The sequence below is a fragment of the Syngnathoides biaculeatus genome, chromosome 20 (genome assembly GCF_019802595.1).
Source record: "Syngnathoides biaculeatus isolate LvHL_M chromosome 20, ASM1980259v1, whole genome shotgun sequence".
NCBI classification, from domain to species: domain Eukaryota; kingdom Metazoa; phylum Chordata; class Actinopteri; order Syngnathiformes; family Syngnathidae; genus Syngnathoides; species Syngnathoides biaculeatus.
The window spans coordinates 7,787,874-7,838,563 of NC_084659.1; the positions used below are offsets into that span (position 1 = coordinate 7,787,874).

Consider the following 50,690-nt stretch of genomic DNA (forward strand, 5'->3'; position numbering starts at 1 on the left):
GGAGTCAAGATGCCGCACTTCAGATTAACTGGAAGTGTTTTGGACAAGATTGACTGAGGCAGGTCCCGAGGGAATTACAGTAGTCTAAAAGCGGTGGGATAAATGTTTGGATTCGTTTATTCACCGCCAGACGCTTTTAAAGGCGTTTCCCAGATTGCCAGCAGTTTTCAAACATTTTTACTCACCACACATTATTGTGACAACACAATCAAGGAAAACGAGCGAAACCGAGTGTAGAGTCTTCAGAAATACCAGAGGTCTGTTTCTAGCTTTTTTTTCCCCTTTTCTTTTGTATACAGCAGCAGAAGATGGGCTGGTTTCAAAAAAAAAAAAAAAAAAAAAAAAAAACAGCCATCTCTGATCTGAAAAGCAGAGAAGGCGAGCTTTCGCTGAAAAACAAGCTGGACGAGTTTAATGACATGATGTCAAATGTCATACAATGGTTGAAGATAATGCCAAGATTCTTTACAGTAGATTTCATCTGGCAGGGGTGCGCCAATAAACTCAGTAGCAGCAGCGGCGACGTTTTTCAGGACCAATGCGAAGAACGTTTGTTTTGTGAGAGCGAAGATGCACATTGCTTAACGCTTTTATAAAACTTCCACCAAGACAATGCAGTCTTTGCCAATCCCGAGGAAGTGACGACAGGAACGGCAAATGCGCCGTTGACCCTAGCGGTTAATTCCGTGTTAGCTTGTCGCGAGTTTTCGTTTTGCATTTGTGTCTTGACTGTTTTTTCTAAACATTTAAAAAAAATTCATACGCTGGGTCCCCGTGCCGCAGCACAACAATTATTTTAAGGAATTCAGTCAACTGTCTACTAAATCTTTCGCCAAACTGCCGTTGAATTTTGTTTGTATATGATGTAATTTCACGATTGGTCTCCAAGAAGTCATTCACCAGCTGCTACCGACAATAAAAAAAAAAACTAAAAACTGAAGGAAAATGGCTACTATTTCATTATAAGACGTGGTAATTGGCCACGTTTAAAATGTCCCTGGTGATTGTATTATTTATTATTATTTTTTTTTAGCTTGCAGCTTGTCGCTCCGTTTTTAACGTGTGCCATAAAAGCGTAAACTGACACTTTTTATTTTTTGGGGGAGCCGCAGCTGCAGTCGCGTGCAAAGCGGATGTCGCTAACGATTAAAGTCCATCGACGAGACTCCGGTGCAAATTTATGGAGACGTTTGCAAGCAAAATCCAATATGGCGTCGTCGCCGACGTTGGCCGAGCGTCAAGTGTACGGGGGAAGTGGGGGGGGGGGGGAACATCCACAAAGGCAGCAGACTGTTATCGTAAAATTTTATTCTGAATATTTGCACATGGATGAACACACATTTTGATCAGAACTTTGGTTATTGTATGATTTGTTGCCGTTTTTGTGTTTACGTGTAACTTTTTAAAGCACAATCAAGGGGGACTAAGACAATGTCCACACAATTAACGGTATTTAAAAAAATATATATATATGTATTTGTTTTATTTATTTGTTTGCGCCAGTTTTCCGTCACGGAAAACAATGAAATCTGGGAGTGATGACGCCGACGCAAAAATACCGGGAGGAATTACCGATGGATGCCGCGAAATTTAATCGATCAGACAAGGATATGGCCTGATGGAATATAGCTCCTCCCCTTACATCAACACAGTTCCTTGGCAACAAAATGCCTCCCCCAAAAAATCCACAGATTCAAATTTGCGAGTTTGCGGGGTTCACCGTATCACAAAATCTTGCAATGTGGGGTGCCAGTGGTATGAAATCATTTTCCAAACATTTTTAAAATACCCGTGTACATGTGGACGTAGCCTTATTAAAAAAAAAAAAAAAAAAAAAAAAAAAAAAAAAAAAGCAGGCCTTGGCGGGCCCGATGGTAACGCACACACACACACACACACACGGCTATCCATAAGATTCCTGCAACTCGTAAGGAATCGGAAACACTTTGAATTATTCCCACGGGTGCAGCATCGGAATTTTGCACTTTGAATCCAAAACCTTTCTGTACCGCAACGCTGCAGTCGATGTCAAGTGTTAGCGTGCATTGTAACGCAAAAACTGGAGATGCTGTCTCCGCAAAGGAAAACAAAGGCAGTATTTTAACGGCTGATCATCGCGCAACACTTGACGGCGTCACCTTGCATAAATTAGGAATTTGGAAAACGAGAGAATTCGGTTATGGCACTTGTTTTTTTTTTTAATTCCTCTCTCTCCACGGTTAGTAAATGCCAACCACGTCGTTAGTTCCGCCACGAGCACGATGTTAGAGTTGAATTATTTAAGCGCAACACTCACGCGTCGGTGGAGATCCGCTACATCCGAGCTCTGTTCGGTTTCAAAACACACTGCGTGCACCTTGCAAAAACATCTTTAGGGTGCACAGGCTAATAAAACCAGCACGTGCACCGCGTTAACGCAGGCAAACACTTCACAAAATCTGACCACAAGCACAAACCCGGCACGGTGAACGGAACGCTCCATTTGCATCCGATTTGTCGTTCCGCGAAGATGTGAGCACACAAAAGGGACTTCGGTAGCGCTACGCACACAAAGATAGCGGTCTCAAACGTCCGATAAATAAGCTAGCATCGGAATCACATACATGGCACAAGAGAGGTTTGTCCTGATTGGTTGACGAGCACGCACGGCAGGGTCCGGTCCAAGAATTCCAGACAGAGGGAGGCTGAGGATTCGGATTTGACGAAGAGCACAAAGTAAACAGCTTCCAGAGACACCGGTAGGAGGTGGGGGGGAGGATCCAGACAAAAAAAAAAAAAATAACACAATTATCTGCACCCCGGCGGGGGACGGACCGAGGGCAAAAGTTTGTTGTGAAGCAGTTTCCTTTGCCTTAAACTAATAAGCAGAGCACTGAATATAAAAAAAAAACTGAACGGTTTGCTAGCTTCTGGCAGTGTTGAACTAAACAGCTCGAGCTCCTCAACCAAGTCCGATAAGGCAGCCTCAATTCTGAACAACGGCACCACCAGTCCTCATCCGGTGGGGACCGTCCAAGGGTTCTTCAACCAAAACTTTCAAAGCTTGTTCTCTTTCGTCATTCCGGAGGCATGCTGGTATAGAGACGACGGTGGCGGTGGGGGAGGGCAGGTCACGACGGGACGGCGTGAAGTCCGGAGCCGCTGAGGACCCAGAAAAGTGCCGACTGAAGGGCCAAGGTGAGCCACAGTGAGGGACTCAGGCCGGATGCCCCGCCACAGTCAGGGTCCTCCTCCTGGAGTTCCGACAGGAAGGAAACCATCATCAAGGGTTCGTGACCGGTTGACTTTTGTTTTTTAGAAAGATCGCTGGGCATCGCGTCGTTAAATCTCACCAAGACAGCTCAGATTTTTGACGACGTGACAGCTGTCAATTCTCGACTTGACTTTTAGATCAGTCAGTTGCAATCGTAGCCACGGCCAAAGCTAACAAGAGCTAAAATTGTCGACAATGCGAAAGCTAGAAGAGTTCAGAATTTTTTGGGTAAAGAAAAACAGATAAACACGCGAGCAATAAAATGCTAACCTAAGTTCCATTCAAACGCAAGTGTGGCGAGCACAACGCGACCAAGTCAACGGTGAAGCTAACGACATTAGCGACCGACGTTTTGAGGAAACAAAATCGTTGAAAATAATTTTTGTAGGGAATTCTAAACACTTTGTTTTTCCTTTGGCTATTACAAAAATACTGTTATACAATTATGCATATGTGTTGCAGGCTAATTCCGGTGTTTTGCGGAAAATAGTTAAGTTTGTTGAAAAATGCTAAACTAACTAAGCTAACGCCAGTGTGGCAAACAGTCTGACAAATTCAATGAGACAACATTTCAAATAGCAAAAAGTAATTGTGGAGTCAAGTTTGTAGTATGGAGCTCGTGCACCTACGTCATCAAATCACGTCACTGGCCGGAAGTGCGGCCACACATTAAACTTCGGCAAACGTGACAGATGGTTTTTTTTTTTTTTTTTTTTTTTTTACATATGCATTGTTCTCAAATGAGTCCAATGCATATTTAAATAAAGAAAATAAACCGCTGGAATAAGCTTCAACCCCCGTACACGGAAGCGCGTTGCTTCCACGCGGTGAACTTCGGTTAACCTCTGTGTGACCGACAGTTTATTTTCTTTTTTTTAAAATACGCATTGGACTCCTTTGAGAGTGTCGGGGAGAGGTTTACCGAAGATTAACGTGTGGCCGCAACGCGCTTCCGTGTACGTTGGAGACGACTCCCTGTCTTTTTTTTTGTTGTTGTTGTTTTTGTTCTCAAATGAGCCAACTTGGCATTATTAATACTTTTTGGGAATTTGAGATGGAGAAGAATAATTCCTACTTGAAATGAAGCGATCGCCACACAGTCGTGTGTATTTGGTTGGGCACCGTCCATGACGATTAATTGGCGAAATTCAGCTTTTTTTCGATAGAATGACTTTTTTGAATATCTGTCCCGTCTGTTGTGACAACCAACAGCACAACAAGTCTCGGGTATTGTAAATATTCTCCCCCGGTTCAACGTCTCCCACACTGTCGAGCAGCTCTCTTTGACCAGCAATATGGCGCCGTGAAAATGGTGACGTGACGCGCACGAGCTCGATAGCTTTTCATACAATTCACATTGAAGAAATTCTGTCAGAGGTAAACGCAACATTTTTGTTTTCACAGCTCGTTCATCATATGGCGGGCACAACGGCATTAGCGGCCGGCATCCGAGGGTTACGATACACGGGGAAAAACGTGCTGGTAGTTCAAAGCTGGGCAAGAAGATGGGGAAAACATCAGCACGGGAAGTGGAAACAGATGCCGGTAGAACAAGCGAGAAGGGGACAGGTGCAGAGCAACACCAGACGTAAAACAGAAAAATAGTGGGGAAAAAAAAAGCGGAAAAGATATACGGTGTGAGGTCGAACATGACAGGGAGGAAAGACGGACTGACCCCGGCAAAGAACGCCGACAGTGGCGGCAGTAACACGAGCAGCGAGGACGCCGACGGGGAGCCGGCGCTGCGTCGCCACGGGCCCTCGTCCTAAGCGGACGGCCGATTGCGGGGCGGAAAAAACGCAAAACGCGTCACGCGGCAACGCCCTTCGGCGAAAATGAGATTTAGCGGGTTAATCGTAATAAAGTACGACATTCCATCGCATGTGTTGAGGTTAGCCGGCAACAGAAACACAGGCAAAAAAAAAAGATTGCCTCGCTATTATTAATGGAAACTTAACAATAGTTCAGAGTCAAAGCACGTGAAAATGATATTGACAGATGTTCACAACACTGCAAAAAATGCTTACTTCACTACTGTTAATACACAATTGATGTACAATACGGGGGAGAATAATTACTGGGCATTTTATTTGAGGTGAACTTTGACCACATTAGCTAACAAACTAGTAAAACGGGAAGGTGTTCCTGACGCGGCAAAGCCCGAAACGCCACACAAGGCAAGCAAGCGGTTTAATATCCCAAGCGGCGGATTTGCGCTCACACTTACGTGTTCGTTATTATCGAAGCACACTGCAGGTCCTTTCCGGTAGCGAGGATTCTGCGCTAGCTTGCAGGGATCGGGCCCCCGAGCTGAAACGGCCAATTCAGGAACGTCAAGCAAACGTCCGGGACGCTCGAGAGGCGAGAACAGTCGGCGGAAGGATACACTGCTGTTCGTCCTGTACGAGCGGCTTGTTGTCGCAGGACGAGCAGGTGAGCTTGGCGTCGGCGATGATGAAAACCAGGTTGGTGTCGGGGAGCTTCTCGGCGTGGTACAGTCTGAAAATCGACACCGCGCGAGGAAAATGCTGCGGTGAAGGCGAAGGGGAAGAAAAGTCATTTCATGCAAGCAACAATATTTTGCGGAATGTTAGGAAAAAAAGGGTGTAGTATCACAAATGGAATTTTAAGTGCAATTTTTTTAAAAGAATAAATTGTAAATTTCCTTAATTTTAATGCATTTCCTTGAGATTTATTTTTCCATTTTAATGCAAAAAAAATTTTAATTTAATGGACTTTTTTTTAGGTTACAATTTGATCACATTTGTAATCAATCGAGCAAATTAATTTAAGAAAATTCCATTTCTAAATCTTTTTTTTTTTCAACAAGGATTAAGACTTAATTTTACATGTAAAAAAATTATCTCCTCACAAACAAAATTTTAAGGGCAATTAAAAAAAAACATCCCAAGAAATAATTTGTTTCATTTTAATGCATGTCATTTAGAATTTTTTTCCATTTTAATGCAAATAAATGTAATTTAATGGAATTTTTTTTCTAATCTTACAAGAGGTATGTTACAATTTGATCACATTTGTAATCAATCAAGCAAATTAATTTTATAAGAAAATTCCAATTGCTAAATCTTTTTTTCCAACAAGGATTAAGATTTCAATTTACATGTAAAAAAATGATCTCCTCACAAACGGAATTTTAAGTGCAATTAAAAAAAATTAAATTGTCAGAAATAATTTGTTTCATTTTAATGTATGTCATTTAAGATTTTTTTTCCATTTTAATGCAAATAAATGTAATTTAATGAACATTTTTTTTCAAATCTTACAACAGGTAGGTTACAATTTGATAACATTTGTAATCAATCGCAAATTAATTTTATAAGAAAATTGCATTTCTAATTCTTTTTTTTTTTTCAACAAGGATTAAGATTTCATTTTACATGTAAAAAAAAAAAATGTAATCTGTGTGCAACACTTATGGACAAAACATGCAGGAAGTGACATTATTTTTAAACAGGAAGTGAAGTCCCATTGCTGTATTTGAAACGTACAGTGGTGATAAAAAAGTGGATTTAAAAAAATAAATGGTTTCCCTCTCAAAGGAACCCAAGCCACCCCCCCAATCACCCCCGCCCCCAAATAATCCCCATGTCAAGAGTGCACAAATGATTTTCTCTGCTTTTTTTTTTTTATGGCGCTCGTTAAGAGGAAACGTGTGCGGCGAACGTGCAGGAACGCCGCCGCGCCGCATGCGGGGCAGGTACTCCATTAGGCGGCACGGGGGGGCCTTAAAACGACGCACGCAAAGTGTATGTGTGCGGGGGGACGTGCCAGGACGGTGGTCCGCACACAAGTGACTTGACTTCACCTTCATGGCATGTGATTTATTAATTTTTTTACAAGCGTAGCGTTGACGGGGACTTGGTTTAAGGTGGACCGGCCCTTACCTGGAGCAGTTTTCGCAGTCCACTGTTCCTCTGAAGGAGACGTCGTCCGTCTCGAAGTAGTACTGCGTTTGCTCCGTGATGCACACCTCCTTGTTCACCATGTCGCCCATGTCATCCTCCATGTCGGCTGCGGGCAAATTATTATTATTTTTTTTTTTATTAGCTTTGATTGACGCCGTCGGGGAGGCGTGACGTGAATTTAAGGCGGACTTGGGAGGGATTCACCTGCATCCAGGAAATTTGGGAACGTGATGCTCACCAGCAACTGCTGCACGATCGACCTGAGAGCAAAGCGAGGTCATACTAATTCTGAGCAAAGTTGCAGAAATTAAACAATTGATTCAAAAGTTATGACATTAAAGGGGAAATCCAGTGGTTTGCATGAACAATGTATCCAATAGCTCATGTAATATGTACTATATTTTGACAATGTGATGTTAAATCCTCTCTCATTTAATAGTGTTTTGATGAGATTTTTTGATCAACAGTTACGTCACATTAGCACACGTAGGTCACGTGACTTGCGAAAATGGCAGGGCCCATGAAAATTCATAATTGTCAATAAAAATCTTCTCAAAACACGATTAAATGAGAGAGGAGTTAACATCACATTTTAAAGATAGAGTAGATATTACATGACTTATTGGATACATTGTTCATGCAAACCAGTGGATTTCCCCTTTAAAAAAAACATTTTCATGAGGAAAAAAATATTACTGTGAGGAAATGTTTGCAATTTCATGCAATAATGTGGTCATTTTCTTGGAATAAAGTTTGAAATTTGGTAACAAGGGAGGAGGAGGGGGAGGGGGGGCACTTTGAATTGCAAACGTTGTGGAAAATGTAAACTTGGGTGCGTTTGGTGTCAAACAAGCTGCTTGAGCTCCAGGAGGCCTCGGCCTGCTTCTGACAAGGTTGCATTATTTGTGTCACGGTTCGTTTATGAATTATTACAGATAAAGGCACGAGCGACTCACCAGGCTGCCGCGGTGGCCCACCAGCCCACGTTCAAAATATCGGCCACGGAGGGCTGGGGGGCAGAGCAAAGGCAGTCAAAGTTACTACAAACAGATAACACAAAGCGCCGACAGGAGGTTCGCATAAAAAGCTTCATCGGCCATGTTGTTGTGATTACAGCTTAGCATGCGAGGACCTCGTTGTGGCCAATCAGTCACGTAGCGTTCAGACATGTTGAGTCACGCGCCGAGTAAACGCCTTGACTTTGATCGCGGGGAAGATACGTGAGCGCTCTTGCTCATTTGCGAGCCGTTATCGGGACGTTCCCAGGTACTTGCTCATTCCGTGAACAGCGCTCGCCGTTCTAGTCCGACTTTTAATGTCAGGGGAATTTTCCCGGGCAGCTGAAAAAAATCATATTTAAGGGTGGCACGGTGGGGTCAGCTGGTAAAGCATTGGTTGGCCTCACAGTTCTGAGGACCCAGGTTCGATCCCGGACCCGCCTGTGTGGAGTTTGCATGTTCTCCCCATGCCTGCGTGGGTTTCCTCAACAATTGGACACTTTAAATTGCCCCAAGGTGTGATTGTGAGTGCGGGCGTTTGTCTCTGGCGACTAGTTCAGGGTGAGCCCCGCCTCCTGCCAGTCGACAGCTGGGATTGGCTCCAGCACTCCCCGGGACCCGCGTGAGGATAAGCGGCAAACGAAAATGGATGGATGGGTATTTAAGGGGAACAAGTTCAAATCAGGACCATGAAGTCACCAGGTTACGGAAATAAAGTGATGGTTTAATGTTAAAAAAAAAACCCGGAATAAGTAAAAATGTTAAAAAAATAAATAAAAATTATAGTTTAACGGAAACAAAAAAAAGTTGTAATCAGATAAAGGTTGTCATGTTACGAAAAAACGGGGCAGTGTATTTACATAAAAAAAGTCAATGTTTCAAGAAAAACTTTGACATGAAATTTAAATCCAGACATTTCACTGAAAAAGTCAAAACAAAAAAGTAATATTTTAAGGTAAGAATATTTTTATATTAAAAAGTTGTAACTGCACACGAGAAATCCAGATGTTACGGAAAAAAAGTAACATTTGCAATTCCTCATCATGTTAGAAAAAGTTTTATATTTGTCAGTTAAAAAGTTGCAATTTAAGAAAAAAAATAATGGAAAAAAATGACATCCTGTTATTATAGGATGTAGCTATTTCTAGAACCAAATATTTGCAACGATCCTAAAAAAAGTATTTTTTTTTTCCTGGGAAAGTATTACAAGAAAAAAAAAACTATTTCCAACAAGAAAAAAACATCCTAGCAGTAACATGGTTAAAATAATAATTTTTTTGTAATGATCCTCAAAGCATTTCCTACTCCTTCCACAGCCACAAGCAGGCCCATTTGCGTGATATTATTTTTTTCAAGATTGATGCTTTTGTCGTGATGTCACCAGCCGCCCGACGCTGCCCAAATCCCTTTTTTATTCTGCGCACGCAAATTTCCGAGAGAGAAATTGGGAGAAGTCCCAAAAGTTCAGCGCTTGGAAAACCAAAACGCCGGCTGACGAAAAGCAGCGTTCGCCGCTCGCCGCGTCGGCCCAGCGCTCGGGACCACCCTAATCCTGTCAGCGTTACGACAACTCCCACTCGGACCCTTTCGCCCGGACTTCTGTTTCCCTTCTCAAGTGCAGCGTGTCGATTTATGGCACCCCGGCGTTTTTGGTTTTCGTGTATGTGTGTGTGGACAGGCTCCGGCTTATGTGACTGACAACGTAGACGGATCGCAGGCCCGCCGCCGCCTTGGTCTCCTCGGCGGGATAGCACAGCGACTGGTAGTCGAAGGACTTCTTTGAAGTGAAGAGCGACGAGTCGACCAGCTTGAGCATCAGGATGCCGTCGATCATGCCGAAGAAGCGACCGATCTGAAACAGACCGGGACAGTTTGGTTTCCCAACGAAAATCGGTACTCGAACGCCCCGACCGGCCGACCCACGACGATTTCTTATTGTGCTTTCGAACGCACACCTGAAAAAAAAAAAAAACGCCGGAAACGACGCGACGTGCGCAAGGATTTGATAGCCGAATACGAATCTGGCGTGCGCGTTTCTGAGCTGTCGAAGACGTATGGCACGGCGAAATCGCGTCGAAAAGTTGCTTCTTATTTTCGTGAACGTGCAGCCGTTAGCTGATGAGGCTGAAGGCGGGAAGGATGTCCCAAGTGCCGATATTAAAGCTATCTGCGCTAAATGCAACCACGTCCATAATTTTGTCAAAGTCCATCACCCCAACAAAGCAGAATGTCGCAGAGCACTGCAAAATTTCAATGACGTCGTGATGAGCCACTTCAGGAAGGTGCTCAAAAGACGGCAGAAACAGTTTTTGTGAAAAAGGGGCGAGTCACCCCCACCAAAGACATTTAAAATAGTTGTTTTGCATTGCTTTTTTCTCTTGTTTCATTAACCCTACCTCCAGTTGCAAGTTAATTTTTTTGTATGTCACGTGCAAGTTATTCTGCACTTTTGTAAATAAAAAAAGTTTACAAGGCTAGGGCTACAGATAGGGCAGTGCACTCCCAGCCTAGCATACTGTTCTACTAAAGCATACATTTTAAGTAAAAAAATAAATATATTTCTTAAATTATTTTATAATATAAAGCATTTAAACCATACATGTATTTCTACTATGCAGTTTATTATCAGGAAAAGCTAAAAAACGCTTAAATGTTTTTTTCCTAGGCTCGGAACGCATTATTTCATTTTGCATTCATTGTAATGGGAAAACCCGCTTCGGTTTTCGAACGTATCGGTTTTCAACCGGCCTTCTGGAACGGATTGCGTTCGAGAACCGAGGCACCACTGTATATGTTCGTTCGTTCCATAGCGAACATGAACACTCGGCAACAAGTTGTCGAAAGGCACATGTTGAAGCATGGATGGGGATGTTTCAGACTGGCCGGAGGTTTACAAAATATACGCACATGCGTATTAATATATGCGCATTCATCACAAGGAGACATTTCAGCACCGGGTACGCTCAGACCATCACACCAGAACGGTGAATTTACGGGTGTGGAAAAAAAAGCTTTTATTTTTCACCGAACAAAGCCATGTTGCAAGATTTAACAATTTTACAAGAAATTCTGCAAAGAAAGTTGCAGCGTGCACCTTGTTGGGATGAGACTTTTTAAACTACGTCATGAAACCGAAAATCAAACGCACGACGGACTTTGGCGTACTCCCGTTAAACGCAAAGCCCCAAAACGTCTTTGCCTAAATCGGTCTTGGCGCACGACACGTCCAATGAATGAACAGTCGCCGCCCTGTTGGCCCGCAGACTCCCCGAGGACACGCCAAGGGGGGAAAAAAAAAAAAAAAAAAAAAAGAAACGGCAGCGGGTCGCGTATAAAGAGGCGGCGGAGAAAAGCCCGCCGAGACGTCCCCGCCGGATAAACGACGGAAGGGCACACGCGAGGCCTCGACTTTTAGTGCCGCTGCCAAACTTCAGAGAGCGGCTGATTTATCCAGCGCACGCCCGGCGCTGATTAGCCAGCACATGAAAAAACATTTAGGCAAACCGCAACGGTGGGGGACTGGGGGGGTGGAGGGTGGGGGGGGGGACGATTTAGCGTGCCTTTTTGCTTTTTGAGAAAGGGTCCAGTGGAGCTGAGGCTGCTTTTGCATGTCAACAAATTAGGCAGATTGCGCTCGGGCGCTGCGGTTTGTTTATTTGCAGATTTGTATTTATTATTTCGTCCTGATGGCGCAGACGACAGGTGAACTTTGCCTTCCTTCCTCTCCTTTTTCCTCACCGATCGCACGTGCACAACAGAAGTATTGGGAAGACTTTCGAAGCAACTTTGGGCGGGGTTGAGGTCGGGTGTCTCGAGAGCTTAAACACAAAGTCATTCGAGCATGCTGGAACTAAAATGGCCGTCCGTAAAACAGTTATAGCAATAGCAATTGCTAACAAGTGTGTCCCAATACTTTCTTCTATTGCAAAAATGAAATTTCTGTTTTTTTTCCCTAGATGGCGAACATATCGTTAATATAGTCATGTGTCTTTTGATCTTTTTCTGATAAGTACAACAGGAAAAAAAGGCTGATTTTCTTCAGTGTAAATACTAATGTTTCGATCTTATAAGTTAAATACAACAGAACCGTAGTTAGGCGGTGATTCTTTTGCGTACCACTAGAGGGAGCCCGTGTACATTGTTATGTGTGCGTGTATTTTTATTCTCTGTTGTCTTTATTTTCCCATTATGCTTTTAGGTTTTTATAATGCGGATCTGTGTGTCACCGTTTCCTTTCATATTTTTAAGTCCTTATGATGTGACGCGGTTTCTTCTAATGCTCTTGGGTCCGTGTGACGCGAACACTTTGTGTCCTTCGTGACGCGGAAGTCTGAAATGTTTCAAGGACTCCCTGTAGAAGGACGAGAACGACGGACAACGAGGCTCTCTTCGTACGACTTTCCCGCTGCTCTGGGAAACGACGCCGCTTGGAACGTGAACTACACGGACGCCTGCTGCCTTTCGTTTTTGGACCCGCTGGAACTTTCGCTCACTGTGGCTCAACTACTCTGTTCATGAACGCTAGCTAGATAAGTAAGTTCCTTTGGGCTTGTTCCGTTAGGGGTCGCCACAGCGAAACGCTCATATTTGTTTGGCACAGTTTTTACGCCGGATGCACTTCCTCTCGGGGATTGGAGGCCCGAGTGGGATGCGAACTCACAGCGCCTGGTTTACCGAACCAACACTCTAACCACTGAGCTAGATACGTGTTTAAATGTTCTATGACAACGTACTACATGGAATAGTTTTTTGTTTTTACACATAAAAACAGACTTCTAAACATGAGGATCAATGGCAGACCTGATCGATGTATTCGTCTCGGTTGGACATGACTAGGAAGCCGCCGTCGTCCAGAATGACGCAGTCCACGTACTGAAATCACAGACAAGACGCTTGACCGCAAAACTTGTAGTCATGACCATTTAAAAAAAAAAAAAAAAAAATTAAATCTCACCATATCGTTGCGTTGGCAGCCGCAGATCTCATCCGTGCACTGTGACCCCCAAAGAAAAACACTTTAGACTCTTATTTTTGCGTCTTCGGGGCTCAGACCTGACTCACGTTGGTCCTCTGCGTGGTGTTGACGAAGCTCGCCATCCAGGCGCTGACGTCCAACTTGACGCCGACCACTGAGGATCAAACACACACAGACGCCCTCAATCATGTCGGACCCCGGTGTCAACTTTACTCCCTGAACTGAGGGGAGATGTAATGGGGGGAAAAACTTGGCCGGGGATCACAGAGCCAGCGGACAGGTTGATGTGTGGTTTGTATGCGCGTACAAAGTGTGCGATGAGCGTCTGTGTCCCACGTCGGCTAAAAAAAAATAAATCTAAACCTCTAAAGTGTGAACGTGTTGACATCCGACACGAGGAATGGCGTCTTTAGTTTCGTTTTTAACGTGGTCTCACCTGCCGGCTTGAGGAGCCTGTTGTCGATGTGGAGGTTGACGGCTCTGCTCACGAGGACGGAGTTGTCGCTCGCTATCAGGGGGAAGAATTGAAAAATAATTTTTAAAAGAAAAGCATGACGTGCACGAGCAAACGGACAGGAGATTTAAGTACGACACGAGTCGTGCGACGTGGACTCACTGTTGTCTGCGAGGTACGGCGTGGGCGTGAAGATGTACAGGTCATTGTCCAAACTCCGCTTGTAGAAGCTCGACTCGTACGTCTCCGCCTCCTCCCTCCAGTTCAGGCCGGCGCTGGTGGATGGTTTGCGTGAAACGACGGACAGTGGTAGAAAGAAGCCGGTGTACCAGTTAAAAGTTTAATCAATCCCAGAATATACTTTTTTTGACACATTTCTATGTGAGGGTACACCTCAGGGATCTGTTTCGGAGCCATTGCGGGTTTCGTTGAGCGCCTTCCCCTCGTGCAATTACGGGGCAAAAATAAAGCATTTATGCAGACCGGATTCTCTCAATTTGTTTTGGATTCAAAGGGTCGCCCTTGGGGATGCGCATTGGAAGAAACAAGTCAAGGTCAGAAAAACCGCATGCGAGTGGAAAATGGACGACAACAGCAGGGATCTACATCCTATCTGAAAAGTCAGGAGATAAGCGATGTAAGAGCCGTCGTACTGGGGATTCAATGACTCCAAGACTCGGGGAATTGATGGACTATTGCTGGAAAATGTTATTATTTACCACCTCCAATAGATCTAGTGATGTCAGATATGTGATGTAGTGTGACGACGTGTTCTCTGGCCAATGTCGTCCAGAGTGTTCGACTGGAAATGAAGCTCCTCCAACCTTTTTGGGTAGACTCTGGTGATCCCCCCATCGGTGGCAACAAATCTGGCGGTCACTCCGGGCCTACAAATCACAAAGTCACACAAATTCTGCAGTGATGAAATGACAGTATTTTTTATTTATTTTCTGTACTCACTGCAACTTATTCTCCTTCCAGATCTTGATGAGATCTGATGTGATGCCGGCATCCAGGAGCAATCGGTTCACCAGCTCCACGTTACCTAAAGAGCAAAAACAGCAATCGGCCACATCTGCCAGAGCCATTTGCGCCTGTCCGCTGACAGATCAAAAAATTTGTCAAACGTAATGTATTTGATTGTACGTCGTTGCGGGGACGGCGGAGGGACGTGTTGTAGTTTTTGGTTTGGGGAAGCTAATGGCCCGGAACGTAACAGCTATCTGCAGGAATGTGTTAAATAAATGCACGCGGAGTATCGATGGCCAACGTGGAATGACATACGATGTGCGGGAGGTGGGACGATGGAAAAGCAATAAAATAAAACCAGAAAGAAAAATAAACGGGAGTATAAACGAAACGAGAAGGGACGGGGGGGGGGAGCTGGGAATCAGCTTTGCATTTACACTGACTTTTGTTGAAAGCAACTCTGATTAGCGAGTGACTTAATCGACGAAGCAAGCCAGAAACCGTGATAAGGTTTACACTCGCTCGATAGAAGAAGCTCAAGGTTTTTCCCAGCAGTTCGCGGGCGGCCGCCGGGCGTGACAAACGATCCGCCGAGACCGCATGACGAACATAAACCTGCGCTAAAGGCTCCGTTTTGTTGTTGTTGTTGTTGTTTTCTGAGCCGCTTTGAAGCCTCCGCTCCGGCCCATTAACATGGAGGCCCGCCGGCCCCCCCCCACCCGAGCCTGCGCCCCCGCCTTATAACGCGGCGTGCACATCAGAGAACAGCTGCTCGAACACTTTATTCCGAGGCCCTCCGCCACCCCTTCGCCCGCCGTGGTTTTCATTACGGGGGCCTTTATTGAAGGCAGCCCAGGAATTCCTAATGCGCTCTGACTTTTTTTTTTTTTTTTTTTTCGCCACTTCGGTGGCCCCCCCACGCATCCCCCCCCCTGTTAAACTCGCAGCTAATAACGGCGAAAGTAATCACTTAATGGAGTGAGAGGTTTTATTGGAGGCGTGTTCGGGGGGGGGGGGCAAGGCGAGCCGCGACGACGCTAACAAACAAGGCGATGCGGACGCGGGCGGAACATTAATGCGTCGGTCAGATGTCCCGCCGGCCCCCCGATTTGTGTTTTACGGGGCCGGCTCGTGCTGTCGGCCTGACGCGTCCTGCTCTTTGTCACAAAACACACGATAATTGGAGCGGGTCGAGCGGCCATACAGGCGGCTTCGGCGTTGTGCTTGTCCGCCCGCGTCGCACATCTAAGCCGACGTGCTTCACACATGTGCGCTCAGGCGTGCGATGGTCAGATTTTTAGAGTTAGCTTCAAATGGGCGACGTGAGGAAGGTTGCGGGGGAGGGGGGGGGGGGACGCTTTACAAACGCTTTACCTGGTCATGCACGGCCAAGTGCGCCGCCAGACCGCTGGAATATGAGCGGGTTGGGGATGAGGGCTCAAGGGATGGGTCGTACTCGACACGCTTGAGCCAGATGGCTCACCTGGACCTATTTATAAGGAGAACCGCACGACACGTTTGGCGGTATTTGGGATTTGTCAGCAGAGTACAGTGGACGAGAATCGTGATGCTATAAAGTGGATGCAAATCGGAGGAAATGAAATCGAAGGAGCTCTTATTACGGGCGGCACGGCGGATCAGCTGGTAAAGCGTTGGCCTCAGCTTCGATCCTGGCCCTCCCTGTGTGGAGTTTGCACGTTCTCCCCGTGCCTGCGTGGGTTTTCTCCGGGTGGGCACTCCGGTTTCCTCCCACATCCCAAAAACACGCAACATTAATTGGACACTCAATGGTGTGATTGTGAGTGCGGCTGTTTGTCTCGATGTGCCCTGCGATTGGCCGGCGACCAGCCTCCTGCCCGCTGACAGCCGGGATAGGCTCCGGCTCTCCCCGCGACTCTCGTGAGGATAAGTGGCAGAGAAAACGGATGGATGATAGCTCTTATTACATTGTCATGTAGTTTGAGTAAATTGTAGAGTGATTAAAATCAAAAGTTCCATTACATCGTAACTGGAGTAAAACGTGTCATAATTTGAGTAAATGGGATCCATAATTGGAGAAAATCATGATGTATTGTGTGTCGTAGTCGGAGTAAACGGTATTGTAATAGCAGTGAATCATAGCGTAAATAGAAGAACTGGTATCGTAATTGGAGTCCATTATATTGCATCATACCATTAACCCTTTCCGGGCAGGGGTTGAAAATTTGCAACAGGTTTAATATAATCGAAATTTTTTAGTTTAAGTGTATCGTTTTCTGAAAGTGTCGGATTTTTCTCTCTGCAAAATTTTATTTGGTCCAGAGAGGGTTAAAGCAAATGGCTTCATAATTTGATCAAGTCAATCCTTTTGCATTGCATTACAGTTAGGTTTGATGGATGTTATTTGGAACAAATCGTATGTTCTATCGTGAGTATTGTATCATAACTGGAGGGAATCGCACAAGATTTCACCCCGCTGCAACAAGAGTAAATTGTATCGGATTATATTGTAATTGGAGTAAACTGTATATTTATGTATCATCATCGTATCGCATCGGAGTAGCTATCACGCCTATCGTACTCTTTTGGACAAAATGGCTGAAAATTCCGACTCACGCAAAGTCCAAATCTTTGACTGGAAAAAAAAAAAAAATGTATTCTCACAAGCGGGTGAAAAGGGACCAGCGCTGTGCGTCTCCCCCCCCCTCCCCCACGGTGTACTTTTGCAACGGCCTTCGGTGGGGAAAAAGGAGCCGACTCGGCACATTTCGGGCTTATTTTTCCTCCGTCCACCGGGGACGCCACGTTATTGATGGCGCCCGTCACCGCTCGGCCAAGCGTCCGCACTCACACATCGGGTTGTTCGGCGTCTTGGTGTCGATGTAGTTGTTGAACTCCATCAGGAACTCCGTGTTGCTTTTGTCCTTGTCGGGGGGCTTCAGGTCCTTGCAGTACACCCTGCCGAAAAACCGGCCGGCGTAATTAACGAGACGGAAACCCGAGACGCTGGAGAAATAAATGTCACGTCAATTAAAAAAAAAATATATATATATATGAAACGCGCTCCATCTTACCTCGGCGCAATGAGCGTGTAGCCGTATTCGTCAAACTTGTCCGCCAGCAGGCTCTCAGAAACTGGTGAAAGGTGTGAAATATTACAAAATACTTTGGAACGCGTCGCGGGTCGTCTTTTTCGCCGACTCGGCGGGAAATACGTTGAAACGCTGTCACGTCAATTTAAACGTGGCAAAATGTTCTGCAAAAATAGAAAATGCAATTTTACGGTAGAAATTGCTCGTGAATGCTGAAGAGCGGATGCCAATTAATTTAGTGATTGGGTTGTGGAGCGTGACAACTGAACATTGTTTGAATCGCTCACGAAATGTGGAAATATGGGAAAAAAATATCTTGTGATGTGGGAGTTTGGGAACGTCATAAACAGTTCCCAAGATTTCCTGGATTGTTTTCCTGGAGTGTGGAACTTTGCGAATGTGGAAAATAGTTGCTCGGATGTTGCGGGTAAGAGGGACAGATGAAAGGAATTGAGTTATTTTTTTTTTTTTTTTGGGGGGGGGGGTCGGAATGCAGAATTGCGGGAAGATGTTCACATTTCGGAACGCGGGAAGTAATAACCGGGATGTCCTCAATCATGTGAATTGAGAAACGCGGACGGGCAAAGCGTGGCTCTTCGAGCATTCACAGGACAACGAACCAAAATTTACGGCTTCAAAGCAAAACTCTTCAAGAAAATGAGGAGGAAAAAAAAAATGTACTTGCCATCTTTCCCTGCGGTGGAGGGAGAGGAGAATCGAGATGGGGAGAGAAAAGGAAAATGGGTGAAACCACGACAGGATCAAAGGGAACAATATTTTATTCACAGGGCCGGTCCTGAATAGAAATATTGCAAAGATGAAGAGGACAAAAAAAAAATAATAATAATAAATGCGGGTCTGGAGTTCTTTAAGGATTTTGGCGGCAAGTGACGAATTCACGTCACAATGCAAAACGCGGCGTCGACCGCACGTCGGGTTCCCATGACGACGACAGCCAATCGTTTGTCGTCGCTGGGCATCGGCGGCTAATTGCAGCCATGTGGTTCCCCCCCCAGATTCATTCGAGCGTCGCCGTGACGGCCTGACGACGAGCGACGACTGAATGCGTTCATCTGAAGGGCTCTTCGCGCCCGCCGCAGTCATCAGTTCAATTAGGTTGCGGGCTTGGCCACTTATTTGCCCTTGAGCATTTCTTTCTTTTTTTTTTTTTTTTTTTTTAAGCATTCTTTCACTACACACGAGACAAAAAAAATCAGAACAAAGAAGTATCGGGGCATGGCTTTTAATCAAGTCGCGGTTGAGCTGGGCCCCTATGTTGCCCTTGAGCCTGAATTTTTTGCAGCTTTTGGACCCTCTTTGTTGCCTGCCTACGTTGCAGCCTTAATTCCGTGCGTCGAGGTTTACGGCTGGTGAGGCGCCGACAACGGCGGATTTACAAATTTACGGGCCGAGCAGAGTCGCGCGTTTGCCACGAAATAAGCAGGTCGACGTCTGAAACAATCAAATCATTCATATTAATATTTGACGTAGCGCTTTAATGACTTGAATCAATCCTGTACATGCGCTGTCAGAAGACGGAGTCGTCCGTCGCTTGAGAAACGAGGGAGGAGCGCTCAAAGTGATGACGAGAACTGAAGCTTTTTTTTTTTGTTTGAAGTGCGTGAATTAAGACGAGGAGAATAATTGTTCAAAATCAAAGAAAATTTTATTTTATGTGCTCGTCTGATGGGAAGTCCGCCTCGGTGAGGCAGGAAACGATCTTTTATCTTGGGTTGTATGCGATCAGCAAAATTTAATAGCTAACTATTACACATATTCGCCCAACGATGGCAAATCAGAGTCCATACTAAATGTTTTGGAAAACAAAAGACAACGGAGAATGATTTACTGGCGGAATTTTGCCATTTTGTTGCTGGTGCCTTGCGCTACCGCTGATTTTTGCGGGGGATTGCACAATCTGAGGCGAGGCAAGTTGCTCGCTGCAGCGCTTGCAATCGCGCCTTTGCATTTGAACAAGAAAAACTCAATTAAGGCAATAATGACTAAGAATAAGCAATTCACACTTGTATTCGCCCCCTAATTTGTTTCTTGTTTGATTTTTAGCATTTTGGACACTTTATCTGTCAACTGAGCTACACGAACTACCGTAATTTCCGGCCTACAAGCCGCGGCTTTTTTCCACACGCTTTCAACCCTGCGGTTTATGCGGTGATGCGTCTAATTTCTGCACTGTTTCTAATGACCGCAAGGGGGCACTTGAACAGAAAAGGTAAGAATGAGACCGGGTGGAATATATGAGCCGAGGGAGTAACTTTTACCGGCCCTGCTAGCGCTGAGTGAGCGCCATGCTAGCGTGTTGCTGCTGTGTTACTGGCGTGTCTAAGTTTCAATTTAACCGGCCCTGTTAGCGTTAGCACGGCGCTAGCGTTAGTGCTAGCTTTAGTGTGGCGCGAGTGTTAGCACTCGCGTTAAACTCTTTCTGTGCACCGTCTTTCTTTGTAAATATCTCTCGTTTCAATGCGGGCACTTGCGGATTTTACACAGCTGCGACATATGTATGTACCAAACGGTATTTCCTTTACAAATGTACTCAGTGAGGCTTGTAATCAGGTGCGCGAATTGCGTTTCTCGTCTCCCTTACGCCAAAAATCGCGGAATATTTGTATGAATGTATTTTTATGTCCCTGAAAGGCATTTAACATTTAATTACAGGTGAAAATCCCTCCAGAGTTTCACCTTGGGGTAACGCAAACATCCTGCACTCTAGTCCCGCTCCCAGCGCCAAAACCACATCTGAGGGCTCGCGGAGCAGGTGGGGGAAGAGGGAGGCGGGAGCGTTTAAACACACGCACACACTCAGCGCTCTGTGTGGGCAGCGCTCGCATGCGAAGCCCGGCGGCCGCCGGCTCCGCTGCAAACTGTCATTATTAATCACCGGAAAAAAGTCGTTAAATTAAAAAAAAAGAAAGAAACAGGACGGAGGTCAGGGGGGGAGAATACTTGCCCAAAAATGCTGCAGCCATCCCGGCACGCCACGGGGTCAAGAGATGAGGAGGAGGTCAGGAAGAGGGGAAGAGAGGAGAGTGGGGCGACAACAGGGTTAAACAATATTTTATTCCAGGCGAATAAGAATATTGGAGACACGAGTGGCGAAAAAACAATATGAAAAAGCAAGCAAATAACATCCAGATGCAAAAAAAAAAAAATAAAAAAAATCACTGCACAGTAGGAGACTATTTTTACGCTAATGTACTCCAGAGGACTAATTATCGAACAGTCGGTTCCTTTTTAGGTGCAAGTACTGCAACAAAGCTACAAAATGAATCATCACGAATCACGATATCGAGAAGTTCTTAGTTAGCCGTAACGAGCTGGGGAAAGCCAAAGCGGGACTGACCGGCCCAAACCGTACCGCGGCGCGTTGCACGGACCCGCAGCGCTTGACGCAAATGTGGCTTTAGCGCCGCGGAGAATTCCCGGCACCCTTTCCCCCACCCTCTCTCTCTCTCTCTCAAATAAATCCCCTACGCCGATCCCAAACGGTGCCAATAAGAAGATTGGAGCAAATAGGTGACGAAAGGGGAGGAGATGGAACGCCGCTGCGCTGAGAGGGATTATCGGCGTGCAGCGCCGATTTAAGTTGGTTTTGGCAGCAATCGGACGGGAATTCTAGGAAAATCCGATGTGATGAAAAGCAATAGTCTGCTGCAAACGTTCAAAAAAAACCAAGTCAGGTTCTTCTGTTTTGGCTACGTCCTGCGCTAAGTAGGTGCAAACAAACACTACAAGTGTCTTTTTGTGTAACACTCGACGACGCGTGAGTGATTACGTGCGTAAAACTTTGAAGCCGCGCCGCGGCCCAACAAGAGGCGACGTGTAAACAGAGCGCCTGGGAAGTGATGGATGGCCACCGTAAGACGAGGCCCTTACATGGCGAACGCCGAGCTCAGCGCTTTTTCCGTCGCGGGCCCGAAACGTGGAAACGAGTGGAGGGGGGAAGAAAAAAAAAAAAAAAAAAAGAAAGAGCGGGAAACGGGAGACTCACATTTTGCTTGGGTGATGGTGTCGCCGATGGTGGCTCGGATGTAGTACGAACTGTAGTCGGGCAGGACCAGCGCCAGACTGACGCATACAACAAAAACAAAACGATTGCTGGAACTTACTTTTGAGTCATTTTCACAAAATTGTTTCTTGCATTTTCTGTATCGAATAAAAAGTGAGTGGACTTGTGATTTGGTGCGTTGTTACCTGTAGTCCGTGCCCTTGACCGGCGCGAAGGTGTAAGTCCGCCGGCCCACGTCAATGTAGCGCTGGGAGGGAAAACGCGTCACGTCGGAAGGTTTTTCCATACCGTCATGATGCAATTTACTCCCGGCGCCGTTACCTCATCTTTGGATTTGACCAGAGCAGATATGGGGTAAGTCCCCGTGAGGCCGTCAATCATCTTCTGTCTTATCTAGAAATGTAAATACCAAGCGGGGGAAAATGTGCATTAAAAGCCTCCGAGTATGACTGATGCGCGCGTGATGCGATACCTCCACTTTAATGTCGTTCTCCAGCTCGGCGTCCAAGAAGTCCAACGTCACCGGCTCGTGGAACTCGGCCGTCTGCGCGGGGAAAGTCCCAAAGTTTCAGAAAGTGTCGCCTTGAACTAATCGGGGTCCGATCGGTCAATTTGGAGGAAAAGCGTCGCTATGAAACCGCGGGACGGGACGGGAAGTACCGGCGGCTGGAGGTTGGGGTGGAGCAGCACATATCCGTTGGGGTCGATGGCAAAGTAGTAGCCGTTTGGTCCGAACTGGAGCAGAGAGAAAATGCGCTTTATTTACAATTACAGATCAGTTTATTAGACACACCCCAGTTCCAAGAGGACGGGGGGCAAGAAGTCCATCACGGATTCAAAATTGTCTCAATGCAACTTCAACTCACTTCAACATAGTTGCTCGGTATTATATGCAATAAGACGGCAGCAAAGCACTACTTTTACCTCAAAGAAGCTCCTCAACTAATTGTAACATCATTCCTTGGATACCACAAGATGGCGGCAAAGCATTTATTTTGTCTAAATGACCCCCCCCCCCCTTTTCACTGAAAAATTCATTGGGACCAAGATGCCACAAGGTGGCGCTGATGTAACAATTTTTCTCTGTGGTTTAAAGAAAAATAAAATCTGAACGTATGGGGGGGTTCACGATAGTAAGTGTTCATCAAATCAAGGCACAGTTACGGTGATCTGAGGCGATCCAGCTTTCGGGATGCTGGTCAGCGAACGTCAAGGTGCGACATTGAATATTTAAACTACTCAAGAATATTTGATCTCTATCATTATTTAGTTGTTATTCCCATAATCATTCCATCCATGCATCCATTTTCTTCACAACTTATCCTCACGAGTGTCACGGGGGAGTGCTGGAGCCTATCCCAGCCGTCAACGGGCAGGAGGCACGGTACACCCTGAACCGGTCGCCAGCCAATCGCAGGGCACATCGAGACAAACTCGCAATCACACCTCGGGGCAATTTGGAGTGTCCAATAATTGTTGCATGGTTTTGGAATGCGGGAGGAAACCGGAGTGCCCACCCGGAGAAAACCCCCGCAAGGCACGGGGAGAACATGCAAACTCCACACAGGCGGGTCCGGGATCGAAACCTCAGAACTGTGAGGCCAACGCTGTACCAGCTGATCCACCGTGCCGCCTCCCATGATTATTTTACGACTTATTGTGTTCTGCGTTCAATATTTATGTGCAGGGTTTGGTGAGTTTTGGGCTCCCTTACAGTAAAACGCGGCGTGAGCCTCTTGATGTCCTCCAGGGAGACGTCGATGGCCATGACGCCCAAGATGAGCTGGTTGGGAGATTTCTGAAAAAAAGATGCATGCATCAACAAGTCAGTCCCACAATGCATTGCAAGAGGGGTTAATTAAGAAGCTCCTCCGAGTCCTCCTTTCGAGGAAATGAGCTGCAATCGAAATCTGGAAAGTTTCATTCCCAAAAGCCTAACATGCCGCCATGAGTCAGCGCCGAGGTATTTGCAGCCAAGCGGCGGCGGCGGCGGAAAAGGAGCCCGGCGCGTAAACTCCTCTTGACCCACTTTAGTCGCGCCGTCATTTGTCTCTCGCCGAGCCACGGGTTTGAGCCCCTTCTCGTCCCGCGCCGCTGGCCTTGATGGCGGGGGAAGAAAGCGCGGGGGGGACGTGAGGAAAACGTCAAGGACGAGTTTAAAAAGTACCCCTCGGGAAAGGTGGTGGGGGGTGGGGGTGGAGTATCGCATGTAATGAAAATTACACTCATCCACTACAAGATGCTTGACAGATGCTCAACGCTTGATTCCCAGCATTGAGACAAAAATAGATTTTTTTTTTGGGGGGGGGGGGGGGGTTTGGACACACACCAAGGCATCAAGATGAACTCATGTCAGGTTTCAGTATTCATTTAAAAAAAAAAAAAAATTCTGTTCTGAACAGCACGAGTGTGCCGGCTCGTTTCCCAGGATTTACAGAATACACCCCCCCCCACCCCCCCTACCATTTCTAATGAAATAAAAATTCGTGAAGGTTTGTCTTGCAGTATAAAAGCAAAAAAAAATAAAAATCCACATAGCATTAGCACCAGTCTACGAGTATAAATTAAAAATAAAGGAGTTGACAGCATGAGCCTGAACGCATTTTCATAATTTAAAAAAAAAAAAAAAAGCTCTTACCTTGGATCCCGTGCTGGTCTTGTTGAAGACGGGGAGGGTTCCGGTGATGACGAGTCCCAGCTCCTGTTGAACGCGTCCAAGTTACACAACGCAAACACTCAAAAGCCGTTCTCAGCACGTCGAGCGTTACGAAAAGGAGTTAACGAAGGCCAGAGACGTTTTTTTTTTTTTTTTTTTTGTGTCAGGGTCTTATCAGTCCAAAACGAATGAGGCCTCCGTCTTGCCTCTCGCCGCGTTCTTATCAGGGGACGTCGCTTTGAAAACGAGCAACGCGCCGCCGCCGGCCCCGATGCGGCCGGACAAAAACTTCATCCATCAGTTTGGTCGGCGCAGGGTTGAGAGCGAGTTGAGCCAGATAACAAACAGCAAATATTTAGACTTTTAAAAAATGGATTTTTTTGTTTTTCCCTCTCCAAAACGGGACTGCTTTGTGTCACCCAACACATTCGTCTTTTGTCTGTTATGAGAATTCTTGACGTCGGCTTTCGTGGGTTTAAGACCAATTTGGAACGGAAATGTCAAAGTGCGAGCAAGTTGCGAAAATCTCATGTTTTTTTTTTTTTCCTATTATTCAATTTTTTTTTATTTTTATTTTTTACAAATGTGACCGAGCTCTGTACAAATAAAATATATCATAGCAACAATCGAAATTATTCAATACATAAGAAAATACTGCAATACAAATATGTGAATATAATCAAAAACAGCTTGATAAAAGCAGTAAAAATGAATCAAAGGAAATACATTTTTAAAAAAAAAATTGGTGAAAGTAAATCAAAAAATACAACGAGGGATACTCTAGTATGAGCAAATGAAATGAAATAAAAATAAACATTGAATGCAACAAAACGGGGCGGCACGGTGGAGCCAGCTGATAAAGCGTTGGCCAAACAGTTCTGAGGACACGGGTTCGATCCCGGCGCCGGTGTGATTGGGTGTGCGGCTGTTTGTCTCTATGTGCCCTGCGATTGGCTGGCGACCGGTTCAGGGTGTACGCCGCCTCTTGCCCGTTGACGGCTGGGATGGGCTCCAGCACGCCTCGCTACCCTCGTGAGGATAAGCGGCAAAGAAAATGGATGGATGGATGCAACAGAATGAAATTGAAAGGTCTAGGCACAGGGAGAACATACAAATTCCACACAGGCGGGTCCGGGATCGAACCCAGGTCCTCAGAACTGTGAGGCCAACGCTTTACCAGCCGAGCCACCGTGCCGGCAAAGGAAGATCACACCGAATTAAAAAACATAAATTGTAGGAATAATAATTAACAGGTGAATAAGTATATGTAAACAAAGTGAAGTATGACAGAAATCTGAAAAAGATAAAAATTACAACCTAATGAAATCAAATTTGAAAAATGTGTCAGATATTACAAGTTACAAGTATTACAGGAAAATGTTAACCCATAAATTGATTAAGATCAAATACACTATTCAATTCCACATCGAATAACTATTATTTATCGCACACGTAGTACAGCATGAACGTGAACGCATTTCTCTCAGGCAGTACTACTAGTACTACTTGTAGTACCACTACTATCTGGTATCATCACTTTCCGACAGTAGATGTTACGCACCAGCGCATCCTGGTACACGTTGGTCCACTGGACCTGTTTGGCCTTGCGGTCCGCTTTGACCATGGGCCTGCCCAAAACGTCCAGGTACTCCTGCGAATCAACAACAACAAAAAAAATACACAAAAACGACATTTGGTGGCGCCATCGCCCACGTTAGGAGAGTCTTTACCTGAGTGTTTAGCCTGATCGCACCAATGGACGGGATCTCATAGTAGTAACCTGAGAACACATTTGGGTATTTTACGAAGATTCGGCATCAAAATGAGCAAAGTGCAGCCGTACCTTTATTCGTGCACGCCATCCACTGTATGGGCCCTTTGTCGTAGTTGTGCTGACCCACCGAGAACGTGAAGATGCGCACCTGCGCGCCGACCCAAGCGTCAAAAATTGCATTTCAACGTCGACGACGTCAACTTCACAAAGTTGCATTTTGGTCGCTCGCTCACGGCTTGCTTGGGGTTGTACTTCTTGAAAATCTCCTCGGCGCGCTCCTCGCCTCCGTCGGTGAAGAGCATGATGATCTTGTTGCAGTTGGCCCGAGACACGTTCATCTGCGCCAAGAAGGAAAGCACACCGTCAGGAGAGGGAGGACGGCGTTGAGGTGGCGACAGTCCACCGCAAGAGGGAGACACAGACGATAAATTCATTGGCTTATTTGGGGAGGAGGAGAAGCGGCTCAGAAAACGGACGAATGCATGAAGTCTATCAGAATTTGGTGACACTTCAAACAATATACAGGATATAAAATGTCATTACATTTTAAAAGGATTTATTTGTCTAAATTCATTTTTTTTATGATCAAAATATGTTTTTTTTTTTAAAAAGGAATTGGAAGAAACGCACAAAATACCTTCGTTAAAATGGTGAAATTGCCACATTTAAATAAGTTTAGAAATGAAAATGTAATTCATTGTTCTAAGATAAGTTATCAAAGCAAAATAAAAAGATACAATAGATACGTGTATGAAATGTTGCATGAAAAAAAAAAAAATAAAATGTACCCAAAGCTGTAAGATCAAATATCATTTCAACCAGAGCTATAGAAGCGTTGTACTTATTTCAGATTTGAAACAAAATGTGTGCAAAAACTCTCATCAAATCGTGTCGCTGGCACGACCTTCACCGTACCCGCCCGAGCTGGTCGAAGGCCATCTCGAAGCCGCGGCCGTAGTTGGTGGTGCCCTTGGCGCTGATGCCCTGCACGGCGTCCTTGAGGATGCGCTTGTTGCGCACGTTGGCCTGCACCAGATTCTTGAAGCAGGCGGCGTACGTGGCCTTGTCGTTGAACTGCAGTTTGGACGGGAGAGAGAGGGAGACGGCACGCGGGATGACGGGACGCGGCGGAGGAGAGGCACGGGGCACATATTTGCCGCGGAAATATGTGGCGGGGCTTCGTCATGCACGAGAAAGACCGCTTTCGGGTGATTAGCTGGGGTCACGTCGCCACTGAGGGCGCAGTTGTCACTTATCAGCGGCGTGTTTGTCATAAAATGAGGCGGTGAGGTCAAGGGTTACAGACCGAAGGAGGCTGGAGGAGCACAAGGAGGGACAGCGAGGAGAACGGGAAGGAAAATAAAAGAGCAAAAACAACACAAATATTGATTAGGGACAGCTCCCGAGAGTCAGAAGCGGTCAGTTGTACATGACCAGCCTGTCAAGTCAACCGCATCCAATTTATGGATTGAATTAGCATCAGACTGAGAGGACTTCCTAATATTTTGGTCACCTTATCTAGTTTGGGTCCAAAAAAAATGACAATTATGTATAATTAATCAAGAAATACTAAATGTGGGAAAATAACTCCTTGACAAAGTCAATCAAAACTGTGGTGGCCACCAAACTACTGTGAATGTACATGTTTTTGCATTTTTATATTTTACTTAATTGTACTTGTTTTTTTTAAAATCCATGTTGAATAAATTGTTCATTTATTACTACTATTATATTCATTTATTTTTATTTTCAATTTCCACATTTACGATGTATATACTAATCATCACTGTGGGGAAATTCAGTTTACGCTGCTGAATTTTTGGATTTATTTTTTTTTGGTGCCATTTTAAATATCCATCCATCCATTTTCTTAGCCGCTTATCCTCACAAGCGTCGCGGGGGTGGGGTGGCGGGTGCTGGAGCCTATCCCAGCTGTCAACTGTCAGGTGGCGCACTCACAATCACACGAAGGGGCAATTTAGAGTGTTAATGTGTTAATTAATCATTTTAAATAGAATTTTCTCATTTGTAATGTATTGTTTTTTTATATAAATTAACAATTTATTTTGCTTTTAAATGAGCGAATGAATAAACATAAGCCCTGTAACACACAAACGCACGCTCACAACAAAAGCCTTTTCTATTACGACAGCTTGCGGCATGTTGGGGAGGGGAGAAACGAAAAAAAAAACAAAAACGCATCAATATTGTGATTGCAGCGCCGACTAATTGCATTACTTTGAAAAGCTCTTAGCTGATTTGAAGGCACCACGCACACAGAAACAAACAAAAAAGCACGGCTCCATCCGGGCAGAGCGAAGGAAATTACGATCAATGGCTGCTCCGAAGCGCAAACGCAAATAAATGTCACTGGCGTTCACGGAGGGCGGCGCAACGCTGAGGGGATTTGCGGATTTATTTCCACGCGCGAGCCCGTTCCAAGGATGCGCCGTATTTATTAAAAAAAAAAGTGAAAAAAAAAAAATCGCTCGAATGATGAATACCGTCAGCGAATGCATCTGTGATGACTTAGCGTGTTTCTTCCACTGCGGTCATTGGCTTGTCATCTATTGGGCCGACTAGACGACATTACATAAAGTGCTTAGCATACGCTCAAATTTATGTCAACGCGCGCACGCAATGAAAATCTCATGCGGTTGAAAGCTCTTCAATTCAAACTAGAAATCTCACGTAGATCAGAAAATGAACGACGATTAATCGAATAAAATTGCAGTTTGTTTTTTTCCACACCGGCGAATGTTATTGCAGCTTGCAACTCTACTTTCCACGTCACTCACCAGGCCATGCCCCGCCCCTTAAAGAGATACGCGCACACACTCACTAAGCCACAGATAATACACTGTAGTACTCACATAGACGACGTTGACGTAGTCGTCGTCCGCCAGCGTCTCCAGCATCTCGCTGACGGACGTTCGGATCAGCTTGAGGGTGAGCCCCGACACGCTGCCGCTCCTGCGGGGCGTCGACATCGTCACGTTTCACAGGACAGAATTCATTTCCGTTGCTATGCGCTCGAGATATGATTTGAAAGTACGGTGGAAGACTGGGATGAGAAAGCTGCGAGTATTTAGTGTGGGATAAAAGTTGTTTTGTAATGTTAAAAAATATGAAGGCATGTTTGAATAAAAATATACAAAGTAAAAATAATAGCAAATATTTTGCAGTCCAATTTTCTGAACATTTTTTTCGTCATGTTCTCAAATAAGAAAATATTTTTATGTGTAGGTAGAGAGGCGTAGGTGATTTACTGGCAGACAAAATTTGAAGAAATACATATTTTAGTCATTTCTATTTTTTGTTAAATTAAAAAAAATCAGTTTGCAAAGTAATATAGAGTGATATAATGTATTTAGAGAAGAGTAGTTCTCTGAAGTTAAAAAAAAATCTGAAATGTTTAAATGTGGATATAAAACAAGTCTTTTTTTTTCAAAAATGTGACAAATAAAGAAATTAAAACTTTTCTGTCTAGTCAGATTCAAAACTAATGTTTAGCTACAAATTTAGATTTTTTTTTAAAAAAGTATGATTTCCTAAATGCTAAACAAACCCTATTCCTTTTGCAAATATAATCAATAAATATTAATTTCTTTTAAAAAATTTCTTTAGATGTAAATTCCTATGTGCATCAGAAACCGTGCCCCATTTTACCGATGGAAATTGTACTCGTGACATGAAGGCTCGACAGAGGTCTGCACTCCAAAAGCGCCCCGTTGTCCAAATATAACCTGACATTTCACGTGGGGGGGCGGGGGGGGGGGGGGAAAGACGTAAATGGCCGAGTCGCCCCCGCTGCGCGCCGGCGGGTCGACGCGGGGTCAACAGTCAAAGGGTTCCGGCATAAACCACTGAATCGCAAGCGTTCCACTCACGCGTCCACCAGGATCAGCATGTCCTTGGGCGACGCCGCCCCCTGGATGTACCTGGTGGGTCATCACACGACAATGGCGGTTTTGTTTTCGGATCCGGCCGCGAGGGCGCAACGCGCGCGGGGCGGCACTCACCACGGCCGCCTGCGTACGTCGTAGAGGTCGATTTTGTTGGCCGACTTGCTGGAGTCGATCCAGGGAGAGGCTGCGTTTCGACAGAAAACAAAACAGTCATTTCGTTTGCAGCGTGGCCTTCGGGAGCCGTAGCGCCATCGCCGTCGACGAGCTTTTTGGAGGCCGCAGCTGAAAAACTCAGCGGCAAGGACAAGAAGAAAAAAAAAAAAAAAAAAAAAAAAAAAACTGGCAGGTTTTGACACTGCGGATGAGTCACGGTGTGAGTCATTGGTGCCAAAAGTCACAAGACGGAGGCGTTTGCTCGCCACTAATGCGATGACACTGTACAGTCTTTGCCGAGGTCGAGGTCGGGGTTTTCTCCCCGTCTCGGGGCTCACCTGGGAAGTACCGAGCCAGTCCGGTGGCGGAACCGAACACCTGCCAGAGGAGCGTGGGGTCCTCCTCTTTGTTCCTCCGGAAAACCTCCTCCAAGGCTTCCGTCCAGTTGAGCTCATTCAGAATGATGGTGGCTGCCGTAAAACAAAAACAGCGGAAAAATCCAGTTCGCGTACAACGATGGCAGTAATACAAAAGAGGCAAATTGACACAAGGTAAAACGCAGAGGGCGGCACGGTGGCTCAGCTGGTAAAGTTCTGTGGACCCGGGTTCGATCCCGGCGCCGCCTGTGTGGGTTTTCTCCGGGTGGGCACTCCGCTTTCCTCCCACGTCCCCAAGAATATGCAACATTAATTGGACACACTAAATTGCCCCTAGGTGTGTGGCGGCTAGCGTGGGCTCCAGCACTCCCCGCGACCCTCATGAGGATGAGCGGCAAAGAAAACGGATGGACGGATGCTTGAGCCGTGTCCACATTTCATTAGTGGTGCCAGGTGGTGACAAGTTTACGCGTGTCCCAATGATTTTGTTCACAATTTAGTTTTTTTTTTCTTTTCTTTTTAATTCTTATAATATTTCATCTGGCCGCGGTGGATCAGCTGGTAAAGCATTCTGAGGACCCAGGTTCAATCCCGGCCCCTCCTGTTTGCACGGTTTTCCCCCCCGTACCTGCGTGGGTTCTCTCCGGGTGGGCACTCCGCTTTCCTCCCACATCCCGAAAACATGCAACATTAATTGGACACTCTAAATTGCCCATAGGTGTGATTGCGAGTGCGACTCTTGTCTGTCTTCATGTGCCCCGCAATTGGCAGGCGACCATTTCAGGGTGTCCCCCTCCCGCCTCCTGCCCGGGATAGGCTCCGGCAATCCCTCGTGAGGATAAGCGGCAAAGAAAAATGGATGGACGGATAAATACTCAAACACAACGTTGGGCACAAAGTTAAAAAAAAATATGTTTTGGAAGATGGCTGCTGTACACACTTGCATTCCGGCAGCTGACACATGGGAAAGAATACATCCCAAAATATGCTCGATAGAGTGACTCAGCATCCACTGTGTTAATTTAAAAAAGCCCCCCCCCCAAGAAAGAACTCGAGTGTAAATATATATCATCGGCACTTAATAACAGAAGCGCAGACGGCTTCGGCATTCGCGCGACAAGCAGCAGCGGGCCATAAAGTGCGCCACAATATCATCTTTTCTTCCATGTAAGCCTCCGTGGGGGGGGGGGGGGGGGGAGATTCCTCCTCCTCGCCGCCGACTTTCCACGCTTTGTAGGGTAGAAAAACACACCCCAGGCCCCTCCTTCCGGCGGTCCCCGTGGAGCCGAGCGTGCGTCCCCCGCTGTGATAAACGCTCACAATTTTGGACTCTCTCACGCTCCCCGCGGCCAAAAGCGCTTCCGTGACATCAGCCTCGCTCTCCGAGCCACACGAGATGAGGACGGCTCGGTTGTAGATCGGCAACATTTCGGGCATGCGATCCAGAATTATCACAGCGGCATTGGAACTGCAGTCGCAAACGTTCATTACTTTAATTATTATTATTTTTTTGACAGTAGGAAACTTGGCCTGAGGTCAGCCAAAGGCCGACGCCCGTCTGTCTACGCGTTGTGCCCCACCCGTGCTCTGCTGACAGCGATCAGGCGGCGGCGAGGGAAGTGGCGAAAGGCGCCCCCCCCCCTCCCCGTCGTCACGTCTGCTCGCCGTCAGCCGCCTCAATCGCTACGCCTCGCACCGCCGCCGTCTCCGTGTTAAAAAGCCCGTCACGCGATCTTAAATCCCGGAGGAAGAAACTTTGCGACGTGCCGTAAATTCAGGAGCGCCAACGCGTCCGTCGGCCGATGAGGTCAAGTCTCGGCAAGGGCGCGCTGCAGACGTACGACGTGACAAATAACACGGAAGGGACAAAAGTATCGCGACGCCCCCTCAATTTGTCACCCCTCGTAAGATGTCCCGACATTTTTTTTTTTGTCCGTGTGCAGTTGTTGGCACAAAAATGGAAAGTGAGAGTCGCAAGAATCAAATTCAAAAATAAAAACACTTGTGGGTCATTATTTGTGCCCACGAAGAGTAACTGAAGCCCCTTAATGAAACGTGGACATGGATCAAGTATCCATCGATCCAATTTTCTTTGCCGCTTATCCTCACGAGGGTCTCGGGGAGTGCTAGAGCCTATCCCAGCTGTCGACGGGGAGGAGGCGGGGTACACCCAGAAGTGGCCGACAGCCAATCGCAGGGCACATCGAGACAAACAGCCCCACTCACAATCACACCTTGGGGCAATTTCTCCAATTAATGTCGCATGTTTTTGGGATGTGGGAGGAAACCGGAGTGACCACCCGGAGAAAACCCACGCAGGTACGGGGGAAACATGCAAACAGGCGGGTCCGGGATTGAACCCGGGTCCTCAGAACTGTGAGGCCAACGCTTTAACAATTGATCCACCGTGCCCGCCGGATCAAGTATCATAAGAATTAAAAAAATAAAATTAAAAAAAAAAAAAAAAAAAAAACAATTGTGAACAAAAGCATTGGGACACGCCTTAATTTGTCACCACCTGTAGATTTTTGTTAACCTGTCCAAAATGCTTCCCCACCATCGACGGTCCCAATATTTTGTCAATTTGTAGCTGGATCACAAATGAAAACATTACCAGGGAGATATATCATAAATAAATCGACTTTTGGACTCGTCACCATCACGGGGGTGCTCCAATATTTTTGCCCGCGTGCAGCCTCAGTCACAAATGAAAGCGGACACAGAAGAAGAGGAAAAATCTATTCGCGCGCCGCGAGCCGGTCGCACAGCGGCGGCGGGGCAGTATCGCGGCACGTCAGCGCCGCCCGCCCGCCTCGGCCTGACAGGTGCCACACAGCGTCGGCGCAAACGGGCATCAGATACGTGGCCGCGGGGGCCGCCCGGGCCCTCCTTTCGCGCCGCGCGTCCACGCCGATCTGCCTAATCAGCGGAGAGGGCAGGGCGACGGGCGCCGTGCGAAAAACGTGACACGCAAACGCCGTGATTCGCGGCGTCAGACGGAAGACGGATCCCTCTCGCTGCATCGGGAGGGAAAAAGAGAATCCAATCAAGCGCGACTAATGTGGGACGAGATGGAATATTAGCAGCGAGGGCGGGGGAGAGAATTTGTCTCCTCTATTAATAACCACGATTGGGGAAGACGATTAGCTGTGGAGGAAAGTGGGAATTGTCGAGAAAAGGGAGGAAGCGGGACGACATCTCGCAACAAGGGACGCCGGCCCGGTCTAGACGTCGTCGGGACGTTGCCGTGGAAACGCCAGCCCAAGGGACGGGAGGGAACAAAGGACCCGACGCCAACCCCAGAACGGCAAGGAGATACGTATTATGTATCAAAAATGACAAAATAAGACTCAGATGTGGATGAAGAAAAATGCAGCGAAAATGGTAGCGGCTTTTTTTTTTTTTTTTATCTATTAAATCCAACATTTTTTTTGTAGGGAAAAAACAACAGGGATGTGTGGAGTTAGCGTCAATGCTAAAATTAGTTGCGGCAAATTTACTAAATGCAAAAAAAATGTGCACAAAAGCGGCACAGAGGTGTCTTAAGCTACTCTGAATGCTAACGTTAGCAAGGGGAAAAGGTACAGAGAGGCGTCGGGCTAAGCTACATGCTAACATTTGTGTGTGTGAGCAAAAACGCTAGCATTAGCACCAAAATAATCCCACACGGGCACTTGCAGCAATGACGTAGCAACACTTACAGCCCTCGTATATGTCGGTGGGGATGTGGACGGCCGTGGTGTTGTACGAGACCAGGCGCCGGAAGTCGGGGTCCACGTGGAAGTCCTCGGGGACGTAGCGGTTCTTCTTCTCCGTCTGGTTGAGCTAGCACAAAGAACGGTGAGCAAAAAAAGTTACAAAACATAATCACACGTGCACCCCCGTCAGGCTCTGCGATCGACCGCGCGTTTGATTCCCGGCTGGTTATTTCTAAAATTTGCTAATTCCTCCGAATTTGGTCATCCATTTATCTCCACAAATGACTGACATTTGTCTCTGGTTCAGTTATTTAATTTATAGCACCGCCTGTTGCTAGCACTTGAATGGGTTTTTCAGCATTTTTGGATACACAGACGGTATTAAAAAAAAAAAAAAAATGTAAATTTGAGCTCGTGAACGTGAGGGGAGAGGTAAGGGGCGTGTTCTGTCAGTCAAATGCAGAGTGACAGGAGTGCACCGTGAGTGCGCAAGCTGATTTCTCACCGCGACAGCGCATGGGAACGATACGCCGATCCCGGCTTATCGGAGGTGACAGATGACGTCTGAGGCCGCGCGGGGGGGGAGGGGGGGGGATGGGGTGGGAGGAATCGAGCGCCGTCTTCCTGACGCGCCGACGCCGCAAAGTTATCCGAATACTCGAAAAAAAGCCACACAATACTTTAATGAAATACTCACGTCGTCTTTGGCGTTGTAGTAGATGATTTTGTCTGGCTGTGAAAAGACGGGAGACGAGTGAAAAATGAGGATCAGCCCCCCCCACCCAAAAAAAAAAAAAAAAAAAAAAAAAAAACGTAACTCCAGACAAATTGCACCCTGGAAATTCTATCCAGATAATAGACTTTGAAAGGAAAATGCTCATTCAGCCCGACCATGGTTCAGAAGGTAAACGGCGAAGTGGGAGACAAAATATGATTAGTCATCGGCTAAAGTGCTTCCCAGAAGGCCGGAGGCTTAAAAACGACATTCATTGGTCGAGAGGAATTATAAATAGAAAGACAAATAAATAAACAAGTACAACACAGCTCGTGCACGTGACGTCACCGTTTTGCACGGCGCCGTATTGCCGGTCAAACAGAGCTGCTCGACATGGTGGGGGACTTTGAACCGGAGGAGAATATTTACAATACCCGAGACCTGTTGTGCTGTTGGTTGTCACAACAGACGAGACAGATATTCAAAGTTATCATACTATGGAACACCAGCTTAGAAGACCAGAAAATATCAATGGTGCCCAACCAAAACACGCACACACCTGTGTAGCGATCACTTCATTTCAGGTAGGAATTATTCTTCTCAAACTCAAATTACCAAAAAGTATTTGTAATGCCAAGTTGGCTCATTTGAGAACAATGCATGTTAAAAAAAAAAAAAAAATGTCTGTCGCAGAGGTTCACGGAGGTTAACGTGTGGCAGCGATACGCTTCCGTGTACATTCCATGAAGACGACTCCGTTTTTTTTTTTCCCCCAATCATAGTTAATGAATGAGAGTTTGTGTAAAACCAGGGGTCATTGATTTAAATATTGGTATTTGTATTGAATACTAGCTGAAAAGATCGATGAATTCTGGCAAAAGTTAACGTGTGGCCGATCACGCTTCCGCATTCACGAGCCGTCAAAACCGTCACTGTGTGGGATTTATTCCTGATTGAGAACAGATTCGGCAACAAAGAATTTCGCATGCGTCCAGACTTTTCTACGCGTTCAAACTTTTCCCTGTAAATCTCGGCGACTTACCAGATCCATGCGTGGATCGAGTTGTCCAAGACAAGCGGAAGCGAATAAACAGTCCAATTTCTTATCAACTTAAGCATGAAAGACGGATCCTCTATGCCAAGTTTATCTAATTTTTCCACATGCCGTCGTTTTTTTTTACCTTCTAAATGTCTGACAGTATCGGACAAGACTGCGGGCGTCGTGCTCCAAGACGTATTTCCGTGTCGTCTCCAACCGACTTAGCATTGAGCAACGCTTAGCTTGACCGGCAATATGGCGACGTCAACAAAAGTCATGTGACTTTATGACGTAGGTGCATGAGCTCTACAGAAAATGAAGGTACAGAGTGCTATTTCCAAATTTGAATTGAATCATCAATTATTGTCCAACGTGAAAAATTCCCGACGTGTATTTCCAACCGAATCTCCGAATTCCCTTCACAGGGTCTTCCGGACACTCTCGCGTCGACATCTTGGCAATTTTTCAAGAAATTCCCGACTCACCTCGCTGTTGACTTGCCATACGTGAGCCGTTTGGAGGGCTTCTGCCTCCTCTGCCAGTCTCTGAAAAGATTAAAAAAAAAAAAAAATCAATTTATTAATTGAAATAATTAACACTAATCCTATTTTGGATGCAGCGCTTGTATTGGCCAATGCGTGTAAATCAGGACTCGCTGTGCGCTATAATTAACCCCCCCCCCTTACAACTGTCGAACACGCTCCCATATTTGGGCATAATGACTTGCTTAATGGCTTTCTAATGCACTTATCTTTTCATCACTCCTCGGTCCACATCGGCACCGTACTATTAATTTCCCGTGAGAAGCTCTCGAGCGCCGCGCAAAAACGGTGACTTGAACGTCAAAGCGAGAGGGCTGTTTGCAAAAAATGGAAAAATATATTAAAAAAAACAAAAAAAGAAGATGATCAGTCGTGGAGTGGAATTCAACAAGACATCCGCAAATATCACGGCGTCCCATTATGACTCGCCGGACGTCAAACACGCAACCCTTGAGCGCTTTTTTTGTTTCCTTTCCCCCCGTCACTCATTAAGCCAGTGTCCCACTTCCATGTAAAATGAACTCGACTGGTGAATGAGAAAGTACGCAGAAGCAACACAAATTATGACGATCCGCGGCGGTTGCATAATTCATTGGCACCGGGGCAACGCGGCGGAACGCTCAAGTGACGTCCGGGCTAAGTCGGTCACCCGCTCGACGTCGGCGCTGGCACGGGCGCAAAACAACTTGTGCCTCTTGGCGCCGTTGGGCCCTTTTAATTGTGCTCAAAATGCTAACTTGTACTCGTACCGAGGAGACGTCGGGGGGGGGGCCCTCGAAAACACGCATGCGAGCGGGCGTTCGCCGATTAGCGGGCAGATGCGCCGATGCGACTTTTCAGCACGACCGCCTGAAGCGAGTTGAATCAGATATTGGCAAAAGAGGCTTCCAGAACGTGAAAAAAATTAAATATAAAAACAAAGTCCTAAACCAGGGAAAACTCTGCCAAGTGGCAGATTGACGAGTGAGGTTATAATGCAGATAAAAGTAGAAAAATTGCATATTTCAATAAAGGGAAACAAAGTAATGGTCATGAGAAATATATATTTTTAATTCAAAATCAAATCAGTCATTGACAGGCTAATGGATATATGAATACATAATCTATGTGGTCAATTTTGTGCAACATGACATGCAGACAATCCTCACAGGGATAAAAATCTTTATCCTCAGTCAGTGGTGAAACTCTTCTTGGTTTCCATCAGTACGACTGCAATTCACTGCCCCCCGGTGGTCGAGCAACCGATTACCGTTATTTCGATTCATTTCAAGACGGATAAACGATTTGTGACGCAAATGTTTTGAAGTGAATTACCGGAAACTCGGACGTCGAGGCACCTTTGTATTTAAAAAAAAAAAACAAACTCTTGGCTGGCCTCAGCGTGTGGCACTCCACTAGCCACTTGTTTTTTGGCTCTCTCGACGGTATTGCCTTGCAAGTAGTTCCAGCGCCAGCGCCCGTCAGCACATCAAAGCCCCCCCCCCCCCATCTAAACAGCTGCCACCTGCCTGCCAGTGAGCATGGCGGGGCCCGGGAGACCAAACCCCAAGCATCTGCTGTTGTGACTGGCGACACGTTAGTCACAACTCTCTTGTTTTTCCGTCATTTTCGAGTGTTTGCAGTGTAGCAGTTTTTGCGGATGCGGGTACAGCCCGTGATTAAGGCGTCCTAACAGCGACTCACGGCATGGCGACTAGTGTCAGTTTAATAACGCGCGCACGGCAGAGATCAGCGACGGCACTGTAATTACGCGCCGCTACACAACGCGCCGCTTTAAGGGACGTGACTCAAGTGACACACTAATGAGCACCAGAGTGCAGCTGCGAGGATTCGCGGGGAAACTTTTCGCCGGTGATTAAACGCCGCGGCGGTGTTGGTGGTGGGGGATGGGGGGGGTGCATTTCGACGTGTTTATGATGCCGGGTTGCCTGGCGACCAGGGGCGCCGCCACGGCAACCCGCCGCATCTCCGGGCTCCGCTTCTCCTCGCGGCCCACGCGTCGGAGATGAAGAGGCGTTCCATCAATGGCGAGCCACCAAGAGATGCCGCCGACCGCGGTCCGGCCCCCGGTGGGCGGCCAAAGCCTTTTTTTTTTTTTTTTTTTTTTTTTTTTTTTCGGATCGACTGCCAGCGCTAATGCAATCCGAGACCTTAAAATAACCCCCGATCATTATTCAAAGAGCCCCATCTTCGGCTGCCTGCTCTCCGTTCCCTCGTCCATCTTCTGCCGCTGCCCGTCTCCGTCGGCGTGGGCGCTCCTGGCAGCGATCCCAAAAAAGGTTGACGAGACTCCCTCAAGGTCAACGCAAGAGTTCTGAGCGGCCATTTGGAAGGAACGACCTCCAGTTTGCTTCCGAGACAACATTAGCGACGTGTCCTAACTGGGGACAAGTCCGATACATTTGTTGACATCTTCACCTGGACTCTCTATCTTTAAAAACCAAAGACCAAGTCCTTGGTGTTCTGGTTGATTCCGACCTGAATTTCAACAATCGTATCAAATCAATCACAAAAACTCCCTTCTCCCAGCTGAAGAACATATCTAGAGTGAAGTCTTGTATGTGTCAAGCAGACCAGGAAAAGCTCATCCATGCTTTTATCTCAAGTAGACTTGACTATTGTAATGGTCTTCTGACTGGACCCCCCCCCCAAAAAAAAAAAAAAAGAGTATTAAACAGCTGCAGCACGCGTTCTGACCAAAACAAAGCGGTCAGCGCATGTTACTCCAATCCTGAAGTCCTTGCACTGGCTTCCAGTCATAAATACATATTTACTCGGGATGAGAGCGTTCGGTATACTGCACTGTACATTGCGCCCCCAGTGGCACACTTTTTTTTTAAGCTAGGCACTCGGGTCGGGCTCAAATAAAAACAAAATATGGTTTCTAGTCAGTTGCTGGCTCCCACTTAATTCTAATTATTTTAGTTCCAAAACTACAGTAATTGCCATTTAGTCAGATAGTGCCTCGTTACGTTGCGTCCTTATTTTGCATCTTGCATTTTAAAGTTCTGCACAATTGCACGTGTGCGTACATGCTTAGAACATTTGTGCAGTTTATCCCATTTTTGTTTCATTATTTACACCACTTTCTGCTGCATTTCACATGCATGAAAAAAAAGTTTGAATTGATTTTCGGGACCTCGATAATCTTTTTTTCTCTAACAATGTGCAAAAACTTATCCAACTGTTACGCGAGTTGTATTTTGGGGTTTGTAATGTTTGTATATTTGAATTTGTTGTGCGATAAAAACACATTTACACAAGGGATGAGAGCCATTGCCCCATTTAAAAGAGCCGTGATTAAAAAAAAAAAAAAGTTAACTTGAAATAAGTGAAATTCTACAGCACAATAGAAAATGCAGTTGGACCAAACCAAAAATGTTGCACAAGTAAGGCACAGGAGCCCTGGAAATGTGCCCAAAATGGCCGGTTTAAAAAGAAAAAAACTAAACTAAAAGACTTCTACTACTTCCAGTTCAATTTTTTGTGCGTCTTGTCACGAGTGGGACGCCCACCCAATTTCGTGAAACTGCTTTCTGGATCTTTGACGGAGATATAGACATAGAGGCTCCATTGTGTTGCCTGCGCTTTGTCGCCATAACAACAAACGCATCCTACCACTTGCCACAGCGGGGGGTGGGGGGGGGGGAGGCAGCAGCCAATTCCGCCGGGGGGGGGATTTGAACCGCAGGGCCGTCGACGCCTGCAGGATGTGAGAGACTCTTTAATAATGAACGAGAACAAAATCACAGGGGTCAGAGGTGGCCGCCGCAGCCGTGTACTTAAAAGAGAAGCAGAGGTTCAAAGTGGAGGAATTGTCGTTCAGAACGGGGGCCGGAGCAAATCCTGCTTTGAGAATTTGAGTTTGGACACACAAAAAAAAAAAAAAAAAACCAACTAAATTATCAAGGGAAAAGGTAGGTACTTTGGAATTTTTGAAATTCGGATTACGGACGCCAATTAACTTCAATATTACGGAAAATTGACCCCGATCGATGCAAACTAACAGTTTGACGACGAAGTGCTGCCTCCACCAGTGAAAATACAGCCCATGTTTTTATTAGGTGCTCACTTTTGGCTTCAAAGTGGGCTCCAGCCACCGCAATTTGACGCCGCTTGGCTCGTGGTGACAGTTTAGAGCTTCGCCCCGGTAGTACTCGGTAAGGGTCCCGGGGTGGTCTCCTTGGCATGAGACAAGACACCCCCCCCCCCCCCATCAAAACACGAAATAAAATGAAAATCGGGTGAACAGTGCTCAATAACTCTTGATCGTGGTATCATTTTGACAGAAAAAAAACAAACGAAAAAAAAAAAACAACAACAACTGGAGACCCCCAGGAACTGTGTTAAAAAAAAAATCATGTTTCCTTTGATGTATTTTTATATTTTCTATTCAAGACGGAAGCAAAAAACAAGTCATGAAAAAAAGAAAGCATCTAATTGAAGTGTGTCACGTTACGCTCGGCTGGGTTGATGGGTGTAATCGTTTCAAACGTAACCATGGAAACAAGGGGCTTTAATTGGGCGTCCCTCCGGCGTTTACCGGCGAACACACACACACAAAAAAAAAAGAAGACGAGGAAAAGACTTGGCGACGCCGCGCGCGCTCACCTTGAGGGCTTTGGAGCGGCTTTCCAACAACCTCTCGATGTTCCCGGTGGCCGTGGCCACCAGCTCTTCGATGCGGTTGGTCTCCACGCTGAAGTGCGTTTTATGCTTGCCGTAGATCTGATGACAAAAGGATTCCCCGTGCTTTGTTTATTTGTTTTTTTAACGACTTTTAGTCTGCATGAATAGCCCGAAACGTTTTGCATGGAACTTTAGGAAGGGCTGGTGCATGAGCCAGGAAAAAAAAAAAAACGAAAAAACATCTTTTAAAATACAATGAATACATTTCACTATCTTTTTTTCCCCTGTGTGAAATGATCCCAAACTTCCCGTATTCTGCTTTTATTAAGAATATTTCCTGCATGTGGAGCATTTTGCAGCAGGCAGACGTTTACAGACAGTCGACATCAGACCTGACTGACCGACGGAAAAAAAGGGGCGGGAGCGACTGAACGGCAATGTCAGGTTACGTCACGAGACTAAAAAGACATTTAGTGCGCTGTGGAATATGCCGGAGCAAAAGAAGCGAAAGAAAAGCGCACAAATGCCAAATCGTGCCAATTATTTCGTAGCCCGGAGGCCTTTTCGATGTCCGGCGTTCGAGACGGCAAGTGCGGCTATTGGTTCTGCCCCCCCGGTGGTCAACAATATGAAAGAGCACAAGCGATGTTATTCCCCTCACTGAACTATTTACGATTTTATGTATTTGGTGGCGGTACGGTGGGCTCAGCTGGTAAAGCGTTTGCCTCACAGTTCTGAGGACCTGGGTTCGATCCCAGCCCTCCCTGTGTGGAGTTTGGATGTTCTCCCTGTGCCTGCGTTGGGTTTTCTCCGGGTGGGCACACCCATTTCCTCCCACATCCCCAAAAACATGAATTGGACAATCTAAATTGCCCGTCGGTGTGATTGTGAGTGCGGCTGTTTGTCTCGACGTGCCCTGCGATTGGCCGGCGACCGGTGCAGGGTGTACCCCGCCTCCTGCCCGTTGACAGCTGGAGCCTGTCTCCAGCACTCGCTGCGACCCTTGTGAGGATAAGTGGCTTAAAAAAATGGATGGATGGGATGTATTTTGTGCAAACAGTTTTGGTCGGGATTGATGCCATTTGCAGGAACAAAGAGACGCCGGAGTGCTTTTGCGGGCTCTTTGCGCTCTTCGATTCGACCTCCGACATTTAACATAAAAGTGTAAAAAAAAAAGCTCACATTTCCCATATTGATGTTTTTAGGAGTAACATTACGATTATCAATATTTTCTTGAAGTTTATTTGCTTGATTATATCATCGTAGTTAAGATGTGGCGACGCCGTTATGACAAGCCCTCATGTCATATTTTTGTGTCGAAGTGGGATTCTATACAGCCATCCATCCATTTTCTTTGCTGCCTATCCTCACGAGGGCCGGGGCGAGTGCTGGAGCCTATTCTAGCTGTCAACGGGCAGGAGGCCGGGGCACGCCCCTAACGAATCGCAGGGCACATGGAGAAAACCCAGAGAAAACCCACGCAGCCACGGGGAGAACGTGCAGACTCCACGCAGGCGGGGCCGGGATCGAACCCGGGTCCTCAGAACTGTGAGGCCAACGCTTTACCAGCTGCCGCCAGTAGGATTCTATTCAATCTTTAATCTATTTGAGGGAGTTGGACGCCCACCAAACATTTTCTGGAAGACATTCCTAATCTTTGGAGCAAGTTTGATTAACATTGACGGCGCCCCCTTTTAAACTCTGCAAGCTGTGCAAGTTGACATCAGGCACAGGATTAACAAACATATTTCAAATGAAAGTTTTGCATACTTTCACGATGACTTCTTAACAACAACGCATTACGACGAGCACACGGTTATTATTGTTATTATTATTAGCTCTTCAATCAGTGCGGTCCACAAGAATGAGGTGAGGTAAAGTGCGGCATTAGCGCTAATGAGAAGAGTCTATATATAGCGTCGTGGCATAATGCGTCCGCGTCAAGGTCGTTGAAACGGAAATTCATAAATGGACTTCTTGCCGGACTTTTTGATTGACAGGCCTCACCTGAGTGAGACTCCGGATGCCGCTCGCCTTGTCCGTGAGCGTGATCAAGTCCTTTTGCATCTGGTCCGCCCATTCTTTAATCCTGAGGACACACGAGCAGACGCGGACCACTTTTAATCACTTCATCGGAAATGAATGAATGAATGAATTAATGACACGTGTTGAGTGTGCGAGCACGTATCCAAGGGGAAGCATGAAATAATGTTTTGCCGAGTGAATAAGCCGCACGTGCACTAAGGCGAGAGCTATTCATAGTTGACAAGGGTGAGTGTCACGTCCAGGGGCGGCGGGACGCCGCGGCCGCCTCGTGCGTCCGTCGCAAAAGAAACGAGGGGACAGACGCCGGCGTCAGACGACGAGCGGAAGAGGGTGAACGCTTCAGATGGCGCCGCGCAAAAGCAACATCGAAAAATCTTCACGATGAAAACTGCTAGCTGAAAATCTGTAAAATTAAATTTTGAAAAAATAATAATATAATAATATTATATATTAATAAAAATAACAAATAAATTAATAATATTATAAATACATTTATAAATATTTCAGGGTAAAATACCCTAACCCTAATATTTACCTGAAAAAAAACAAACATCCACAATGATGGCTGTCCTATTGAGAACTTTTGGCTAGCAGCGCTGGCGTTCACGATGAAAGCTTCGGGTTAAAAATGGCGGTGTTCACCGAAAGAAATGCTGGCTGGCTAAAAATGTTTGTTCTCTCTCATGGGACTGCAGGCTAAAAATGATCAGGTTCACTATGAGAATTAGCAACTTAATATTTCACCATTCACAATGAGAAAGGTTGGCTAAAAATGTTAGCGTACTATAAATTAACCTCGGCTCCACACCATTTGCATCCACGGGGAGGGGGCCTTGGCACAGGACCCCCTTACTGACCGCGTTATTTTATTTAAAGCAAATACAGTGGAACGCGAGCCGCCCATATTTAGCCTCACAGGGGGGGAGACAGCTGCTTGTTGCCGGGGGCAGATATAGGCTAGATAGTCCTGTCAGCGCATATCATGTGACCTCAGAATTATGCCGGGGTTCAGATATCAAAACGTCACGGTTTCAGTTCAAATTGCACACGGGGAACACAAACGGAGGATTTTGTGTTGGTAAACGTCACATCTCAAGGCATGCGCTTAACTGGATTGGTTGCATCCCGAGTGGACTAATTAGCCACTTCCAGAAAGAGCCATCAACGCCACTCGCATCACAACGGGATGCGCCACTCCCCCGGTCGGACGCCGATCGCTGTGAGCGTGGACCGCAGGAAACCGTTAAAAGAGTTTTTCCACGGTTTGCTCGGCTCTTTTTCCGCGCGACCCCTCGCCTTATTGCTCCTGCCCCCTTGACTGGAATTCCTCCCCGGGCGAGATCAGGAAGGTGACAAACGCGGGAAGGAACGGAGCTAGCGGCAACATCGAGGGCATCCGTATGAAAGTCATCGCAGCGTGGAACCCGCGAGGCGTCTTTTCGCTCGCATGTTTATCACTGAGTCACTTCCGACGCCAACTTACGAAGCGTCCGCGTCCTGCATCGTGCCATCATTTGACCATCTGCACGCAGAGCGGTCTCAGCATAGATCATTACGATGGTAAATACTATACAAAATATCGACACTGTGATATCATTTTCTCTCATGATACAAGTGTCAAATACTAGAGCGGTCAAATGCTGAGCTTCAAAGGTTTTACATGGTTTATCACACAATCACCATCGGAATAATATCCGTATCGACGGGAAAATATGGTGATATCGTATTAAAGGCTAGGCTACGATTTGCACTCCTCGCTAATAGCCAGTGACGGGAAGTTTTATGCTAAACCAACCGGGTCCCAAGGTCGTCCGCAGAGGTGTCGCCTCTTCGGAGAAGCTTTTAAGCTAATGAAGTGGGTGTAACTAATTAGTTTGCAGGAAGGGGAGGATGTTGTAACCCATTCCGGTGATGGGACAACCGGACAACGATCTGCACCACGTCGAACTATAATCTTTGTCTCTTATACTGCAACACAAGAGAGAAATGGTAAGGTACACAATATGGTGCATCAGAGAGTTTTAGTTGTGGTCAAGAACTGGAGACAAATGTCCATAGACTAGAAACCATCGCAGGCTTTGGGCTACAAGAGCGGCTATACTGACCAAAAACCGTTGAACGTGAACCACCGGTTCTACAACAAGAACCACGGCAGCACGGTTTACGGACAGCAAGTCGGCGGCGATCAGCGCCACTCGTCAACATTCCGAAAAATGACCACGGTATCGATCCGTCAAAGCTAGATGCCACACCACTGGGAGCCGTTTTGTTCCGAAGTTAAAAAAATAAATAAAATAAAAATAAAAACATACGAGGGCCCAATATCCACTCTGGGAATTTCCACCGCAACAAGATCGTACTTTTATGTTCGGAAGCCAGCGCTTTTGATGTCACGGAGACAGTAAATTCTTTTTATGTTCCCGGCGGCTCCTGGGGGGGACGGTCTGAAAACTGAAATCCTCGTCTGATGGTCCTAATTGAGACTCCTCGTCAGTTCTTGGAGATTGATGGCGATGAAAGTAGCACAGCCACTCGGGGATCCCTAAAAAGACTCCAGACCGAAAGGCATCCAATTTTGGGGGGTACAAAATGGGTATTTGCTTCCCAGCACTATGACATTTTCATTTAAAAGAAGTCAACATAATTAAGGCCAATCTTAGTAATATAACGAGAAAATTTGCATTAAAAAAGCCGCCATGTATAACAAAGGGACCATCAACAAAATCTACCTTTTGTATGAATGGCAATAACTTCGTAATTTCCACGTTCGCAAATGTCTCACAGCCTCGTTATCTTCCCAGACGGAAAACAATTGATATTATTTCAACAAATCGGCCAGGCGGTGAAGTCAAATTTAGGCAGACAATTCCCATCATTTAAGAAACTAAATGGTTTGGGTGACTCTCTAGGAAGAAGGTACAACAGCAGCGACAGGGCAGATTAGTATGTGGGATCCAAGCTCTATATTGGTTTGAAATGACTGAAGAGTATCCAACATAAAACATCAGTTTCTGGCCAATTAGAGAAAGAAAAACAAGTTTTTGGTGTCAAGAAACATGAGCAGATCAATGTTAATACTTCTTGCTTTTGCGCACAGTGCTGCAGAAGCCAGAATCCTGCAGAAAAGCTGGGCAAGACTATCTTCCGCGCCTTCCCGTTGCAAACTGTACTTGACGTCTATATACGTCAGTGGCATTTTACGGTTGGATTCGAGTTGACTAATATAAACGTCCACAGTAGTGAGTGACTTATTGAAGAAAGGTGCATTGCCAGGTCGGCCAAAAGTGAACAGAGCAACAATTTTGTCTTCTTTTCTATACTGTAGCCATTTTTTGGCCTTGCTGCGTGCCATTTCCAACATCACCTTGGCAGATTTGGCCCAGCATCACGACAAATCCATTAAATTAGCCGCGCAACCTATACAAAAACACAACCCCCCCCCCCCCCGCGGGTATAAATAGATTCGAGAATCCGCCGTCTCGATCCGTCCCCTTTGGCCAAAATGCCCAATTAACTGCACACTTAGTGCAGTTGTGGGGTACTCGTTCCCCAAATGCGCGAGTGCTGCTATGAAACGCCGCTGCCGCTCCTTTAAGGGGGGGACTCTCGCCAAAGCCATCACGGATAGTCAAGAGCCCAATTTTCTCTTGCGTACCCCATGAGACACCCAGAGATATTTTCAGCACTTCATGCCTCGAGTGCCCGACGGGACGCGCTCGAGTAGATATTCGGCGATAACAACCTCAATTTACTTAAAAGATATTTTGGCCTGACGCGACACGGGAAGCTTGACGGTCGGTACCTCCATTTTCGGGATAGGCCGCGGCCACGCTGAGAGTTCATACAAAAATTTTGAGGAAAAAAAAACCTCAAAGTACTATTTCTAGTTTATGTAACCTCTTAAAGTGATATCCGCTAAAAGTCAAGGCCAGCAATGTTTTCTCATTTTTAAATGTTACTATTAACCAGAGCACCTTACATAACTTTTTTTTTTTTTTTACACTTACCTGATAATTCCCAAAGTTTTGTATGTTGTTGTTTTTTTAATTTTTTAAAACCGCTTCCTGGATCATGTTTGAAATCCGAGTGTCCACAACACTCCTCTGAAGCAGCACAACTCTTAACGGCGGCATATTATTATTTTATTCAAACTATTCAGACATGAAAACTTCATTGAGATGAAAAAAAAAAAAAAAATCTTTTTTCCGCAAGAGAGTCAGGACGGTCAACAAAAAAAATCAAACCTCGCCGTGCTTTATATGCGAGGATACAGTACAGATGTGTTTCCTGTACTGGACTGGCCTGCCATCCAAACAGCTGTTAGCCATTCCCTGGGTTGCCTTGGCAACGGAGCAGTGGAAAAATTTCCCTTTGCGCGGCGAAGAGATGTGAGGTACGCGCACGGATCGCTTCCCATAAAAATCTGCCATGAGAAACTTTTGAGGCTTACAACATCCTGCCCCCCTCCGAGGCCAGGTTCGGGTCGACGGCGCCTTCCTCAAAGACGGGCGCCCGTCTGAATAAATCCCAGCGGGTTGCGTTGGGGGGGGGGGGGGGGAGAGGATTCAAGTGGGAGTGTGAGAAAGTCCGTGAATTACTTTTGGTTGCTAATTGTTCCCTTACGGCAAGTCGGCCAAAGCTACTGCGAATCAAACGTCTGGAAGCTTTTATCAGACATAAAAACTATAGAGTAACCGGCATTCTTTTCGGGCTATTGATGATTAGGTTAGGTCTCGTCGACCTGTACGCACAGTTTGCGATCGTCTCACTCCGGACCTCCCGTCGCCGTGTTCGAAGTACGGTGGACCGGAGCCCACCCGGCCCACGCCTGTTCAGTGTTGTCGTGTTCACGTAAAGTGCCTCCTCACATTACGGAGGAGATTGGCGGAGACAAGACGGCGAGCAGAGAGGCAGGGCTCTTTAGCTGAGCGTGAAATCGAGTTAGGCTTGAAAAAAAAAGGGGGAGTGAGTCGCACAAACGGCTGGGAAGAAGAAGAGGAGCCGGTCTTGTGTAGTACTGAGAATCAATGCGGGGGGGGGGGGGGGGGGGCACGTCCACAGCATGCAGAAATGGAACAATGTCGCTTCATCATTGGGCCCGTTGCGTGGCAGCGCTATGACGTCAGCGTGGACGAAGTTTGTGCGTCTGCATCCTGGCATAGGCAAGAGAAGACCATCACGACTTGGCCACGTTCTGCGCTGAACGCAACGTAAGATCCAACAGAGGAGACGTAGCCTGAAAATCTCGAAACGCAACAGGTAGATTTTTGAAGTCGAGCATTCTACAGATTATCTCATCAATTAATCAGATACACATTTATTTTAGATCAAACACAAGATCGTATAGCTGAGGTGCAGCTATTATTTTTATCCATTTGAGGCCACCGTTCTCATCTGTAGTATCTGTGATTTTGAGTGCGTACGACTTAAAAGGCGGGGCCTGGCTTGTCGTCAACGAATGAGAGTGCAGAATTGGCAGTCTGTTAATTGGCTAACCTGTTAATTGACTCAGTTGTGCCCATCAATTTGAGTATGAATGCGCTTATGACGTGAGGTTTTGATACCATCGAGCGCTATTACAGAAATCATTTTCGAGGAATCCGCCCATCACGTTTTGTCAAGCTGCTACCAAAAACCGTGAATGCCCAAGTTTTAAAAATAATAATGCCACGGGAGCGGCCACGTCGAGTACCCGCCTCGCGTCGCTGAGCCACGGATCAATCCACTTAGCAAAATATACTCTGCAAGTCTGACATCATCGGTCTCGGGCCATTAGGCTGAGTGCCACGGTGGCTCACCACCGCAACTGATGAGGAAGAGGACGGGACGCGAGGAAGACAAAAGGGCGGTGGCTCGGAACCCCCCCCCCCCGTTTGTTTACTACTTGTTGACCCGACTTGATTGAAACGGAACCGTCGGATGAGTTGGCGGAGGACAAAGCGCAGACTTTGTCTATGTGCACACTTGCTGTGGGTGGCGTCCCAATACTTTTGCGCACACACCGCTTGTACGTCGTGCTAAAATTTAAGTGAGAGGGAAAAAGGAGTGTCAATATTAGGAATATTATATAAAACCACACCTACTATTATCACAATAAATAAAAAAAACACGACTTCAAATGCTCATATTTTTAAGAAGTACAGTTTGTCAGTGTGTGTGTGTGGGTCGAAACACACACTCATATATATATATATATATATATATATATATATATATATATATATATGGGCATGGTTTTAAAAATATGTGGTGTGAGTGTTTGTGGGTCCAAATACAAACACAAAAACACACACGACATGTGCACACTATTAAAAAGGCTAAAAAAAAAAAGGTAATAAAATACAGTGTGTTCATGGGTCTGAAAAACAAAAAAAGACAACCTGTACAATCATATATCAATCATACATGAAAAAAATGTTTGTGACTCCAAATACACACACACACACACACACACACTTACACACACTAACACAAAAACAACACAAACACACGTCATGTTTAAAAAGAAACTGCATGAAGCACACAAAAACATATGCACACACTTATAATCATTTTTTTAGAAAGAACACAAGTGTGTTCACGCATCCAAATAAATAAAAACACACAAGACACACACTTGCACACCCATTTAAATAAAATATAGTGTATAAGTCTATTTATAGGTCCGAATAAACAGAAAAGGAGTCGAGTGGAGCACATGTTTAAAAAACAAAACTGAATATGCAGTGTTTATGTTTCAGGTTGCAGCTCCAAATAAACCAACAAAATAAATAAAAACACAGTTCGCCTAAATCCAAAGAGTAGATAAAGTTAAACTACAGTAACCATGATCACCACCGTGCAGAAAATAGCCCCCCCATCAATTGATCACGTTTCACAAGTTGGTTGTCTGTCCACCCCCCCCCCCACCTTGTACTGAGCATTTTCCACAAAAACAACCGAATGTCACCGTGGTGGTACTCACATGTGCGCGTTGGGAAACTGGCCGGTGGACACGCAGGACACGCTGGAGATCAGCAAAAGTAGGCGTACGCCGTAATCCATCGCGGCAAAGATGGAAAACTAAAACAAACAAACGAAAAAAAAACAACAACAACAACAAGGGGGGAATAAAAAGGAGGGCAGCTGCACAAATGCACGACGTCGCGCGTCCTGCTACTCGTCGGCTAAACGTGTGCACGCACACGCGAGACAAACCTCTCCACACAGCCCGCCCCACGCCCCCTCCCACAGCTGATGCTGGTCACCCCGCCCCCCTCCCCAACACCACCACCACCCTGCAAGTCTTTCTTTTTTTAGTGTACATACACTGAGAAATTTGGTAGTGTGCGGACGCAGGCTGCAACAATATTCACTCAAAATAACTGCTAGATATTTTTATTTTATTTTTTTAACAAAAGTGTAAATCACTGGGACAAACTATTTTTTTTTTTTTTTTTAGGTTGAGCGCTATTTTTGTCCTGAACTAGGCAACATACTGTAC

The 50,690-nt window shown here is 46.1% G+C and overlaps 1 protein-coding gene across 1 annotated transcript; it reads right to left on the reverse strand.

Moving 5' to 3' along the window:
- Positions 1 to 1,833: 1,833 nt before the first annotated feature.
- cacna2d1a (calcium channel, voltage-dependent, alpha 2/delta subunit 1a) lies at positions 1,834 to 50,398 on the reverse strand. The gene is made up of 38 exons (XM_061806712.1): positions 50,172 to 50,398; positions 43,169 to 43,250; positions 41,144 to 41,260; positions 36,476 to 36,535; positions 34,934 to 34,969; positions 34,240 to 34,363; positions 30,500 to 30,631; positions 30,123 to 30,192; positions 29,991 to 30,041; positions 28,974 to 29,073; positions 27,016 to 27,174; positions 26,334 to 26,438; positions 26,170 to 26,248; positions 26,057 to 26,106; positions 25,888 to 25,977; positions 24,309 to 24,371; positions 23,385 to 23,468; positions 22,331 to 22,405; positions 22,143 to 22,214; positions 21,992 to 22,063; positions 21,856 to 21,917; positions 21,653 to 21,729; positions 17,629 to 17,689; positions 17,406 to 17,512; positions 14,567 to 14,651; positions 14,431 to 14,493; positions 13,769 to 13,881; positions 13,589 to 13,660; positions 13,239 to 13,306; positions 13,132 to 13,170; positions 12,978 to 13,049; positions 9,877 to 10,029; positions 8,136 to 8,188; positions 7,384 to 7,439; positions 7,159 to 7,285; positions 5,640 to 5,752; positions 5,481 to 5,563; positions 1,834 to 3,233 (listed from the first exon to the last, which is right to left on the reverse strand). Exons 1-38 carry the CDS (start codon positions 50,249 to 50,251, stop codon positions 3,111 to 3,113), a joined length of 3,228 nt encoding a protein of 1,075 aa, XP_061662696.1. The 5' UTR covers positions 50,252 to 50,398; the 3' UTR covers positions 1,834 to 3,110.
- Positions 50,399 to 50,690: the final 292 nt, after the last annotated feature.

Excerpts from the sequence above, each read along its gene's own strand:
- cacna2d1a (XM_061806712.1), bottom strand. The coding sequence starts at position 50,251 with ATGGATTACGGCGTACGCCTACTTTTGCTGATCTCCAGCGTGTCCTGC. Across the intron at positions 24,372-25,887 it reads ACGTGTACCAGGATGCGCTG|GAGCTGGGACTCGTCATCAC; the intron begins GTGCGTAACATC and ends CGCGTTCAACAG. Across the intron at positions 3,234-5,480 it reads GCTTCGATAATAACGAACAC|GAGGAGGACCCTGACTGTGG; the intron begins GTAAGTGTGAGC and ends TCGGAACTCCAG.